General features: G+C 38.5%; 1 protein-coding gene across 2 annotated transcripts; it reads right to left on the bottom strand.

Moving 5' to 3' along the window:
* Nucleotides 1-9,786: 9,786 nt before the first annotated feature.
* PDE5A (phosphodiesterase 5A, cGMP-specific) lies at nt 9,787-53,915 on the bottom strand. 2 transcript variants are annotated; one of them, XM_009079962.1, is made up of 21 exons: nt 53,781-53,915; nt 44,892-45,474; nt 44,132-44,221; nt 37,158-37,229; nt 35,892-35,981; nt 34,537-34,674; nt 34,234-34,301; nt 31,985-32,093; nt 29,575-29,659; nt 26,135-26,310; nt 24,708-24,767; nt 21,795-21,941; nt 19,857-19,982; nt 18,481-18,575; nt 15,140-15,227; nt 13,926-14,026; nt 13,759-13,836; nt 12,849-12,912; nt 12,538-12,612; nt 11,944-12,027; nt 9,787-9,977 (listed from the first exon to the last, which is right to left on the bottom strand). In XM_009079962.1, exons 1-21 carry the CDS (start codon nt 53,792-53,794, stop codon nt 9,840-9,842), a joined length of 2,481 nt encoding a protein of 826 aa, XP_009078210.1. In that variant the 5' UTR covers nt 53,795-53,915; the 3' UTR covers nt 9,787-9,839. The 2 variants fall into 2 exon arrangements, with proteins under 2 accessions (XP_009078210.1, XP_009078209.1); XM_009079961.1 differs by lacking the exon at nt 53,781-53,915 and adding an exon at nt 48,736-48,769 and having other exon boundaries at nt 44,892-45,472.
* Nucleotides 53,916-57,449: the final 3,534 nt, after the last annotated feature.

Here is a 57,449-nt window from a genome sequence, read left to right as displayed (position 1 = left end):
GGAAATACTTGCAAGCAAAACATGGTGCATTAGAGTTAAAATTAACTTTTCCAGACCCTTTGGTCTTTTGAAATATGGCATTTGGTGCAAGCTAGTCTGTTGTGCTTGTGAATACCTTGTGTTCCAACTACAGCTGTCCCAGTTCACAGAATCACAGAATCAACCGGGCTGGAAGAGACCTCAAAGATCATTGAGTCCAACTCAGGAAATTGGCAAACTGGGGTTTTTTTTAGGAGTCAGATTATCTCTTTTTGTTGCATTGGGGTGTGTTTTGACCTTTGTAGTTACCCTTGTCAGTCCATTTCTTCTGTTTAGTATATATATATATTAACAAAAATACCTGGTATCTAGTTATAGTTAATCCAGTTTATTGTTACATAACAGAATTGATAACTCTCTTTACAGTCTTTGCAGAAAGGTTCTTTCTGGCAGTGGTTGTAGTGCAGTGTCTGCTGTATCCTGTAGGAAATTGAGGCCTGGAATAATGTGAGCTATCAACATTATTTTAGACATTGATCTATAAAATCTAACAACTGGGAAATGACCTTTCATTCTGAGGATTCAAAGAAAGCTTTTCTATTTTTCTAGTTGTGTTCTGCATGCTCCCCAAGAACCTGCTCTTTCATTTAAGAACTGCTAAGGTATCTGAAGTTAGTGGTTTTATATTTAAATGAAGTTAATGTTACCGATTAATTTCCTCATTGGAATCCAGTATATCTTCTTAACCCTTGGAAAAGTAACTCAGAGTAGTGACATTCTGCAGGTTAAGTGTAATTTCTCCACCAAACTTACTTCAGCAGCTTTTCTGAACCTTACAAAGCAGAGAGGTATTTCTGCAGTGAGTCCCCAGTCATCAGGAAGATTCTCTGATGTGCTTTTCTTGTCAGTTATCTCACAATTTGCCTTCCCCCATTGTGATTCTTTGGTGTCTCTCAGAAGTCAGGCCAACTCCAAACCTTCTCACCATGGGAGCAGTGAGTAGCTGGGCCCTGAATTTCACATCAAAGCTTGTTGCTCCGTTTCTGTCCCATTTTCTCCTTCCTTAACATTTCTTTTCACTGGACATGAATCTCTAGGGTGCTGTTCAGATCAGCCCTACAGATCTGTCAGTTAAGTAAGAACCACAAGTGGTCACTATTTATGAGTTTGATGGTGTCTCTACATTGGTGTAGTGCTGACAGCATAAAGAGCTGCTCTTCTCTGAGGTCTCCTGGAATGTCACTGCTTGAACAAGGGTCTGTCTTTTTAATCTCTCACAATTTACATGAGTTACTTGGGACTTAGCATACTAAAATCTGACCCAAGTTTTCTTACGTGTACTGGCTGCAGGAAAGTCTTGAAAGCAAAGAGTGTATTCCTGGCTTCGTGGCTTTCAACATGTGCCAGCTTCAGAACACTGAAAATGGGCAAACTCATTAACTTTGAAGTTTGATCTTCAAATGAGGTGGATGGGAATAAATTATTAACTTACATGGTTATGCGAATCTCATCATGCCAGTCTGGGATAATCATAGCAAGCTGTATTGTGATGGCAATTGACAATGAGGTTTCAAAGATCAGGGTGACGAAAAAGGTTTTTGCAGTGAGTTGTATTCATCTCTCCCGTTTATTGTTTTGTGGCTTGTATTCAAGTTGTTCTGCCTAAAATTAGCTGGGACAGTAGAACTCAGCTTCACCATGGTGTGATTAAGGCTTGGTGCCAGCATAAACATAGTATACTTATGAAAATTCTAACATATATAGAAGATTAATGAGAGATTAATCCCTGTTAAAACCATGCAGATTGATTTGGCAGTACTTAGACATGTTTTCTACTGAATAATTCTTCAGATGTCTTGGGATAGACTGCAAAGATGGTTGGGCACTTAAATCATTTAAGTGCCCCTGGATCCTTTATTGTGAAGGTTTACTAAGCATTTAAACCACAATACTCAATTTGATATAAATATGGTAAACAGATAATTCTATGCCAGTGAAGTCAACGTTAGCATAACTATGGGTGGCCTAGCAACAAGGAGCTTGATGGACCCTAACTACTGCCATCTCTTGGATAAATCATTTCAAAGTACATATTGCAATTGGATGTTGTATTGCAGCAGGATTAGATCATACTTGAGCTAGATTTTGTCCTAGCTCTGGTGCTTGTTCATTATATTTCTGATTTTATTTTGTTCAAGGAAAATCTTCTGGATGCTGCTGACGTGCAATCTGCTCAATGTGAGGATTCAACGTTTGAAGGTTACTTAGAAATTCCTAGTAAGTATGGATCCATTTTTCTGATTAGTTACTAGTGGGCTGAAGGTCTTAAAATGTACTCTTAACTGTCTGCATACACTCCTTTTTAATTTCTGTTATGGCTCTGATCCATAAAGTCCTGCATGTTTTTGAGAGCTGGTTATTGGAGAGAACCGAAGTGCATGAGCTAATAAGCTCCAGGTGAAAAAAAAATCTAGAAGCAAAATGTAGGATTTCCTTAAAGCAGTAACAACCCTGGTGTTCCCTTCACCCATTACTACATGCTAAGATGAATCCTGGGATTACACAGAATAGTAGAATCTGGTTTTGTTTCAAAGGAAAGAGGAAGACAGTGAACAACTGCCAGTAAAAGCAAGTGTGTTTTTCCAGGAAAAGTTACATGAATCTTCTAGTGTTAGTACCATTTGCCACTTGATTTGTCAGTTGTCCCACGGGGCTTTGTATCAGGCTTATCTAGGGTATTTAAATTTGTATCTGAATATGCCTTCCCTGTATTCTCCAGTTTCTTTTTGTTCAGAACATGCAATGTGATCCAGGGGTGGAGCTGAGTTATAGTCCAATGAGCTAACAATGTACAGTATTAAAAGTGTGCATCAGTCATTTCAGTGTCTCCAAAATCTGAACTCCAGTTCTAGCTCATTTTGTCAGAGCTTTTTGCTTATTGTACACTTTTGCTCTTGGTTACGATATAGCTCCAAACTCCACCAAAGATTATTGTGATTATCTGGATTAGTGACTTGGATCTAATCTCATCTGTAAAATAATAAGCTTCAGAGTTCTTCTGAGCTCAGCATAATGGCAAAAGAGCACCCTATATGGCTCAGATATTTAAGTACTTGTATATGCAAAAGGAAAAGACGGTTTCAGATAAAACATTCTCCATGTCTCATGTGAAAGCAGAATGGACACCCAGATCTTCGTTCTCTTTCCAGCTCAGAAATGGACTTTCTATGTGACCTTGATCAAATTAACCCCTCTACTTATCTGTAAAATGAACTTTCCTTCCATTCAAAAGCTGCATATATCATAAAATAAATTGCCAATGACCTAACTACTACAATAAAATCAAAGGATTCTGAATGCTTGTATATGAATGACCACATGTAAACTAGTGGTATGATTTACCATGGGGTTTACTCCTAGTTTTTCATGGTGTTAAGTATAGATTTTTCAGCCACTTATCAGCCATTATGAACCACTGGTGGGCAGTAGCAGGCTATGGCTGAATTGATTAGCCTCGTATTTCAGCAGGCAAGAGGACTTTATCTTTACTTGATAGTAAATAATCTAACAGAAAATAATGCAGCTCTTTGGGGAAAAGTTTAGTCTCTCAGGATTTATAAAAAGGAATTTCCATCTTAAATAAGAGCTTTGGAAGGGGGTGAAAAAGGGAATAGCTTTCATGGGAATGTGAAATGCATGTCAGCAATAGCTGTCAGCACTGTTACTAAAATTATGGCTGGAGGAAAGAGCTATTGTCTTTTCCATTTGTTAAAAAGGCATCATAGTTGTGCAAAGTGTGAAAGATTGACTGTAATGTTCTTTCACCTCTTCAGTAAAAATGCCCTTGTTCAAGGTTATATTCTTTCCTGGGCTGGGTAAGAAATATATTCCAGTACAGTTGAAAACTGCACCACTTTGTCAGAAGTGAATTCAAACATTCAGCAGGCCAGAAAGGCTAAGCAGGAGCATGACTAGGTCGGGAGTGGGCTGGAAAGATTGTAGTCCCAGCAGAAAATGGGTTACCTGATGTATGTAGATATACATAGGCAGTTGTGCAGTTGCACTCATAAATTGCAGTTGGCTCAGGCAAACAGTGCTTGTGTTTTGTGCTGAACTAAATCTGGCCCTTCATGACTTTTTGAATGAGACTGCTGTTTGTCAGGGATGTACATACTTTTTGGTTTTGCCTAGAGCTAAATAAAGTCAAGCCAGAAGTGTTGCTGTGCAGAAGCTAATAGGCAAAAACCAGAAATTGCCAAGAAGTCCATTGATCTAGAATTATTTCTAGGATCAGCAGTTTGCACATGATGAGGCTTTTGTTGTCAAAAATATTTTTTCACAGTTCTGTTTGAAGTCACTGGGTTAGCTGTTTCCATCTCTCTTGCATGCTACCTCAGGAACTGACATCTGAGGGTTAAATAGATGAGGATACATCTGTTTAACTTGCGTTTGCTGGTTCTGCTTATCCAATAAATAAACTGGTTTCTGACAGCTCCCAGTAAGTGCAGCTCCAGCGCTCTCTAGTGGTTAGTAGCAGTGAATTGGATTTTGCTGTTTTTCAACAAGAACTACTTGACCACTGGCTGATCTCAGCAGTACTTAAAAGTATCTTGATATTAATAGTGACATTTTTCTCTTCGGGATTTGTAGAGAAGTTACTATAAGATATGAATTTACAGAAGGAATGATTTGAATCACTGAACAATTCAACTTCAATAATATTAACAAAACAGTAAAATTTGATATCATTCTTTTTATTTTAAAAAGCATGAAAACAGTACAAAGAGAAGAATGTGGAAGTAAGTAATAAGCAGCAGTCTGACCATAGAAAACAACCTGTGTATTCTCTACCACTTGTACAGTAAGTAGGGCTAATGATGCTCTTAAGCAATGTAACTAGCTTTGCTCTGAGAAGTCACAGGACAGAAGCAAGCGAGAACACATAACATTCAGAAGATTTTAATACTGCTTAAAAGCAAAACATAATATACAGAGAAACCCCTTAACCTAGTACAAAAATACTGTGCCCAGAAACTATTTCTTTTGTTCAAATATTTTTAAAGATAAAAGAATACAAATGGACAAACTCAGTGACTAGTGACTGTGATTAAGATTTTTATTAAACTAGAATAGGAATGTATAGTAAAACTATTTACAGTGCATTTCACACTACATTCTTTAAGAGACACATGCAGGTGTCTGCCATGTGAATACAGAGAGGGCTCAAATTCTAACTTCAGTTACATCTGTACTTTTTTTTAGCAGGAATAGCTGAACACAGCAAAGAGCAGGCGAGGCAGGTGTTGCCAAGGGGAAGAGTTTGGTCCCTCTTTATAGGTAAAAAAGGTGGATTTGACCCATTCTTTCAGTTTCTCTACAGCTCAACCCAACTCCCACTGAGGTACATGGGAATCCTATAATTGACTTCAGATAGGCATTTGAGCATGCACTGGGCCCTGGCATGACAAGCTCATGCTGTGAAAGTTAGTGGGAAGTAGCTATTATATAGCATTGCCACATAAATACACATTTACAAACAGTGGTACTTAGATAAGAGTTTCTCTATGGAAACAAACTTCTTTATGTAGAAAATAAACTTTCCCATGCAATTTCCATTCATCTAGCAATGACAAAGATAAAATACCCTGCTGTCACAATTTGCTGTATTCAGCAAATGTCACTAATTACCAGGCCAGATCCTGTGATGTTTCTTCTCCCTGTCAAAGTCCAAACCAAAAATCCAGCCCTCATTATGTACATACTCTGGCCAAACTCATTCTTTTATTCAAGCTCCAATGTTCAAGCTTAGGTTTCAAATTAGTGCAAGTCCCTGAAGAAGCACAGCAGGGAACTGTGAAATATAGCTGAAACCTTGTGGAATGTAAACTGCATGTGATCTGACATGAAGAAAAAACTACAGCATCACAGAGACAAGACTCCTGACTAATGCTAATATATGTTTGCCTGAAATACTGGGTCTGTATGAATCCTTTAAAACTGAATAAGGCATTTTTTCCCATAAAAACTCTCTGCTATCTTCTCATGCACAACTCTAAGGGACACCAACTGGATGCCTTGGGCAACATCCCCATGTTTTATAGGACTGGAAATGGCTTGGAAAATCAGTTACCTGGTTATTTTGAAAAAGGTTATCTATGAATTAGACAGTGTTCTGATTTTGTCAGTTCACACCACTGCCAGCTAAAATGCATTGGATTGGAGTTCCAGAGTTTATCTTTACATGCATGCAATTGTCAGAGGGTGATGCATAAAGCCAAGTCAGGCTTCAGTCCTCTCTTCTACAGCGAGATCAGTTGCTCATCCATGGAACAGACTGTTCACTTTTATCACTAGCTCACTGTACGTGTGCTCTCTGAAGAAAGGAGAGTAATCTGCTCCTAACTTTAAACAGCTACTAATCAAAAATTAACACCATCTCCAAAATCAACATTATTTCTCCCTCCTTTAATTGAGTATGATCATAGAAAACTCAGGCATTTCACAGCTAATATTGGATGTATGACTGAGCCTCACTGTTACTTTTAATTGGAAGAGGTAGGGTTAATCCGGAATTTTATGTATGCTAATATATATGACAAGTGATTCTCTCAGAAGGGGAACAAAACCAGAAAGTGTACTTTGAGCATTACACTGTGCTGTGGAGTGAGTTTGAAAGAAAAAATGTGCATATCCAAGATCAAGTGGGATACTAACTTAGATGTCCTCATTGATACATTAGTGGGACAAACTCTGTACCCAGATTTAAATGTCAAATTTGGCAATGGCTTTAGTGGAATTTAGTGTGAACTGACCAAGTGAAAAACTCCATTTCAGCTGGTTTCTTTTGCAATCCACACTGACTGATTTAGCTATACCACATAAATTGAGGAGACTATGTTTGAGATCTGACCAAAATGATGAGATACACAATTCATGATGAAATTAATGACACCTCGTGGCTGTGACCCACTAGCTGGGCTTGAATATGTTGAATTCTGAAGGCAATGAACTTCAGGCAGGAAACAGGCTGGCTTTTTTGTTTTCCATATTGTCCCCTACCTACATTAGGAGAGGAATGAGCAGTTTCTGCAACCAGTTCACACAAAGCTGTGACACAAAACCAGCACAGTCTGACTTGGCTTTCAGGGAGAGGAAAATGCTATGTAAAGACACTGATCACTCTCTCAAATTTCATGAAGTACAGCAGTCTATGATTTTAAGGTTCTTAAACCAGTAGTTTAAAGGCTTTGGTTTTGTAGAAATATATACAGATACAGGTGTATTATTATATTTAAATGGTTTATTTACCAGAAACTGTATTTATATGTATGTTCCCATCTTTGTAGGGGAAGAGATTCTGTGAGATAAATGTCTACAGATATGTAATTAAATATATGCACATATGTGTAACTGTTCATTTTAAGTGAACCTTTAAAAAATGTAACATCGTGCCCTGTCTTTTTTCAAGTCAAAGGTATGAATCCAGCACTCCTCTGCAGCAGCTATCAATTTAGTTATAATAAAGTTTTGCTGAGCATACAGTATAGCAAAGAAATACTGGGATCTTAATATAAAAGATACATCACTACACTGGCATATCATCATAGCTGATCTGCTGTGCTGTCACCAGGAATTACTACTCTCAACCATAATAGCAAGAATACACCTTTATATACACATACTTTATTCATATTTATATTAAATATGTATCTCATCAGGTAGTGTAATAATTATATTTCAGTATCTCAAGCACTCAAGGAAAAGACTATACAAGGACTCTGCAAATCCTGAAGCAAAAAGTTCCCTAGTTATCAAAAAGTACCTAAAAACTTCCTTTGGGAAGGCTGTGTTGGGGTGGGCAGGCTGTGCATGACATCAATGCACATATGGAGCACTGCATAACAGTAGTCCTGGAATGCTTAACTGTCAATTGATACTATTAATATTTGTATTCTTACTCCTTAATTATTGTTGAAATCCATACTTTTGTTTTGTTCTTAAATCTGGGGGAAGAAAATCAGGAGAAATACTTCCACATAAAAATGCTTTCAAATTTAGCTGCAATTATATATTATTGGTGCTTATTAGAGAGAATGATTTAATCAGTGACAAATAATTTAGGTTGGCAGAAATGCTGCTGTCAGAATACCTTCTCCTACATCAAAAATAATCAACTATGAAACTCAGTGTCATCAAACATTTTGAAGCATTTGCTTCACCATTTCTTAGCTTCCGGTATAGTTTATCTAAATGAAGAAACTGATGAGAAGAGGGAGTTTTCACTGTCTTTCCAACCAGCTCTTACAAGTGAGGATTGATAATCTCCTGGGAAGAATTTATTGCAGTTTCCAACTAGAATTTTCTGGATTATTGCAATATAAATAAATTCTCACATTTCAATGTAAAATCCCAGATGTGTTAATTTTGCCCAATATGATTAACTGAAACTCATTATTACAGATTAAAAAAACCACAACATTTTGTGTGTCTCTGTGCAGCCAAAGTTAGTACTAGTACTGCTAATCCATCCTAGACTGCTGACACTCAACTCTTAACCCTAGTTAAGACTAGTATTCTCTTTGTATTACTCTTTTGGGATTTGTCTAATGTGTATATTTTCTTTAACTGGTTCCAGATTCAAACCCATTTTTATTCATCATCTTCATTTAAATAAAATACCTATGCTTGTTTTTATACTAGTGCAAGGTAACTGATTTCTTACTTTTCAGAACATTAATGCCTCATATACAAATGGCAAATCCCTATAGAATTCCTGCTATTTTTGCTTTTCCTTTTTTATTTTTCCTTTAAGACACTATGATTAATCATTTTTAACTAATGATTTTTAAAAGATGTTAACATAAAAGTTTGTTCTAAGTGGTCATAGCCATTTCATTACAACACTGGCCTAAAGAATCAGTCACTGACAGTCAACAGTAGTGTGTCATTCCTGCATCATTCTGATTCAGATTTTCACCTCTTGCTCTTGCAGTCACATTCTCCTCGACTCTTCATGCCCAGGATTCAGTCTTCAGTTAGATGATGATAAAATCAACTTCCAAATGAAGTTAAAACCAGGATATAAAACGATCCTGCTATTTAGTTTCCATTTCTCTGTGTGCTTCTTGCAGCTTTCTATGGGAGCCGTTCTTCCATGGCAGCCTGTCAGTTATGTTGGGACATTTAGTCAGTCCTCAAGCAGTTTCCATTACTCATGGATAATTATGACACTTCTACCACAAAGCTCTAAAACCCCCATTGCCTAGTAATTCTTCAAATGCAGGAATACATTTGCCAAGACATCCAATATGAAAAAACCAAAACCTGGGTGCACAGATTCTGGGGCTTTTCCCCTCAGAGCCCAGTTCTGTCTTCTGAAAGAGGCTAGCATAGTATATGCTGGATTAAGCTCCCCAGAGTGAGTCCCAATCTTTCCTCTGAACCTCTGGGAAGAGAACAGGCAAGACTGCTCACTACTTTTATAACATAACACAGCAAGGTTGGGAGAGGAAAAAAGGTGCGAAATGCAGTAGTCTTTAAGGTACTGGCCACAACATGATCACTAAACAACTATATACACCTGTAAAGGCTCTCAGGCACAGTCAAGTAACTTCTTGTGGAGTAAGGTAGCAAAAACTACCCTGGCAGATCTTTTTCCATCTCCCATCAGATGTAATAAAAGAAACATACAATCTTTATAGAACCTTGGCATATACATGGTCATGCTATATCTTGAAATGTGGAAAGAACAGCAGTGGCAAAACACAAGCCCAATTCATACAGTGTTTAGCAAAATGCAGTACTCCCCTATTACTATGTCTTCTACGTGAACTTAAGCCTGTGGTTGTTAAATCAGCATCTCAGTTCCGTTTGGCTTGATTGCTTTCTCCATTAATCAGATTCTTTTCTTGTTGTTCAGCTAAGGCTTGCCATTTCTGCCTGTTTTTTCTACAGCCATCCAGTAAAGGGGAGCAGGCCTCTGACACATGAGTTAGGGCCTGAAATAAATCAACATGTAAAACAGATTACATTTAATTTGTAACTAAAAATTAATCACATTTCTCCTATTTTTTTCAGATTTCTGAACTTAAAGACTTGTAGATCATTCCATTCAACTGCAGTGGTTACCTAGCTAACACAAGCCACAAAACTTCAGTTTACTGGGATCTGACCTACTCTGAATAACATGGTAAGTTACATACTCAGGGTGCTGTATTGGAAACTCGTCTCTGTTTGCATTGTGTGTCAAATTCCTACTGCCTGGAATAAAGCTAAGAAAGCAGTGAAAAGGCTACCATTACAACCCTGTTTACTGTTTGCCTTTATTGCATTAAAACATGGGAGAGGGACTTCTGTGCTTATTCATTTTCAAAGTAACACTGAAGTTGTTTATATGTTTTATGATTTATTACTAATTAAAAAAACCCTCAAAATCTGTGTAAGCAGGTAATATCCCCTACTTGTACTCAAGTCAAAATAATATATGGATCAGCTCAAACCACAGCCATTTCCTTGGATTTATCATACTGTATTGGGTTTTGTCACTTCCTCATAGTCTCTCCATCCTCTTCAGTGCCCTCCGCCCTGCAGGTAAGTCACTCTCACTTCTCTGTCAGGTAAGGACATGTGCTGGCATACTCTGTGTCTGTATGAAGTCCCAGACACTGTACTGCTCCATGCAGTTCAGGTCAGACTTCAAGACATGGTGACAAGTAAGAGTGATACACTGAAAGCTGTAAGAGGCAATATGTTCTGAACAAAGACACTGCTTGGTCCCCTTCCTGTGGGCATAGTATCTCCTTGTCTCTTCCCCAGTTAGAGAGAAGAGAGAAGACTCCAAACATTTGTAGGTAGTTTTGGCTGCTAACCAGGAATGGCTTTGTATTCCCTTAGGCATAACAAAGCTGCAGTTACAAAGCAGGGGCACAGCAGCTGAGAATTACCCATGCACCTCATTTCCTTGCAGGAACTGTACAGGAGCTGGGTACAGTTTGGACTAGCATCACTTGGTAACTGTTGATGGAAGCTGCAGTGCATATTTCAGAGTAAATAACTGAAATTTTTCTGGTCTTTCTGTAAGTGAAAAGACCAGGAGAAAAAAAAAAGAAAAGATAAATCTCTCCCCTAACAAGAAAAAGTACAGAAGTTCAAGCTCTGCAGCTGTGGGCATTCAAAGCTGCTCAAGTGTTCTGTTCAAATAATTTTCTGTTTGCATATTCTGTACCTTTGCACAGATACTCAGTCTTCTTTCATTGGCCTACCTCCTACTGGAGACAGTTTTCTGAGGTTTCCCAGCAAGGGCTGCCTTAAGTTCTGACACACAGTTTCTACAGGACAAACAGATGAGTTTCAGGTAGCTCCCACTCCTTCCTTTATCCTTGTTTCCTTCCAGCTGGTGGATGTGGATGCTTTTTAGAAAAGTTCATTGTGTAAGAGGGAAAAATTCAATTAAGACCCTGTTCCTCCCACTGGAAGATTCCTAAGAGTTAGGTTATCTGCTCCTCACCTTTCTTTCTCACACCTCAGTGCCTGTAAAATACTTGCTACAGTCCGAATGAACAGACTTTCACTCTAATGCTTTACTGGTTTAAAAAGACATCAGAAATGACTGTGTTGTGTTTCACACTGTATTTGACTGAATAGCTTCTCCTACAGCTTGTGACCAGGATGAAAAACATTTCAATGAGTTCTTTCATGCACTGCTTTTGTGTGTGATGAAAGAGAAAAAAATAGGATGGGAAATGTTTAACTTGGGTAAATTCCCTATACATAGCATATCACCTTTGTGCAGGAAGAATTCTGAATTCTCTAAAACTCTTAAACAACACTTTCTACCAATGCACTGCCTGGATACCATTCTTTTCCTAGATGTTTTTTTATTCTAGTTTTAAATCTGCAGCTATTAGAGGCTACAAGTGAGCAGATCTGGTTTTAGATATTTGCTATTTTTTTCAGGTACCATACCTCATACAGCTGCAAACAAACAGCATCTATGAATCCAACCTGCATGCTGGGAATTTTATTTTTCTTCTCTCTGTTCATGAGATCCTGCAGATAAGAAGTAAACAAGCTCTGTGTTTAAATGCATTAAAATTAAAAAAAACAACCAAAACTAAAGAGACAGGCTGGAATTAAAAAGCAGCACCTTAAACAGCACAGCAAGCTCAGCACAGCAGGGCATCAGTACACGTGTTACAATGCAGGTAATTTGACTGCATGACTTCCCTTAGGAGATTGGCTTAGGACTGACAGAGCCCAAATAACTAGACAAACAGACGAACTTAGTGGTTTGGAAAGGCTGCAAATAGGTACCAATTTAGAAATGTATTTTCTAGACAATTTAATACAGATTTAAAGGAAATAATACTGTCTGTTCTTCTGGTTCAGAGATAACAACACACTACTGGTGTTTGGGAACTGTGGAAGGAAACTGACTACTAGGCAGGCAGGGAAGGAGTTGGTCCTATATTCTGGTCAGTGGGAGAAAGTGTGGATTTTAAGTGCTGTTTCTAGAAGCCATTTTGCAAGAGGTGATTCTGCATGATTGCTGCCACTTACTGTTGGTTCTATGTTGAGTTCCTTCCTCTCCTTATCTCCTTGATCAAAGAACTCGGTAGCTACAAGCTCAGCAATCTGTAAGAGATTTCACACAGTGAGAGCACTAAAAGTTTGCATGCTACCTACAATAAAAACTGTCTCCTGTGCTTCCAATCTCTCCTTAGCATATATCAAATTGGGACACCCCTCCTCAGCCTCAATGAGATTCCAGCTCTGCATTCCACCAGTGCCTTTCTAATAAGGACTGGATGGAAGAAGCAGAAGCTGTTACACAGTTTGTATCTAGCAAATCTTAAAAGTTAAGCACATACCCGTTGCTGAACTGGCCATGGTTTGGTTATGGCTGATAAATCACAAGCAGTCATCAGCATTGCTCTGTAGAGCAAACAGAAAGAAATGTATGATTTAATGTATGGTAAAATGTATGTAAACATCAAGTCAACTGATTAGGAAAACAGAATATACAATTTCAAGGAACATCTGGGTCAGAAAAACAATGCATCCCAGGCCTGATGATGTGGTAGACTTTGACCTGTGTGAAATGAGCACATAGAAATGAACAAATCTGGACTGGCTCATTCAGTGGATTCACATCAAACACAGAGTTTCATTCAATTTGTTACTGGACAGACAGCACCTTTATTTATTTCTGACAGTAGCAGTGACTGCCATTGTCACTGGCAGTACAACAGCCCAGGACTGAAATAGGAACAGACAGAGAACATGACTAAATTAGCTGGTTTTCAAGGCACTGAATTTGAAATAGGGCATCCTTGCTTGTAACCTGCTTTTCTGTAGCTGTGTGTTACAATGCATGTCTCTGTTCTTAGTCTTCCTTTTTCTCTACTGCCAGTAAGGAACCAGCTTCAAAGCAAACTGCCTGTCCTGAATCCTCAGTTATGGGGTTCAGCAATTCCATACTTCAGTATACAGTACCAACAGCAAAAGAACATGGTGTCTAGACAGAGACCCTGCAGTCTTTAGGAAGAACAGAGATGCTCATGTAACTCCACATGCTACTTAACAAAGTTTATTATACAGGTTGCAGATTGAGTAATTCAGACCCAGCGAGTTGTTCAGGGACCTATGTGACACTGCCAGTTTGCACAGGCCCAGAGCACACAAATCTGCTGGTTTAAATGAAATTCACAGCAACATGGCATGGGAAATTGGGTACCTCGTAATATCAGCTGACTTCTTAAACATTCTGCTGTTACTTACAAAAATAGCTCCTTCTGTGTGGGATCTTCCCAATTAAATTGCTTCTTCCTTAGAAGTTCAAAAAATTCTCCTCTCCTCCTTTAAAAGAAGTTAAAAGATTTTGTAGCATGCTGACACGACCCAAACATCCAGCAATGACTATCCAGTCAAACTTCCCTCTGACTTACTTTATGTATAGTGCTAGGTCTGTGGCAAGAATGGCTTGTTTGATCATTTTCAGTGTAGCCTTGTATTCTTCAATGGAAAGGCTGCTGAGAATCTGATTTCCCTTTCACAAAACAAAAAAAAGCCAAAACCAGTGTTATCAGTAAAATGGGCAACAGCACACCAGTTTGCCAAAAGGTCCCTAAGCTACTAAATCATTATGAGTTGCTTGCTGATGTCATCCTTTCATCCTGCTTCCTTTTGTAGATTCCCCAATTTAAAAATAAAAATTCCAGTCTTCTTGAGTAATGTCAGAAAGTTGCACAGCAACAGCATCATAACTATTACAAAATGAAACTGCAAGCAGAGCAACATCAAAGCCTGCAAGTCCACCATTCATCAAAATTAAATTTGCCACTAGTTGTATCACAGCGTTTCTCTTTCCTCTTCCTTCCCTTCCCTGAAGCAGAGGAACTATAACAGATTCTAGTACCTGTCTATACACCTCTAGTAAATGAAAATATGTTGCTTTTATGAAGCAGCATAAATAATAAGCTATTACATAGAAATATAAGCTCAGCAGCTCCCTGTTAAACCAAAGCACTGTGGAGCTGGTGAAACAGCAACTTGCCTCCACCTTTTTTCCCATATTTGCCTGTCTGAATAGGAAAGAATTATTACAAGCCAAAGGATGCCAGAAGTGCCATACCTGGGGTAGAAAAGGAGCAGTGCTCTAAAATGATTGTCCATGCTGAATAACTGGTCTATAACATTAGTTAATAACATGAAAGAAGAAGAATGTAGTTTTATTTGCATATTTACTTAACTTAGGTTTGGCTTCACTTTGGAATGTCAACATTAGCAGTGTTTGGTTTGGTCTCATCAGGGCTGCTTTGTGTATGTGTAGGCCAGAATGCTTTTTGAAATGAGAGCAAGGACTTGGGTTTGTTTGGTGGTTCATAAGAGGTCACAAAAATGGCAACAAAGCCTTTTGTTTCCTTTGGTCCAAGGAAGTGAGTACTCACAAGGATATTTGCAAGGCTTCCCTTATCTAACAACACTTGGAAAGGTTTGGTGGCACTCAGCAACAGAACTGTGATTTTGAAGTTGCTGCATTTTCTTTACCCAAAAAGGAATAAAGAGCACTTAAGAATGTATAAGGGTGGGAATCTATCCAAAAGCTAAAAATAAAAAGTAAAACAGTTTCCTTCAGCATACACAAAAATGTGGCACTCACTGGACTATTCAGGATCATAAGGCATTGATCAAAATGATGATGCTCCATGATGGAGTGGCAGTACAGCTGAGCCAGGGGATGTTCGCTTCTGAGGAGTAAAAAGACCCATTAAGATGGAGAAATCAAATTAAACATACTACTGATCCATAATAACTTCCCTTTTACTGTCCTCTTCTCACTGTCAGTTTACCCCTGCACATCCATGCTTATTCTAAACAGTTCCTTTCCCCCTTCTGTGTAATTGTCCAAACAAAATGAATACCTTTGGAAGGATGCAGGGGGAGCATGGATAAAAAGGCAATGCTGTTACTTTGTGAGAGCACTGACAGCTCTAGTTTTCTGCCTTCTGTTACCTGCAGAGACCAGCTGCACACAAGGAGTGAGGATGCCATACAAAGTTTTAGAAAAAGTGAGATTTCTTGTATGAAAAACAAAGGGAACGAGAAGAGTTCATTCACAGCAAAGTTTAAGTGGACAGTTTTGGTTTGAGTAACACCCTAAACACCTGCCTGGCATATTAAGTAAACTCAACAGCTGAGCTTGTAAGGAATAATGCAAACCTAACAGGAAACCCACTGATACCAAAGGAAAAACTCCTGCTGATCTCAGTGTACTATGGTGCAGGGCCCAAACTGTTGATCAAGTAATTCTCTACTGTTAGTAACTGTATTGGCATTTCATCACTGCTCTCTTCATGAGCAAATTCTGCAACATCATTACCTACCCTTTGCCCAGGGTAAAATCCAAAAGGGAAACAAGATGTTAGTTGTACTACAGGCAGTGAAAACCAGCATGAAACCAACTGCATGGATGCAGAATGTAAAAATATCTTAGTCTAGAAACTAGAATTTGCTGTTTGGGTAACTTTAGACAAAGTACAGAAACTCCTCCTCTCTTGGGGATTTCTAATTTCTGTTCCTTGTTGCATAATACAGTTTCTAGTTCATTTGCAGCCCCTGGTCCCACACTCATTTCCCCTTATCTCTTCAAATCAATCTGGATTCTTTTGGAAGTCTGTTTTGCTGCTGATCCTCAATCTATTACTTTAATTATAATCTGACCTACAAATATTTAACCATGTAAGAAGTTCTTTTTAGTATCTAGTTCCATGGGACTTTCTGTATGGTTAAGGATCATTCACATGAGTTAGTGGCTGCAGGATTGGGTCCCTGTGTGAGTGCACAGAGACCCGAAGTCCTAAGAGGCTCTGGGGATTTAAGAAGCACAAAAATGTGGAGAGAAAGATGGAAAGACAAACAAAAACACGGAAGGGCAGATTAAAGGATGGAAGCCCCTGAGGATTATGGGCTGGCTGCCCAGCACCTCCTCTGAGACCACTGCAAAAGGAGAAGAGCAAATATGCTTGTGTGTTTCTGTACAGAAACAAACTGTAGGATGGTGCCAGCACATGCTGGGTGAAATTCCCATTGAATTAAGTGGGATGCATACTGTGTCTCCTAAAGTTCATCCTGATTGAGGAGAGAAGTATGTGAGAAATATCTTATCTTCCCAAGTACTGCACCAAACTAGAGCTTGCTCAGTACTTACAGACTGTGGCTGGTGCTAGAAATAAACTCAGGTCCTACTTCTGTAGTAGCATCTCTGTTAACCCCCCACGCCAGGCCAAAGGACACCACTGCCTTCTTAGCACAGGGGGTTGGCTATGCAGCTTTCATACTCTGTGCTTCCTACTTTACATGAGGGATGGGAGGAAAAAGAAAATAACCCCCCTGCGTATCCACCAAAAGGCCTTTAAGTTCCTTCCCTGTAATTTCTACCACCACCCTAACCCTAACCCACTTTGATGTTTTCAACCCTGCTGCTTAAGAAAAGAATCATACACTACATGTCCACTCTCCCTGCTTCAAAGGAAGAAACAAAAGGGATCCATTCCTGGAAATAAAAACCTTTTCGTTTAGATTTAAATGAGGTATTTATAAAAAAAATCATGGAACTTTCTATTAAAAAAAGAATGAAGCTGTAATCCTCTCTGCTTTACAGCATATGTGAATGTTAAGATTTTGCTGTCTATGACACTTTCCCAGGACATTTTTGGGAGAAGATGACGTATCTCCAGATGTCTTCCAGGAAATTTATTTTTAAATAAATAGAGCAAAAATAGCTAACTGGTTCCAGTCACTGCAAGGCTACACTTACTGCTGGAATCCTGTCAGTGAACTAGGAAAAGGTTACTCTTGCAATTTTGTGGAGTTTTGGGGTTTGGTTGTTTTTGTTTTCTTTACACATCAGTCAGTGTTACTCTGAACATGTATCTGACAGGCAGGAATTCTGCTTCAGCTTACTTATGTTCTGCCCTTCAGTATTCTCTGCCTCAAACAAGCTTTTCCTCCCCTAGTATCTTTACACACAGCGAGAGCAGCAGATCACTTCTTCCAAAGGTCACTTCAAAACTACTCTCCAACTCTGCCAGAAAAAGATACCAGTATACATTTCTGGGTATTTCTTCCCCATCTCTGGTCAGATCAGGACAGATTGCCATATCTCAGTAATCACATTATGCCTTGCTGTAAGTCAAGCTCTTAATTTAATTGAAGAAGTGACAATTCACTGAGAAAACCACACTTTGGGCAGATTTGAAACTATCCATAAATTCTAAAAACCCAAGTATTTCTAGTTTAAAAATACGATATGGAGAAAATTTTAGACTAGTTCAGATGCTTCATTTTGATAACTTCAAAATATTTTGTCAAGGTTTTAAACATATTTGTCTTCTTGCATTGTAAAGGCTTTTCTGTAATTCCAGAACGGATCGAAGTTAAAGAGTACAGATAACCCCAAATCAATGCAAAACACATCATACATTTTTAACATGGTTTTAACTACATATCTTTATCCAAATCAGCTTAGAATTCTGAAAAAAACATGGCTAAGCCACAAGTAAAACAATCAGAGCTCAAAATGGTAGGGACACACCTTTGTATCACATGGCTGCAGATCTTTGGGCTGTGCTGGCCGAGGCAGGGAACAGCTGGTTGGGCAGGGAGCGATCTGAAAAGCTGCACGTTTTCTACATGCTGTCCCTTGGAAGCTGGGACCTTTTGCTGTCACTTTGTGAGAAATGGGGGATGGGACTTTGGGAACAGGAGCAGGAAAACACTGTCCTTGCAGAGTCTACGAAGAGTTCATTTCATCTGCCACTGTAGTTAGTCAACAAATGAGGTTGTGCATCTTTGCTTTGGACTTGTGAATGGTTCTGCCTGTTCTTGCACCTCCTGCTTTGTCCAGACCTGCTCCTTTGCACAGCCCCACGCCATCAAGTCGATCAGCTTACATGTTATTTAGCTCTGTGTTTTTATCTAACTTCTCCCAGACTTACTTACCTTTGTATGTAAGAGTTGTTCACTCCCCTGTGATCCAAATCATGGCTCAGGGTTGCTATCAGCAGAGCCAATGTTTCTAAGTCAGTCAGTCTGCTCTGTATGTAAAGAGTAATGCAAGAAGTAGGTTAGCTTTGTGATGGAGATTTATTTTACAAATGTTTTATATCGCTTTCTAGATAATGAAACCTGTCCTTAGTCTAGTCAAAAGACAATTCCATTTGGAAATGATTGATTTTATGTTTCTCCTAGGAAGATGCATCCCCCAATGGTTGCTTTTCCCCTCAAACCAGAAAAAAATGAGAGTTATGTTCAATGCTGTTCAGACTCCAGAATCTAGGACATAAGAATCAGCTTGGAGTGAATCCAGTGTAGTTAGGAATAAACAATTTATGGAAATTGCAGTGGAGACTGACAGGATTCTAAAAATAGCAAGCAAGCTCTCAGGATCATCAGACTGCTAGACCGCACACGGAGCACAGCTACCATGTCTGTTCCAGTGCAGAAGGAAGATGAATGCCCTTGTCTTTGTCTCTTCCAGCACCTCTTGTCTTTTGTTTTAGTGAGACAAAGTTTGTAGAGAAAAGAAGTGTCTCTTCCTTATTGGTGTTGAGTTCTGGCCTATAACTGGGATTTATTTATGCTCCCAGAAGTGCTTACTGTAAAGTAGTGTAGACCAACCAATAGCAACTATCTGTAATCAAAGTGAAGAAACACCTGAATTCAGAAAGAACATGAACAGTCTGTTTCCTTCACGAACACAAAAGCAAAACCTTACAACATATATTGGAAGAACCTTGAATCAGTATCTTTCTTATTTTGGGGATCATCTAGCCCTTCAATCTAGCCCTAATCAGAATGATTAGGTTATTTTTTAAATTATGATGTGCCTTTCAAGTGGAAGGTTGAAAATTTGTTCCAAAGCACTGAAATTAACATTTACATCTTCATTTCTATCTTTCTATGTTCTGTTGTTTGTCTAAAGCTGCACTCATCTCTCTGTTTGAACTTAAAAATTTTCCTGTTGAATATTTTAAAGAAACATCCTGAAATAGGGTCAGTCCTTTTCTTCTCCACCTTTTTGATTTGCTTGTAGCATAAGCGTTAAGGGCATAACCATGTATGTGCCTTCTTTGAGATATTCCCATTGGGAACATCCATCTGATCATTTCCAGAAGATTTAACTGAAACTACAAAACAACATGGTAACATTTCCACAAACCAAACCCCAGAGCCAAAAGTCTCCAGCAGAAATATTTTGATTTCACTAGAAGTACCATGGAATGATGAACATCTTACTGACATGACAATCAGAACTATACATCATTACAGAATTTGTTTAGCCAGAAGATTCTTAACATAGGAACAGCAAAATGTACCTGAATTTTACCAGATTTTAGAGCAGCAAACATGCACTGTGCTGTGTTAAAGGCATGTCTCCAGTTGTGGTAAGCAACATTCTTCCGATAATTTTTCTTTACACTTAAAATCCATCTGCAGAGAACCTTTAATAAACAGCATCACAGAGTTTAAATGTATGAGAAATCTAATCTTTTTATGAAAGCAAATCTCTAATCCCACTTACAGAAAAAATATCCCTTTTAAGTCAATTCTAAGTTCAAATATAACATGCGTGTAACTGTGGATATTGATAAGAACATCCTTACAGACATTTGTTCAGCCTCTCACTGAGCATGTGATACTTGTGGGTTTGGAGTTTCACTAATGGCCTAAGTGTTAGTGGCACAAGCACTGCTGTTAATTCAGAAACAGAGCTATGTTGAGCTAAAAAAAAAATCCTTGTTTATAATGACATAATGATAGGGAAAATGTAGTTAGTTAGTTATAGAGTCCTCTTAATAGCTGACTTGAAAATGAACATGTGACTTTTCCTTCATATCAGCTTGTCAAAAACCCAAGCAGACTTGGACTTTGGAAAGCTAGTATGACAGAAAGATTACTGTGTTGCTGGGTAGTTCCTCTTTTATGCAGGAAGAAAGCACATCCTGGATGTTTTACTCAACAGCATTAGAAGTTGTGGCTTATACTTCACTTCCAAGGAAGTGGCAGGTATGAAGGCCAGACAGTAATTTGCTGTGCACTAGAACAGGGCCCTTGGTCTAAATGGATAGAGCATATTGCACCATGGTAGATGCTGGCTGAGAATCTAGGCCTCTGTTTGCTCAAGAAAATTTGTAGTGTTCCTAGTGAAAGACTGACAGAAAATCCAGTATGTCACCCACATAAACGATTCCACACAGACAAAAGCAGCAGTATTCTCCATCTTTCCACTGTTGAAAAGGAAAACTGCAGTTTTCTTTAACTTTGTTATGGAAAGTTCAAAGAGTAGCTTCAAAGCTGTCAATGTTCTCATGCTTCTACTGACATGTGTCATTGCATGTCTATTGTCATGGTGCTTATTTTTCTTTTGCAATTCCATTACAATTGCTTCACTAGGAACTCTTCTGTTGGGACATATTCCTTAAGGAAGTACAACTTCTTGACCTTACTACAAAGGTGAAACTATGTACTGGGATATTCAAGAGATCACACTACAGTACTCCTTTTGGCCCTTGAACACTACTAATCTAAATTGGGCTATAAACTGCTGATCTAGAAAATTCAATACATGTTTTCTTTAACTCATCTGTTGGCCAATGAAACCCTCCAAATTAGCCTTTCATTTTGATGCTGAAGTTTGAAAGTTTTATTGAAAAGGAAATACAACAAAAATAAAGTATAAAAAGAGGTTTTCCATATAGGTATTGTGTACATTGACTGCAAGAGGCCAAAGGGATTATCTACTTTACCTCCAAGGCCAGGAGCAAAGTAAGAATACCTGTCTCCATCACCTCTGACAGATGCATATCTACAACTAGATTTATTGGTAAAAAACTTCAGGGAAATTTCCACAGCCCAAATATGGAATCTGTTTCAGTCTTTACTATCTCCAGAACCATAAAGTTCTCCCTAATCTCCAATCTAATCTTTTGTTGGGGAAGACTAAGATAGTTACTACCTTACATGGACATAGTGAACAATATTATTGTCTTCTTTATAACAGACTTTCACTTGCTGAGAAGTTGCTCTCATCTCCCTCCTCAGTATTCTGTTTTCCAGTCCATTAATCCCAGACTGTAAAATTATTAATCATTCAGTAGAACCAAACTGAGGACAGATCCCAATACTTCATATACCCTCCTAGTTTGCTAACTACTCTTTAATACAGATTTCCATGTGGGGTCATGTCACTCTTCTCCTGAATTCCAAATACCCAAGGTGTCTGTCTGTGAAGCAGCATTTGGCAGCACTCATACCTCATGTTTCATTTGGAAATTTTGCACCAGGTTGAGGTCTGTGAACATTCGAATTGTGCACAGTGTTGTTTCAAAGTCCGACAGCTCAAAGTCACTGAAGTAGAAGTCAGTTAGGTTGAGAGATTGTGCAGATGGCACTACAGCAGCCTAGAGAACAATGAGAGAACACAACTTAGCACTAAGGAAGAGAAACCAGAACCTAAATACCTGCTTTTTCAACAGAAAGTAGCAAGATACTAAATTTTACCTTCACATGATACTGAAACCTTATGGTTACTTCTCATTTACTTCCCTTGCCTTTCTTGTTTAACATTACTTTATTAGCTTTGACTTGACACACACACTTCTCCACGGATCAAGAAAATAAAGAAAGAATTACCTGCTTGGTCTGTTATCTAAATCACTTGAGGCCAGTTGTAACCAAGAGTATGTATGAAACTGGGAGAATGTGAAAATAAGGCAGAGAAGTTATATGTTTGTTTTTATGGATGTGCAGACATCAAAATCTGTGACTGTTCTAATTTCTCTAAAAATGATGAGGAAAGAGACGTCAGTAAAAGAGATTTCCTAACAGTCCACATTCAGTGCAGTGGTAGTCAGAACATTCCCACAGGCAGAGCTTTCTCAGGGTGAGAAACCTGGAAAATCAGGATTCACCTGTGATCAGTAATCTTTAAAACCTGTGGACAATGCTTTTTATGCAATTTTAGTAAAACCGCAAAACTTCAATGTGAAATTTTAAATTACAAAGCAGACAAAATTCCCAATTCTTACACTTCTAAAAAATATTTGTTGTTAATTATCACTAATATCTCCATGTATTACAACTTCATGTATTACAACTCTACTTTTTCTAGTTATAAAATACAGAGTATAGGTATTGGTTGCCCTTCAAAATACAGGTATTAAATGCTAAATCTTACGCTACAGAACAAAAGTTAGTATCAGTTTTTCCAGTAAAATAAAAGGTGGAATTCTCAGTGCTAGTTCTTTAGAGTTGTTTCACCTCAATGTGAGTGTGGTTCAAAGGAAATCAGGTAAATGTGAAATGGTGAAGGGAATAAACATATAGGTTTATCTTCCTCTTTATAAATCTAAGGGAGAACATTTCTCCAGCATGGGGAACTGTCCCCTAGAAGGCCAAGGCACTGAAAAGGAAGTATGTGTCATAATCTACAATACAATTACATGTAGCATGCAAATCCCCAGAACTACATCTACCAATCTCTGTTCCACGTAAGTTGGTTGTTATCTTTGTGTGTCACAATTGGAAGGTCGTGAAAGATTCTGAAAACCAGTATTTACACAGAAAAAAATTCCGACATTCTTACACGTGTAGCAGTAATTTTGTGTCCCCCAGTTTGGATTCATGTGGTATTTCACCCATGAGCACATGAAAGTATCACCAGGCCTGTATGTTCAGTGGCAAATAATGCAACTGTTCAGGAACTCTCATGACATAGTTTTGAAAATCTGCAACTGCAGGCTGAGGAAAGGGGCTGGAGGGACATGCTAGGAGATCCACAGAACACCTCATGCCTGTGTTCTCACTTCATCCATAATTTACCTTTCCCTTTCTTGATCTCCTGCCTTTGACAGCCACAACAGTAAGTTTCATTTCAGCTGAGCCATTAAAAACCTGTACTCTCTAGCTATTCAGGTGTTGTTTAACTAGATTAGGTTATTTTCTCTTTCACTTGCTGAAGCCAGTAGAGCTGTGTGTCCCCATTTTACAGCATGGTAGTTCACCAGCTATTTTAATTTCAAGTCATTGAGCTATGGTCAGCTTCTGTGAGCCCTGACCAAACTACAGCCTCTTGCTCAATTTCTTCACCTTGGGAATATTATAAAGAGCATGAAAATATTAAAAAAAGGAAGAAAATGTGCCAGTTAATTCTCTTTGCATAACAGTTGACTGTTTTAATTCCCACTTCTTACTGTAGGAATTGTATTAATGGTAATTAGTAGTGAATAATCAGCAACTTCATTTCATCACCTAGTCAAGTACAGAAAATCTTTTTTAAAACTTGTATTCTATTATGACTGAAAAACCTACAGATCAAGCTCATAGTGTCATGTCATACACCACAGTGTTCCCTTCAAAGAAGGCCTTAAGCAGACAAACAGTCTGAGAGTCAGAATCTGTGTGACACCATCTTAGAAATACCCTTGGTCTTACACCTTGTTCTGTGGCACCTTGTTTGTCCAGACCAGTCCCATACTACCCAGCCTGTGTTCCCCTATATCTGCCTTCCTCTCCATCCCTCCCATTGGTTTGTGTGCAGCAGGGGTGGTGCTGTTTTCCCAGAACATCTGCTCCTGGAGAGACCTGGAGAAACTAAGCGCATGCTGTGCTTTGAACTGCACTTGAAATCATAGCTCCAGTTATTCCTTAGGCAGTGGTTTCTAAACACAGAATTAAACATGAGCAGAACAGGACCCTGCACTGAAAAGCAACCATAAAAATATGAAAAATGTCATTGCATTAAAAATTAAATACAGAATTTCTATGTAAGGCCACCAAGCTGCATCATACTTGGGATGCTTGAAAGGGACCAAAGATATAAGGGATACAGCATTCAGACTGAGCTGCAGAAAGAAGAGATGTCAACATTTTCCTTCCGAAATACTTAATCACTGAGTTGATACTGACATTGCATGTCCCTTAGTTCTGGTTCTTCTGTAATCACAGCACTCTGGCCAGCCTGTATCTCTTATTTCAGGCATTGTACTGTTTCCCTTCCATGTGATGTGTTGATTCAACTCAGGAACCAATCAGTATAAGCTTCACTATCACTATTATTTCTGGGAGATGTGCTTCTGCGTGTTCAGGGATCACATCTGTGCAAAGGACTGCTTTTTGTTATTCTATCAATGGAATGTTTCTAAAGTAAGAGTAAAAAATTCAATTACCACTGTTACCTGCAGCTCCCTCGTTTCCTCCTCAGCAGCAGAAGCATGGTATGAGAGAACCTGAAGAAAGAAAAAAGCAGCCCTTAGTACAAACAAAGAGCACTGTGACAAAAAGATTTTTCAGCATTGCACTGCATTTGCTGATGAAATCTAGTGTCCATGCAGGGCCCACACCAGTTTTAAGGGACCTGTCTGAATGCATATAGGGAGATAGCTGCAACTTTCACAAATCTGCCATAGCACAGAGTCTTCTTGAGATAATTAGGCCAAGAAAATGTAAATAGTTTCTATAAAAGAGCAAAGGACTCTGATTTTCTCTTTGGAAAGTTTTCATGCCCCACTTTCAAAGACAAATAATACATGAAACACCTATAATTATGAGCCTGACATTGTTGCTATAGTAATTCTTTCAGGAGTTTATTCAGACATTAAAGAAAGTTTTGCCCTAACTGAAACTTGGCACGAAAGTCTGAGAGTATGATTGCATTACATTAACAAAATAAGTTCCTATTTTTTTAGCTATTGAGAACACAGAACATGAAAATGTTAAGGAGTTTTTTAGGCAACCAGAGACTGATTTTTTTGTAAAGAATCCATTTTATATGCTAACCTGTCACCTGTCTGGACATCCTATTTTATCTGTGAAATGTTACAGTAGGAGAGAGAATTGCTCATTTGCCAAATAAATTATTTTGACAATAATTTTACCACCTTTTTAGTTAACATGATTTAATACAGGTTTATTTGAGAGTTGTAATGTTTATTTTAGAGGCTACATAATCCCCATTTTAGGAATTCTGCAAACACTCTGTTTACATAATGAATGTGAGGAGATCCAAAGTCTACAAATGTTTCCCTTTCAGCTTCAAGTTATCACCTCTGAGTAATTCAGCTGCTCAGACTGAAGCTCTCTTCAGCTATTAACCTTAACAGTGACCAATTCAAAGGCTGAGACCAGATCATCTTGATAGGCTTTAATGGAATCTGAGGAAACTGCCAGAAACCTACAATAATGTTACTCCACAAACTGGTTTGTCTAAAGGAGTGAGCCAAAATCATCACAGAAAGCCTCAGACAAGAAAAGGAAGCCCCTGATCTGCCAAACCATTTCCTCTTCCTACGCAGCAGAACGAGCCCTCTATATTGCCAATGTACAGCCTCATGGAGAGGAAAAGATGCTTTCAGCTCACCACTAAATCTCATGAGTAAAGTTAAAGTACAGTACCAAATTAAATAGTCTGCTGGCAGATACAGAAATAAGTAGAAAAACTCCTGTGCAACTCAACAGGCCAAATGCTGTTCTCCTGGGGAGAACAGTTGTTGTTCAGTATTCATGTGAGTACCTGCAGGTACTAGAACAGACAGGGTCTGGAGGAAACTAGGATCTGTTTGGGGCTAATTAAGGACCACCTAGATTTTGAGCTCACCTCTAATGTCACCATCTGTTTGGCCATGGCTCTTTCCACGGCTTCGTACATCTGTGTATTCTGGATCCCCAGGCCACAGAAAATCACGAATGCTTCCAGGAACTGCTCATCATTTCTGTTGAAAGCCTTGATTTTTCCTGACTTTTCTTCCATCTTATTCACAAGCTGGCAAACCCCTATGTCAGGATACAGAAATGAAAAGAATACAGAGCACTGCCAGTAGATCAGCTATTGCATGGAACATCAGGAATTAAGTCTAGCACAGTTTAGCCTACAGTATAAACTACCAATATACACAGAAGTGACACACAGGAGAACTGTGGAATTTTCCCAGTTTTTTAAGTGCAATTTCAATGTATTAATAGAATAAATGCTAAAATATTATGTATTACTTAGTAGATTCAAAAGTATTTATTAGGATTTGCAAACCAAAAATGTAGGGCTTTATATACTTGATTATCCTGTGAAATTCTAGTGTCATTTTCCTCCTAACTTTTATCATTAATAGTATTCTAGATTGATTTAATCCCTAAAGACAATTTGTCCTTTGGAGGCTAATTAAATTTTTGCAACCATGCCAAAAGAACATTTATGAAAGTCAGAACAGTCGTACACAGTTTTCACTTCCTTATTTCAGTCAATACTAGAATTTTTTTTAAGTAAATGAACTAAACACAGAATACCCAAGTTAAGGCTCACAGCTTAAGTACACTCACTGGTTCTGTGAGGATGTGATTGAATTACAGCCTGCTCCAAACACTACTGAACTCTTGAAAAGCATCTTACTGAGTTCAGCTCATTATGTTTAAATTTGTTGATAGCTGCATCTGTTTATTTTCTGTTAAGAACTTCTGCACATGACGTTGCCAGGCCTGACAGGTAACTTCTACCAAGCCTTGCAGCTGAAATCCATGACACCACTGTAACCAGCGGGACCTCCCCTTGGTTTTACCTAGCAGATGGCAGTTTATGCTAAGAAATGAGATTATTCATTAAAGCAGCTGCATTACAAGAATATGTTGTCTTTGGCCAAAACTGCTTTGCTTTGTGAGTGATTATTGTCTTAAGGGAGTCCAAATGATTTCTCACTCCCATGAGTGTGAGCACTAACAGTTTCAAGCATTTTCCTGGCCAGCTGCAAATATATCCCAGTGAAAATAACAGCTGAAAATTTAAATTCTGAAAAAAAATAAAATTACCAAATGAAAAAGTCATAATTTTCCACAAATTGCTACTGCATACCAGTTTGTATTCTTTATGTATTTTATGAAGAGCATTTTGAAACAGAAGAGTAAAGCATTAAGTATGTATTTAGCCAGCAAACTACAAGACAACTACTGAGCACAGTGTTTCCAGAACACTCTAAATCTTCTGGTTGTCTTGCATCAGTAGAGCTACTCCTAATTTACACGGGATGTACAAACAGGATCTGAGAGCCTTACACTTGGCCACACAGGGAGCTGGATCTGCTCTCTGCTTATGGGCAGGGAGGAGATTATAATGAATACTATTTTACAGCAGTACCAACAGTGAACTTAATCAGCAGCTACTCTAAGGTCTTGTCAGTGCTAGTATTTTTTTTATATGAAAGTATTTCCAGCATTTTAGTGCTCCATGTTTACAGACTAAAAAATCTCTTTGAGGTTTTTAACTACACGGAGAAAAGTTTGAGGGAGCAAGTGTGCATCTTCCCTGTTACAGGAGGTAGAAAAACAGAGGAAAAGAATGCAGCACTCACATGAAAACCGTGGGTTTAGAAGGATGTTGGCCTTGCAGGTAGAAGTTTTAATGTCTGGTGACAATGTAACACTGTCCTGTCTGCAAACTACACTCTGTATGGGGAACTTATTATCACAGTCTCCTCTAAAGAGATCACTGAGAACGTTATAACTGTAGCTGTAAACTACCCTGGCAGGGACTGTGGGATCTGAATATTGCAAACAGGATTCTGAACCTTAATGGAATGAGATGACTAGATGACAGAATCAGTCAAAAGATATAATCCCAGCAAAGAAGGATTCAAAGTAGGAACACGATTAACTTTCCCTGGGAAAAAAAGAAGTGACTTCTAAACCTCTATAGGAAAATCCCACGAAACTGACTCTCAGATCTCCGTTTATACAGTTTATGACATTATAATTTTTCCACAGCAACTGTGATGTGATGAGCACAAGATTAAGACCCAGCACTGAATACGCCCCAAAACCAAATGAATTCTTAAAACACACAGAATTTAGATACACATAAATGTCTCTAAAAACAAAACGCAGGGAACTGCAGTGATTATACTATGTAGTACTTAAGACTCTTTAATTGTAACCTCTTCCAGGAGCTTCCCCAAAGCATTGAGGGGGTCAATATATTACAAATAAAGGAACTCAGAAGTCTTTTACTGGGACATAGTTATAAAACCACAGCAAGGTTCTGTAGAGCTTTCACCACCTACCTGAGAAATGCACAAGTCAGGAGAATAAAGAAAGTTCTTTTTAGCTTTCTTTCCATAATTCTGGTTTGGGGTATACTAATCCTAAAAACAGTTCTTAAAAAAAACAGACTTCAAATAATAGTCATAAATGCTACACATATACTAAAGGAACTTCCCAAAGACAGCTTCTTGGCCTTGGCCTAATAAATATCTGAACATTAGGCAGCTGTGAAACCATAAAAGACTTCAAAGAACATTTCCCAATGAGAATTACTCAGATTTGAAAAACCTACCTAAATGGGTGGCCTCACTGAAACTTTCCATTTGAACTCCCTTAGAAAATCCCAGTAGAAAAAGAATATATGAGATCAGATGCAACTGTTTTCTTAGTAGCTCACAGCATAGTGAAATATCTCTAATTAAAGCTCAACAGTTCAGTCTTCATCTTAGTCTTTTAGGGTTTGTTTGAGCATTTAAATAAACTAACAAAAGGACTCACGAAAGCTAATACCAAAAGAAATTCCAGAGAATTCCATTAGGTAGAGATGATGCTTCTCTTTCTGCTTCAGAGATTAAAAAACACAAATCTGTCTTCACAGAAAAGTAAGCTCATATTTACTATACAAGTGGGCTATGCACTTTTGCCATAATCCTCAAAGAAAATTATTTGAAGACCATTAAAAATGCATTCTTGGCACTCTTAATATTTACTTGTGCCAAATTTTGTAAAGCTGAGGAAGCTGGATTCATGCTGCTATCTAGGAATCAGTACATTTTAATTTGTTTGCTTGTGGAACTTACTGATGCCAGGAACACAGGCTGACACTCATTCTACTCCTTGGTAACTTACTAGGTAAGCAATTCATACTTAAGGTTACCGTGGACTTACTAGTTGAAAACATGATGAATAAGGATCTCTTCTCCTAGCTTGAGATTCTATGTTGCTGGGACTTTACTGTGGAGCACGTAAGTATTTCTATGACAAGAATAACAATATTTTTGTAGTGATACCTACCTATCACTTTATTCTTTTTCCCATTTTTTATTGGTGTACACAGCAAACTCTTTATGTGTTGGCTTACATTTTCTGCACTGTCATTCTGTTAAACAAACAAAAAAATACAGTTACAATCTGAAAGACTAGTGTTGAGGTGGCTGAAGTGAGAAGGCTGTGGAGCTGGGGTCTACAACTGTTCTTGGCTTATATACCCCTTCACAAAGCAACCAGGTCTTCAAAGAGTTTGCACACAAACAACAGGTGGGAAAATTACTGCCAGCTAGGTCAACATTTTGCACTCTTTCAAAGATCTTTTATCATGTCTCATGCTCCAGTAGAAGGAGACTGAGTTTGTTTGGGAGGTGGAAGGATGCAGCAAAAAGACAATGCCTCTTCTTCAAATACCTGGTGAAAAAAAGGACATAGTTCTGTTCTGACTGCTCCTGGAAAAATGTAGCAGTTGCTGAGTACATTTGGTCCAATCTCTAATTGTATGTGGCACCAAAAAATGGGCACACACTAATATTTTCTATCATAAGGTTATCTTAGGAGTTTTTTGACCATTGTTGCTCTGCTCTCTGATGTTGTGCAAGGACTGTAGATAGTATCTTGGTAGGCAAATGCACCAACACTACAATGGATACAAGAGGCAACAGGAAATGTGATTCTTCAAAGAAAGTATTCAAGGATTGCATCATGCCATATACTTTACATGACTCCAGGAACTTAAGTATTACTACTTAATAGTAGCCCATTGTTAAGGAGGTCTATGGAATAATTCAAGAGCAGGATTTGCCGTTTTCTCAACTGATATACCTGTGAAACCAGCTGTAAAAAAAGGAGATAAGAATCAGCATCTCTCACTAGACCTCTCCAGCAAGGGCAGCTGAGAAACACAAATCAACCTTGCATGAAAATTACTACCTGAGGAGCAGCTGCTGTTGCATGGTAAAGTTCAGATGCACTGAAAGTCAAACAGGACAGGACTGGAGATAAGACCACAGTGCTTAATAAAAATGTCTCACCCAGTATTAACGAAAAGGAAGGAGATTAAGCAAAACCAAGCTTAAATGTCTTTAAGGACTCTCACAGCTATTTGAATTTCATCTCCACTCCACAGCTCTTGTGTGAATAAACCCAAGCTGCAGTTCTGCCTCATGCCACTTCCTAGGTATTTCAGGTCACCAAAGCATTTAGAAAGCACAAAGGTACTTTCATGAGGTAAGTATACTGTTGAATGTCCTCCAAAGAAAGAGGCAATCCAGGGTTTCTAGGGCACTGGGAACACCTGGGATTTCCCTCGTCAGGGTTCATCAGATTCCTGAACATTTATCCTACAGCCCTGCCCTGAGGCTGCTCCTATGCAGTGGTACAGATGCAGTCACTGTGTGTTGAAGAACATGATCCAGAAATCCTTCTAACAGCACTACTGCATTCTTTTTGTTTCTTTTACATGCATAAGGTGTATTCTAGGAAAAAATGCAAAAGAACTCTAGCCCTCCCGAACAGCCTGTTTCAGACAGGCGTTTGGAGGATTCTCAAGGTATTCATTTTATTTTATAATGTCTTCAAAATAATCACCTTTCTTTATTGATCTCTACAGTATATCCAGCAGATTCTGTCTGTACTTCCAGTCTGCAGTTAAGATAGCTTTGGGCCCTATACTGCAAAGTGCTGAGCACTCAATTCCTCTGTTGCTGAATTCTTCGTGGAAACCACTCCAAAACATCCAAGAAACCTTGCACATTAACAAAGGGAAGGAACACAGTTCTCCACCATGAGCCTGCCCCTTCTTTCCACTTACTGCAACAATCACATTGAACACTATTTTCCGACCTTGTCATTGTATATCTCAGAATAAATTTTGGTAAAAAGCCATCTGCTGACCACAGTAACTCCCTCCCTCTTATCACCCTCTCCCCAAGCCCCTCTAGCCAACAGGCTTAAATATAATAACAAGAGCAGACATCTTTCTAACTTCTGCTTTGACAGGAAAATACAGAATCACAAGTTTGCTTTTTGTTGCTGATGACACTGAAGGCAACCTGACTGGAACTGGAACTTGCCAAGTGATGTTCCCTCCTCACTCTCCAGTATCCATATGCTCAGTAGTACACCATACCACAGGCTCACATTTGATGTCACGTGTCTCAAGGAAAAGTGCAGTTGTTCCTTCTCCAAAATAGCAAAGAACTTGCATCTATTATATTAATCTTTGCAAGAACAAGAAGGGAAAGGAAAGGATAAAAGGGAAGGAACTTCTGAGAGCCTCCCAACACTTATTGTGTACCTTCCTTTGTGTTTGCCTCATTCTAACTGGGGCCATGAGATTGACAGGAATAATAAGAGGAAAACACAAAAGGTTTGATAGGTGAACAGAAAAATATTTTCCATTTCTGAATTTCAAAAGTAAGCTTATTTTACTTACTGTCCAGGGAAATCTTGTGTCTTTGCAGACATCAGGGATGTTGAGAGGCTCCATCGTATTTTTGACATACTGAGCATACATGTAATTGATTTTGTTTGTATCACAGTCTCTGAAGGATAAAACATTAGTATTATGTGCTTAGTATGAAAATGAGCCATTTCATCACAATAAAATGTCAATGCAAAGCAAGTAATTGTAATACCTTTCCTGTATGAGGAAAGGATATCTAGATAGAGCCAGTAGATACTTAACAGAGTTGAGTTCAAATCCTGCATCCTAATCCAGCTGTCACCACAAAACTGCAGAGTGGATTGATGTATATGTTCCACCCTGTCTTCAATATTCAGAGTTAACACTGAACACCAAACTTAAGAAATGAACAAATCACTGCAGTTTACAGAAATGGAAGGATAAAGAATGAACAGCTGGGTTTATATTGGAATAAACAGAACGTATTGAAAACAAACTCCATTCACAAATCTGGCACACTTGGAGATCAATACTGGATGAAATTCACATATTAGTTCAAGGCAGAGCAGCAGGTATCACTTGTGAATTTTTTTGCTTCTAAGTTCATTTCAAATTTCTCCTAGAAATAAAGGCACAATCAGTTGCATGGAGATTCTGTCACTGAAACAGAACTGTTTATTCCAAATCAGGAGATAAAATGTGTTTGTAGAACCAATCATCTCCCCCTTTTAGTATTTAATTAATGTATTTAATTAAGTAATTTTAATTCTGTTGGACCCTTCTCCTGCATTGGAGGAGGATATATGCCCTCGTAATAAACCTACTCCCATCAAGTTCCTGTAGTTTCCCTCTGGCATTTGACACGACTTTCATTATCCTCCTGGTGTGAGGATGCTCACAGCACTGAAAGAAGGCAACTATTCTGTTGCTATTTCACAAACTTGGTTATACAAGGCATTGCCCCACAATTCTGAAAACCAGTCTGATTTGGGGTCTGATTCAGGGTCCTCGACTGCATAACAAGCCTGAAATTTTATTATGTGAAGTAATACTTCCTATCTGATCCATGTCCTTACATTTCCACCATATCCCAAAACTGTTCCCTTCAAGCACAGCACAAGTTCTGACTCACAGTACAGTCCTTGACATACAACTGCAGATATATGGACCATTCAGATAGGCAATTAAGCCTCCAAGATTCCTCCCCCACCAGTTAGTAATAATTTACTGATGGCCCATGCAAGCAGTAAATGACATTTTGAGTCCATTAAGTAGTATCCATAAAAGAAATAATGAGGAGGAAGGGTAAATTCTCTTTACCATTCCCAAAGTGTAGGAGAGGAAGTAAAGAGGAACTTTCTTTTTCACCCTGTGATCTTACCAGCCTGGTGTACCCTCTGCACTTTCTAGTTGTGCATTGTGTAAAACTGTAACACAGCTCAACAGTTTTTAGCTGCTCAAGTCACACACTTTAAACATAGTTTTCTGATATATTGAATTAAATTTAATATAGTAAACGTTCACTGCAGAAAGATCAAAGGGATACTGAAATCTCTTTTCTCTCTGCATACTCTATCTGTAGTAGAACATTTTATGTACAACTTCATCTCTTCTTCATGTTATGTGAAACAACAGTTTTTGAGGACAGAGAAAGGTAATGGAGGCAGTAATTTTCAAACTTCAGTACAGAAGTTCAGACTAAATTTGGAAGCTATTTAATTTGGGTATTTTGATTCAGCTACTTCTACCTCTTTGCCTTCCAGTTGAACTTCTTAATGGTTTATCAAAACTGACTGGAAGTTACAACTTTAGGACTTTAGTCTTGATTATTCAGATATGTTCTTCGAGTCACCTTCCTTATCTATAAGATTAGATAATGATTAAAATAATTAATAGGCTTATTATCTACTGATATGGATATGTCTACCCTGCACCATAGTCATCTACAGATTTCTTACAGAACAGTTTTAGAGCAGCTCACCAAGTTAAGAGTTTTAATTCTCACACTTTGTACTTTTCCAAAACTTACCCTTGTGATACAACTATGTAGTTAGACCTGGCAAAGTGAAGAGATCTGGCCCTGCTCACCTGTTCTACTCAGTGTGACCTTTTTAAGGCAAGAGAATTTGTCTAAGTACATTTCAGGGCAAAACCCGCTCTGTAAAAACAGCAGTAAAACATGGTACCCAGTGGAAATGAAGTCTGTTATGAAAAAAAATTAAAAGCACAGTTCTCAACACTCTCCTGGGATGGACAAAAGTCTGAATTCATTGGTTTACCTCTTTAGACTTTCAGCTGAATCTTCTAATTCCTCAGATTCCATGTGAAACACACTAGAAAATGAATCCTGGAATAGCAAGAGGATATTTTAATATTAGGCATATAAAACTGTCCTGAGTTAGAACAGTGTTACTCATTAAATGGTTCTTGTAGTTATCAAAACCTATTCTGCAGTAGACAAGCTTCAAATTAAGATAACACAATACCCTATGGGTCAGAAATACTACTGAGTAAGAATGGAGGAAAGCACAAACCACTCCCAGGGAATAAGCACTTCCTGCCTTTAGGCAAAACATACTCACGGGAGAATCTTCATCCACTATGAAGATGGTACACCTCTGCACTTGCATGAAGGATATTATAGTGGCAGCTATCTTCTTCAGAATGACTTCCAAAGACTGCTGCTCCTCAAAAATCAGGCTGGCAAGATCAAGAAGTACCTGGGAAAAAAGTCTTTGGTGAAATTTTGACTAATTGTGATTTATACAATAATTATTGTTGCTACTATCTTTGAATCTTCTCCTCTTCCCTGAATCAAGGAGTCAAGATGTATGTCTGTGCCCAAAATCAAGTTCTGGCTTTCACACAGACTGCAAGGTAACAGTCAATAATAGCCAGTTGGACACTTTTGATGGAAGAAATAAATAGCTCAGTTAGCTGTCTAATGTTTTCAGTCAGAAAGGCAGAACAGATTTAGGCATTAACAGCTCATCAAAGGAAACCTGAGAAATCCAGACAACACAGTTATTTGTCCTTAGGAAACCTAATAGCTTCCTAAGGTTCATGTGTGCATTCTAAAACCAGTGAGATGTACTTTTTGTAAGACCTTTGAACAGAATTATTATCTGTTGTAATGCTAACAGATCCTAGTGAACTCATTTGGTAAAAGCACCATTTAGATACAGTCGGCTGTATTTCAAAGCTGCTGCTGTAGGACTTGGCTGCTCAGATATGCTCAAATTATATTCCTTTTTGCCTCACAAAAAGCATGAAGGCAATCTGAAAAATTACCCAATTGGTACAAATTTACCAACACTGACAGTCACTTGGAAACAGACCTGCTGAAAAACTTGTAGAACACCTGCTGCCTCTCCAAAACCTCTTCATACCTTATAGCGCAGACATATTCACCTGGAAAGGCTGTGGCATTACTAACCCATCAGTTATGAAGATGGCTAAAAATACAGTTATAGCAAGTACAAAGAAATTCAGTTTTCCATCTGATCATTACTGAAAATATGGTTAGTGACTATTTAAAGCTGTAGCAGACTAAAAGAACAAGTCTGTACAAGAACAAGTCTGCATTCCGTAGGGATAATTCTATCTGAAATTTCTGGAGCGTCTACACCCCTGGTTGTATAACATATACAGTGAGCCACAGGATAACTTCAGGCAACACTGAATGAATATTGGAATGAATTTTCTGACATGTAGCTTTACCTTCTTTCCCTGACAGGCCATTCCTCCAGCCCAAGCTGGAACGTGCCCAGCAACTTGTCAGTGCACTTAGTGAGAGCTTTACCAGAGACACAGCCTTCAATCACAGGGATTGAAAGTAGCCAAGGAATAACTACCACATAAATACTAGGAGAAGGAGGCACCGATTCCTGAAACCATGGTAATTTCTGTAGTCCTGGGACAAACCTGTTGGCCATACCTGATTACGCCTGTTCTCGAGCAGAGACATCTCATACAACTGAGCGTTGTGAAGGACAATTCCACAAAACGCCAAATATGCGGCAAAATCCTGAGGGCAAATGAACATCAACAGCTCATGGAGATCATGTCCCACAGCATCTTAGACAAGCATTCAAAGACAAGCTACTGCAATGTTTTGTTCTCACTTGGAAATACTAATTCGTATTTCTCTTATTTTTGGCAACCGCAAATTTAAGGTCTTTTTTTTTCAGTTACTTATAATTTATTATTTCCTCAAGAATCCCTTCTTTCTTAAAATTAAAGATCTTCACAGTTTGTCCTGATAAAAGTAGGACTGATATAAGAAGCAGCTCAGAGGAATCAAGTCATTTTGCACATATTTTATCCAGAACTGAGCATAGACCAACAGCGATTGGGATGGATAATTCCCTTGGGATTGGGATGGATCCTTCCTCCAGCAGCTCCTCCCAGCAAGGCTTTTTGCAATGTCAGGGTCCCTGAGACAGAAATTCTCTCCTCTCTAGTTTCCTTAAGTGGGGAATTCAGTCTCTTGGAAAATGGCAATAAAATTCTGCTAACCTAGCAATGCCACAATTTTTCGCCCTCTCAGTATGGGATTAATTCTGATACCCTGCAGACACTCAGTTTGACTTTTGTTTTAAAGGTGAATTTTGATTCTTTGATTGCTGAGGGTTAAGTCAACTGATTCAGCCCTAGTGCAGCCTGGTTTCTGCCATACCAGTCTGAACGTGAAGTCTGGAAGTTTCTGGAAAGCAACTGCAGTGTGAGAATAAGGAATCAATTCTACTGTCAGCTCTATTGATTATCTCATGGATTGTTCATAATTCATCCAAAGCTTTTCTTTTCCTCCAGTTGCTGTAGTGACAAGTGATACAGTATTTAAACCCTACACTGTTTAATCTCTACACAAATCTTAATATTCAAAATACGTTTGTTGGGGATGCCAGGAGAGTTAGAACCAATTAGCAAAAAATTATGTCTATTGAAAGCTATGAAACTGTCTCACAATGCATTTCAATAGAGTAAACCTGTGTTTCAGAGATCTATGACAGATAACATGGTGATCCAGAAATTAAACTATCTCACAGCCACATTTCTCATGGCCTTATAAGGAGAGAAATTTGCAGTATTACCAGGAATTTTTACTTTTTGAGAGATGTTTGATAAGCTTGAAAAGTAGTAACACATCCGACCCCCATTCCCCTGTGAAAGCAGAAGATATATAAATGGCCAGGTTTTATACCTTTTCATCTTGTTCAGTGAAAGTGCCACCAATTCCAGATTTCTTGTTGATTGCTTGAGCCACACCAACGACCTAGTGCATTCAAATGGAGTAATTAGATCATTTTTAGGCATCTGTCATTGGATTCTATTTCTAGGCGTATTTACAGAAGATAATAAATGATCATTACTGGTATTTGTTTGGCTGACTATTAAATGAAATTGTTAGCATAATAAATGTTTCTCTCTGATGCATAAACACTTCCTACATTATAGGATTTCAAGACCTTAGCCTTCCCCTAATACAATTATGTTTCCATTCTTTTTGAGGCTTTGAAAAGTATTATTAATCTGACATAAAGTATATGCAAAGCTTTCAAATATTTTCATATTTTCTGGCGTGATTAAAACAAGTGGTAAAAAAAAGTTGCAGAGAACTTCCTTCGTTTGAGTCCAGGCTGTGTAAGATCAGTGCAAAGTGTTAATGATGGTATTTTTTTCCATCTTGCTTTTTGGGGACAAGCAGTATCAAAAGAAAACTGCATGGTCTGCATGTTTAAAAAGTGGCACTTAACTGTTAATCATGAAATTCGTTACTGCTAAACTGATGGTAGACACGTGAGTTTATTTTTGTCATGGAAAATAAGACAATTTACTATCTCAGCGTAGCATTCCCAAAACACTGATGTTACAAGTAAGGTCATTGTTCTGCACCATGAATCACTGCCAACTGTGGGCTCAAAAATGTCTGTTTGAAATAAAGCTTCACTGTCAACTCTGTTCCATACAATCCAGTTTTTCCCACAGTCAACCTCTCATTTACTTCAGTGAGGAGTAATTCTTACTCAGTGAACTTTCTGTCTGTAACAACAATGTACCACTAGCCTTACACACTATGGCAGACTTTGAATAAAAGCAAATCCTCTAACCACTCAGTATGCTTTTAAGTTAACCTACATATGCAGAGATTAATGGTTATCCCTTTTCTCATGCCACTGTCTTCTCTGGGTATTGATTTATTTTCTTTTATTTTTTTCAGGTTTGATCCAGCATAAGCTAAAACAACTTCAGTGAGGCCAGAGGCCTTTCAAAGCATCCCAAAGGTGAGTCCTTGTGTAAATACAGCCCTCCATGAAAGCAAAGTCTGCAAGAAAAAAATGCTGAAAAAGCTGTAAGAAAATAGAAAAAGGACCATACTAATACAGCAAAAGGACTTTTGGGCTCCCTTTATTAGGGCTGCAAGTTTCTGATACATTAACAAAGGCAGGTGCTCCAAGAGCAATGGTCAGTTTTAGGTCCTTGTGAAGCTCTTTCAGTGAAAGGCTTTAACTGAAGAGGGGAGGAGCAACGAGGAGAATAAACTTGCTAAAAAATCATTGCTGACTTAATGCCGATAAACGTTTTGTGCAGATGCAAACCTTTTTCTTTGCTGTTGCTGTTTTGGTGGCATTCTAAGCCTTTAGACAACTTTGTAGTGTGTGCATTTTTTCCCACAAAATGAACAATTTTAAAAATTAAACTGGTCCCAATTCTGGCCTCATTTATATCAGTACAGATTTCAGTCAACTTCACTGAATTCTGTAGACTATGGCATAGAGACAGTAATGAGAAAAACCTCAGATATATTTTAGCCATTGGAGTCTTGCCTGCAACCAGGTAATTAGGAGAAGATGGAGGAAACTCAAGAGGACCTGTTCCTGTTACTAAAGTAATTATGTAATTAGGACAAAAGTAAATCATGTGGTAGCATTTTAGGCCATGGAGAACATATGCCTGCATTTTAGAGAATGCTAAGCACAGGATGAAACCCAAATCCTCATTTTTGTACCTTACTATAAACAAATCTGAAATAACATCAGGCCTGATCTGTGCTCTCCACCTGGGTGTTATGTTTGCACCAGAAGAAAAACTGAACCGAAGGTGACTAACTGCTGTGAGCTCAGCTACACAGCAAACTTACTCAGCTAACAGGTACACTGAAAGTGTGAAATGTTTGTGGCAGTAAACAGACATAACTGAGATAAAGCTTGGAGAATATTGTAAAAATGTGACAGTTGAGTCTGTAGCAATAAAGCAAAGATGTGTTGATTCCTTGTCATTCTCCTACTATGCCTATGGAATTATCCTGTATATTTCTTGGTCACCCAAGACAAAGCTAGTAGTAAAGAAAGGGGTTAAAAATAGCAATCAAAGGGTATGACCACTAAAAAAGCTTAAGGTTAGTATTCTGGACTGAAGAAATCCAAGACTAAGGGAAAGATTGAAGTAATTAGTATCTGCTTACACTTTGACACCTGTGAGCTTATGGCCTAAGTAACTAGTGAGCTGTTGAGCTCCTTTTCATAAGCTTTCCCCCCAGTCTGACTAGGTAGGTGGGATTACAGAACAGGGTGGAACTACAGTTACCACCAGTTCCTAACAAGAGCCTTCATCCTGGTCTGCTGTATTGAAAGCACTTAAGGGGAGAGGACTTTTTGACCATTGTACACAAGTGATCTTCCTGTCTTCTATTTGTCCTCTTATCTTTCTTCTCAATCTGACCACTTCTCCCATTTAATAAATCCTGATCCACATTACAAGAACAGATTTCTTTTAATTATCAGAGAGCTTTATTTTTACTATCTTCTTGCAACAGCTGAGTCCTGCCTCTAGAAGTAGCAGGCTACCCACAGTATGTCTCAGTAGGTGATGACTGATGACTGATCTGGTTTTATCTGGATTGTTTCATGCTGCATTTTTTTGTGCATTAAGATTACAGGCCTAATTCTGTGAAAGATGTTCCAGCTCTATAGGCAGCTGGTGTCCATTTTAGTTGGTTCTTACTTCAGATGACTTAAAAATAGAATCAATTTTGTTTCCTAAAAAGATAAACATTTTATTTACTGTGTTGGCACCTGAAAAAAAATATTACATTAAGACAAAGAATGGCGAGAGAGAGGGAAACTCAACTTTTATCTCATTTTAAATAAGAGAACATACCCACTTCAGAAGACAGACTAAGTGGTGTTAACCTTGCTTTGCTCTCCTGTAGAGGTTTCATTCAGGCTTATGAAATTATCCTCCAGGGACAGAACTGTATTTACAGACTTTCCTTTTTAATCAACAAAACTTTCACATCCTCTTCTATCATTCATGCTGGCAGCAGCCTGCATGATTTCCACCAGTCTAGCTACTATAACACGTGTCTCAGCATAAGCTGAAAATCCACCCAAGAAGCAAATTACTGATCTCCATAATCCTGCAGCAAGACTGCTACTGGAACTTGGAGGAGTTTGTTTAAAGTCAGCTTGGCTAGACCTACTCCATACTGCAGTGACTGTGATGTGTGATATCTGTTCACTGTGGGAGAAAGTAACTTTGCTGCCTAACAGTAACATGCCTGGTCACATGTTACACATTAAAATTCAACAGGATATTTTCAAAGCTGTTGTAAATAACAGCACCCCTGATTTGCTGGGAAGAGCTTCCCAGTGACAGGAGATAGGGCAAAGTAAACAACAAACTAAATCACTGAGTGAACACTGCCAGAATGAAACATTTCTCCAGCCAATTACGAGGAAGTTCAATCGTACATAGAGCCTGGGAGAGAGATCTCAGTCAATTCAGCTAAAAGTGCCATATGAGAAAATCCTACAGATTTTAGGAGAAATTAAACTGAAATTGAATTTAATGCAAATTATTATGCACAGCTGAAAGAAATGATGCAGCAATAACAGAAAATTGTGTAATTCCTGTAGATGTTCTATGGCAGCTGTGAAACTCTGCATCAGAAACCATCCACTCTACAGATACTCCAAACCTCTTGAGGGGCTGCACTGAGTCTCTATCAACCCTGGATAACCCTGCAAGTTGGTTTAAGCTAAGGAATGGAATAAGGACTTCTATTCCCTATTCAGTTCTGTCAAGATGACTGTTTGTTTACAAGCGTTTATAAAACCAGATGGAGAAATTCAAGGTGATAATTATTTGCCAACAACTTCTGTAATCCTTTTCTGGGTCTCTGAATCTGAGACCAAACAAACCCAGAAGAATGTGCTGCTGCATTCACTAACTTTACGGGAGCTCTCGAAGTAGGATTTGGATCTTCTGAAGAATTAAAGGTTTAAAGGAATTTAAAGGAATGAAAAGCTGCATTTTGAGATACACAAAGCTGGACTGCCACAAACTTGGGTCTTCTGCCAGCAGTGGTAAGACACAGGTCTCTGATCAAGCACTGAAATGGTTCACATGAATAGCTACAGCTGAAGCCTGTGGCCAGCAGGACAGGTTTCCTCTTGCAAAAGAAATAACCATGGTAACTCTGTGGTGCAAACTGGCTAATACTAACATTTCGTGGCTGACTTTTGTACTACTGAGGATAAAAATTCAGTCTGTCTTAAAGATTTTGCTGTGTTCTCTGGAACACATCAATAATCCAAGTAGCACATCTTATGGAATGATGTCTAGGTAATTGTGTACAGATAGTTATCTGCTCTTACAGAAGAATCGTCAGAAGAAAACAAATCTCATCTTAAAGGACATGATCAGCAGAAATTTCTGCATCTGAAATGCAACGTTTCTGTGCCATTTCTGTCAGCAAGAACAGGTTGAGCAGGAGATTAAGAAAAGTTCTTTTAGTACCAAGTGGACATAATTCCATTCTTCATGTGCATCTGTGCAAAGGTAAAATCCTCTTACCGCACTGCCTTTTTCTCATTGTTGCTAGTTCCTGGGTCCTTTTTATGAGCTCTTCTGTGAATCAAACTGTTCTTTTCATCTATGGAATTTCTTACTAGCTATTATTTTTAAACGAGACTTTCACATGCCTCATGGAAATATAGGCAAATGTGAAAAACACCTCCTGGAAAAATCTCTATACTTCAGCAGGGCCCAGAGGATTTAATAATCAGCATGAGATTTTCTTCTTCTCAATTACTGACTCTTTTGTTAAAAAAAAAATAGTACCAACACTAAACAAACAAACAGAAAGCCTTAGCTGCTTCTCTTTCTCAGCGTTTATTTTTGGATGTCTTCCAGAATCATCTTTTGACTGTGGTTGCTGACATCCTGGGCTAAGGCAGCATTCATTTGCCTCAATATTACCAGAGGGGCTTTGAGGACTTTTTAATTTTATCTATTTTTTTATGAGGGAGGAGTAAGTATTCTGGTTTTGTTGTTCTGGTTTTTGTTTGGTTGGGTTTTTTTAAACAGAAAAAGCAGCAGAATGCAAATGAAAAGTTAAGGATTGATTAATTGCCTCTTACATCTCTCCAGAAACATGACAGTCATTTGTTATGGTGAGAGAGAGAAAAACCTTCTGGTGGAGACTTTAAAATCATAAAAAATTAGCAAGTGCCATCCTTTCCTATTATAAATCTTACAGTTTAGCACCTTCAAATTATTGGTATGAGTGTAACACTCTCCTCCAACTTCAGGATGGCTGAACTTTCAAAATAAACAAATTCCTGCTTCATTTGCACTTGCTGATGCACTTAGGAGTAGAAAGCTGACTGAAGACACGGCCAATTGCAGGTTTACTCAGCCCCTAAGTCACGGTGTGCTGGATGAACAGACTGCAGCTCTTATTCCTTCCCTCACGCACCACCAGGACCCAGGGCGAGGGGAGCACTTCCACACTCCCCAGCTCATTTCTGTTCCCCATTACATGGAGCATAGCATTTTTTCCATTCAACAAAATGAAAATGGGATGGCTTGGGTGAAATTTAAAGCCTTACATCCGCCTGACATGGACCACTGGTCCCTGACAGCTCTTCACACAGCATCTGCTTTGCTCATCCGCTGGCCCGGGGCCAGCAGTGGCTGCTGCCCATTAGAAAGAGGAAGACTTTTAAGCAGGAGTGGGAGTAGGAAAGGATAGAGTGCTGTCCTTGGAAGAACTGAATAAAATAATTTAAGCCAAAATTAGCAGTATGCAAAGAAAGGAAATACTGGCTGATCATCTGGGTCAGCCACAGTAAGATTCAACAAACAAATCAGGAGTTTAATTAATTTGTTTAATGAAAGAAAAGGTTCAGTACAGTAAGAGGAGTGGAAGATGGAAAAGCAAGAACAAGAAGGTACGATGACTTCAAACCAACCCCGGCAGCATTTTTAAGGGGGTAGTTTGAGCTTTCTGCAAGCAAACTAAGTATTCTACAAAACAAAGGAAATCAGAGAGCCTCACACTTTGTGAGTATTCTAAGAACTGGTGATGTGGCTGAAGGCTTCTACAGCAGGGATCAAAGAAAACCCAAGCATACTTTATTTACTCCCCAAGTACAACAGTGCATCTCACTTCTCCCCCATTCCTTGGCTTTCACTGACTTTACTGAATTCATTCTTCAAATATTCAGGGCAAGAACATGTCCATAATAAGAATTCTCCCTACTGCAATAGGATCAGACAGGACAAGAGAACTTCTGTGAGAAGCAGCATTGACAGGAAATATGCACAAGAATTCAATGAGAAGATTCACATTGTTTTAAATTAGCAGGGATGTAAGTTATGACTTGTGGATGACTTTTCTGAATCACAACAACACACGTGTTTTTCAATGCTTTAAGCACTTAACATGTTTCTTAATTTATTACTTATGAGCTGAGTTAAGAGAGTGTAAAAACCCAGCTTTTTAGACAATGATAAAACCCAATTTGTGCCCTCTGAATTAAATAATATAGCTAGAAACTAAGCTCAAGTACTGTAACTCTTAATTGCAATCTGAGTGTGCACGGAGACAGGCCAGTAAGTGTGCAGAGAACTTTAATGCTGACAGAGACTTGGTGCAGGAAGCAGGAACAGCACTGCTAGGGTTAAGTACATATATTCTACTGCTGCCTCTGGGATTAAACTCTTCTTGACAGTTCCCTTTGGCTTACATTACTGAACTAGATAAGATAAAATTTGAGTCCAAACAAACATAAGCAGTCTAAAAAGGGATGGGTTTATACTGAAGATAATGACTGCCAGCAAATAAAAGTTTAAAGCATCAGCATGGTGTATCCCAATGTGGCAACTTACCTCTTCCCTGTGATTCTTTATTGGCATACAGAGAATACTCTGTGTCTTATATCCTGTGATCTGGTCAACTTCTGCATTGAATCTTGGATCCTGATACAAGAGAAAAATACAATTATTAGACTACTTGCCTAAAGACCAGCTCTTTCTTCTTCCATGGTTTAAAGGTTAAAAAAAGTAGACTACTTGATTTAACTGTTACCCAGGATAAAAAAACCTGTTCCATTACTAGCTAACACTTACATAAAGCTCTTACAATCAATGTGTCAAAATAAAAACAAAAAAGCATTTTTGTGGAGCATGAATGCCTGTAGAGAAAGACAACTGCCATAAAGAATAAAAAAACCCATACCCTAAGAGAAGCCTTTTTTGAGCCTAGACCATCATTATAATGAGTGTATACATGGACTAACCATCCCTAGTATTGATTTTGTCATCAACAAGAAGTTACAGAAATACAATGAAAGACACATGACCAGAGAGGAACAAAATTTCATTAATGTGGTCAGTGGGTTTGCTCTCAGAGATTGCTTGTTTCATTTTTTCACCTCAGTTTTGTTATAAAACACTGATCGTTTCAGTCACAGCCATATGTATCTACAATCCATGAGTTGTAACCAAAACCATGGTATCGGGTTTGCATCTCGACCAGTTTAAGTCAATATCGCTCCAAAGACAGTTACTAAACCAGCAGAATCCCAACAACTGATAATATGGCTTCTTTTTTTTTGAGTCTTATTAAAGAGAAGCTTTCTTGGCTTACCTCATAGGCATTCTTGATGTTCAGAGGCTGCCCTATAGCTGCTACGTGACCCACAATGCCCTTGTTCCACTCCAGGCGAATGCAGTTGTTGGAAGCTTCTTCCAAGGTGGAGCCTTCTGCCACATCAAACAGCCTGCTCACCAGAAACTTGTCATTAGAGCTGTCCTCACAGACCAAGAACAGGGAATAGCGATCAGCTGCTATAAGCTCATGGATATGTAGGAAAATCTTATGGCAAAGCGCTGTGACATCTAAGTGACTAGAAATATCTTTCACAAGTTCTAATAGTCTTGAGCACTGATCCCCTGCACTGGTCTCAATCCTTGGAGATTGCAGAGGCATCTGTTCCTTCTTGTCAGAGCCAGAGAGGAAGCTCACTGCTCCTACCGAGTCCTTGACAAAAATAGGCCTCAAGGGTCTGTCAAATTCAGAAGCAGAGATTTTCCTCGCGGGTGTCCCGGAGTTGGTGGTCTCAGCACAGGCAGGCTGGTGACAAGCACAAGATTCACTCTGGGACTTGGTTCCCTCCTTACAGACTGGGATGGTATGAACTCTCTCAGCAAACCATGCATTAACCATTTCTCTGTGAAACAAAAATAAAATACAGTGACTGATGCAAACTGAAAATCCTCAGGAACTAACAATATCGGAAGATGACACCGGATAACTTTAAACCTTTTCATACAGAGGACATTAGTGCACCTTCAGGTTCCTCTGTATCAAGAGTCTTCAGTTTTACACAGCACTTAGCCTAGATTAAGCAGTAATGTTTTATGCCCCATAAAAAAAGAAGCTATTTCTGCCCTAAGGAAATACCTGCATAGGGCAGAGGAAGACAGCTCACACTGTGGCTTTCAGAACACAGATCACAAGTTCACACCTTTATTTTGTGCTTGGAAAGCTCCTGTTCTTCCCATCCCTAAGATACGGATTTCTGTGTAAGATGTGTATATATTCATACGAGGACACAACTTCATAGTTTAATCCTGTTTTTCTAGACCATTTCTAACCTCTAAGAAGATAATTTTAACTTCAATTCTCTCTGTCGAGTCACCTGTAACCCCTCCTATTTTTATGCTGCCTATATACTATTTTTAAGTTAACTTCCCCTGCTCTCTTGGTGTTAATGAAAAGTGTTGGTTTGACTCAAAGCACAAAAGTTTTTAAGCAAAACTGTCAGGAAGAAACATGAATATTTACAATTCAGTGTCCTTCAAAATAATGAAAGGACAGACTGTTTCCATGCATCTCTCCTCTCCTTGCAGACGAAACTCATTGCCTAACTCAACCCAAAATACTGAATAGCCCTAAAATTACACTTTTTAAAGTGTTCGTAACTAATTGAAAAATGTCATGCATCTTAATATTTAATTGTGTTGCTCAAATTAACTTAGGACTAGAATGCCAACCCTAATAATGTCCTCATTAAATATAGCTTACCTTGAATTATCCATAAGCAAACATGTCATCAATAACATGAGGATATTTTTTCTTAGCACTACAATATTTTCTTGTTCCAAATATGTGTTGGGGTTTTTGTATTTGGCCTTGTTTCAGGGTTTTCTTCTAACACCTTTTATTTCATTAACTCAGTGTCAAGGATTCCTTGGAGCACATGACCCACTCTCAGAAGAAATGGAGGGGTTTTTCTGTATTACATAACGTATGGGCCCATGAACAGCAAAAATCCTACTAACAGTCTGATCTTTTGGAAACCTTTCATGGTGGTCATGTTTTAAATTTGGGATATTTTTTATTTGCTCAGCAGACCACAGGAATTCCGAGGGAGAAGCTGAATGAAACCATGGAAATGAGTCAGGTTAGTCAGCCGCTGATCGGTTACACGCATCGGTGTATGTTGAACATGAACAGCACTGTACAGAGCCTTTTTCCTCACAGCACACCTTCATCTATGTCATAGGATGCAATACTAGGGGAGCAATTAACCACTACTTCAAAGCAAATTGATCGGTTAAGATCTAAAGTCCACCAACATTATTTTTATTAACAAATAATCCACAACAGGAAACTTAGTTGTTTTCTGTTAGGGAGGTTTGAAAGAGTTTTCCAGATTTTGCAATCACATGTCATTTGGAGACCTCAACTGCAGGCAAACATACTACAAAAAACTGAATTACTAACTACTGCCAAGGATCCTTCTTGATTACAGCAATGATACGTATTCTTTTGTGGAGTTAGCTCACCCGAGTGTTTCTTGCTGTGAAGCAGCATAAAGAACAACTAATATATTATTAAAACTTGGACTTTATTACTTCACAGTACTTAAACAGGATAAATATTCAATGTGAGAGCCATGACCATGTACTGCTGAAATGCATATTCTAATTTGCATAAGGCAGTGTCACATTTGCAAAAGCTGTTTCAGTCTAAGTCAAAATAAGAAAGTAGCATTTGGTAACACCTGGAATTTAGTCTAAGTCAAAATAAGAAAGTAGCATCAATGCAAAATCAATGCAATGTCTCTATCCCACATTATTAAACTGAATGGGAAAACATAAAATTCTGTGAGGAAAATGACCAAAAATATCCTTAAGAAAACCAAAAAACTTAAGATTGAAAGATTTGTAAGTAAATGCAGTACAACTGCTAAAATCAGTGCTGGTAACTCTTGTCAGTATATGTGCTATATGCATGTTCTTTTTGTTTTACTGATCTCCTCAAAAAAAGAAATTACCTGAAAGTTTAGCTTTTTCTAAAGGAAATTTAGCATCTACAACTAAGACTGCAGAAGAGAACCTGAAAACACTAGCTGGGTGCATTTAAACCTGAGGCACAAAGAAGGTAGGTATAAAATAATCAATAGCTTTAAAGAAGGCTGTTGACTTGACCTAGATTCACTATTGTGTGTGCTGACTTGGTTTTGGAACACTGAGGACTGGCATTAATGTCAGGTAAGATTTAAAAGTAACAGTAATAATGTAGTATCAGATGGAGGGTGTTCTGCAACTAGCAAGGGATGAGGCACAGCAGCTGTGTAACTGCAAATGCACGTGTTTGAAAGCATGAACCTGTACTATTGCTGGGTGACAGCAATTTGCAGAGCAATCTGATTCATGAGGAAAGGACAATATAAAATACTACCATTTCACCTCCTTTTGCTTTGCGCTGAATTTGCAGCCATTTGTGTTGGTACAAAATGCAAGGCAGAGAAAGAATCTGCTGCCCTTTGTGGACAAAGCAGAAGGTAAAGCAGAGGTTTGATTTATCAGCTGAAACATGCCATTTTATTTATTCTGGAGAGCTGTGTAATGATGTCCCTTGGCCTCAATGGTGCAGCAATAGCAATCAGTAAGAAAAATGTACTCTGACTTCTAATACCTGTTCTCAAACTGTGGCTGTGAGATTATTCAGTTTGCACTTTCTTCCCTTTTTACTACATAAAATAAGCATTAATTTCTCCATCTTATGGAGGTTATCGAGGGATGTGGAACAGAACTGTAAAACCTTTCACATGAAAGGAATTACATTTAACAAGAACTGACTACTTGTTAGGTATCTGCACTATTTATGAAGCACTTTGACATTGTACAGAACTGTATGTGGAGCTGCATAATTATGAGTAACTTACTCCTGTCCTTTAATGTCCCTCAGATGATTGTTCAATAACTTGCCAACACAGTATGTGATTCTCAGAAAGCTCTTTAGGTTAACAACAACAAATCCCTAACTAAACTGTTTAAAGCATGGTTTTCAACTTCAAACCCTTTCAGCATTTTTATTTGGACAACAGGAAAGCCATTCAAATTCAGCTGGAAAAAGAACAGTGTTCACTGACCTTTACTGAATGCCTCTTCTAACAAGGAAACTATTTAGCTCCTTTTACTCACAGTTACACACAGGGGTGGAAGAACTAGCATTTCACATTAGCTGACGTATTCTAACTCTATTTAAAATCTATCAGACAAAGTCTTGACATGCATTTGCTTGTTGACACTCAATCCTACTTAACAATGCAGGACAAGAGGAGTATTATGACTAACACAAATGCTCTAGGAGCACAGAATTAGCTCAACAGATATCTGATACCAGACACTACTGAACCACAAGTGAGGTTACTGGAAATGAGTAACAAGTGCTGTGTACAATTAAGATGTCGTTTTTAAAGGACTACAGGAAGAAACAAACACTTGTGACTACTCCCTGCATATGAATAGTCTTCAGTAAGCATTGTCAAGACCTGATGGTAAAGACAAGACCCTTACTGTATAAGTAAGTTGCAGGAGCAGATACTAATCCACAGGGATCTGTGCAGACAGCTAAAATCAATGCAATGTCTCTATCCCAGCACAGCAATCACTGCATGTTGAGGAGTTAAAACATTCTTTCCTCATGAGCTGGATGAATCCTTTACTGCACTATGGTCCTTTACTGCAGTATGAGCCTTCACTCGAGAAGGCTGTAATGGATCTCAGAATTCATAAACAGGAATAGTAGAATATAAAGTAACCACTTTTTAGTCCTCTATAAATCACATACCAATAATGACTGCTGAATTTGGATGGTGAATTCATCACCAGGTGACAAACTTGGAGAGGGCTTTTGAAGAGACAGGGATGAGAAAAGGATGAAAATACTATTGCAGGTAAAACACTTGAAGAAAAAGAAAAGATTCTGTGATCCTTCCCTCTATCATCACTTATATACAAGCACACATTGTCTGCAGCACATGAGAACTCAGGAACTTCAGAGGAATGAAGCCTTGTTGACCCTGGTTTGTTAAATGCTGTATAGAAAGCAGACCTGTCCCTGAGGCAATAAGTTTTCAACATGAATAGGCAACAGAAATAGAAAATCACTTGGTGAGAAAACACAGGCACAAGGAAGTGACATGGCTTGAGCCAGGTCATGCAGGAGGGCACAAGCAGACCCAATGACAACCTCAGGTCTAAGGCCTGAAGAGAGCCTTGCTGTATTTCCTGTGCCATATGTATCAAACCATGCTGACATGACACTAATTACTATTCTACTCATACACTGGGGAATTAAATAATTTATTGTACTCATCTTTGCATCATTGTTACTATCTTCAAAATACGCAGCAGACTTCTCAAAAAAAAAAAAACCAGCCCAATGAAGATGTTTAAATATTAACAGCCAGATTATGATTGTCTTGGTCACACATATAACCACTCTGCATATGTAAGACCATACTAATGTGGCCATTCAGCAACTGTTTGGTATCTTTGGACAAAATGTACAAAAAACAGAATGCAAAAGTAATACTGAGATTCAACAATGATAGTAAACTGCATCTTACTTATCTTGCACAAAGAATGCATAATTACAGTGCCATAACAGAGCTGAGTGATAAGCAGCTTTCAGTGAAACAACCAATAACTCCCCATTTTCTCCGGTGCTCATAAATCTTTCATATGTACAATGTGTAACGGTTCAGTAGTTGTGTGGACTGTTTTGCTGATTCTTTATTTAAATGAGCAGTTACTGATAACACATTTCAGGAGAGGGATTCCAAACTTCCCTACCAGAATACACCAGTTTTCAAGCACCTGAACTCCCGTGGCCTAATCCTGCTAGTGTTGAAATCAACAATATTTCAAGCTAAGCTTCGTATGCTTTCCTCAATTGCCTTCCTTAAAATAACCACTAGATGTCTTCAAATGTCTCTTCTGCATCTTGACATAATTTAGACACAAAAGTCATTAAAGCATTAGTTTTAACTACAAAACTATTTGGCTTTAACAAATGAGTTTGAAAGTCAAAGTCACTTGGATATTATACTTGCCTTCCCAATTTCTTTCTAGTACTTCCTATTTCACAGTCATGTTCTAAGTGGCTTTGACTCCTTTTCTGGCCATGGGAAGATTTAAATAAACTGCAAGGCCTCTTTAGACGGAAACAGTAAACTGACTGTAAAAAGTGTTTTCAAACTGACTAAAATAATAAATTGACAGACAATAGCTGTTTTTCCTTATACCCTTTCCAATCATAGTTTGTGAAGATGCTATTTCTCACAGTGCTAGGCAAGCAGTTTTTGAAGATGAAGTATGATTTAAAGTCAGTGCCAATTTTTTAGGACAACTCAGTCAAATGTATTAACATACATTTAGTTTTAAACATTTCAAGTGGCCTGATTGACTTCTGTTTGAATACAGATCTAAATTAAGAACTCATTCTTGACTCAAACCATGCTCATGAAAGACTGAAATAACTTCTTAGAACTGTGAAATTTAAATCTTGTCTGAAAGCTTTTTTTTTTTTAAATAGGAGGCAGAGGTTGCTTTATTATTTGAAGCAAAAGTATTCTAAATGGAGAACTAACACTAACAGGCTATTCTTGGCTATTTTAAAGTTTTCTTTAACAACCAAACTCACGCTTAATTTTTTACAAGAAAACTTTCCTACATAGAAGGGACTTTCTATTTGCACTATAAAGACAGACAGAAGGGACTGAAGGTCAAATTCTATAATATGACTTATTTCTTCTCCAAATGTTTGCTTCTTGCTCCAAGCTCAAAAAAATTAAACATAACCATGTACCTAATGATTTTGTTGTGGAAAGGAATAGGACAATACCAGTAATTTTGGTGAAAGATGGATTAAGAGTTAAGCTCACACCTGCCAGGAGACCTTACCTAAGTCTTAGGCACAACTTCAGTTTCACTTAAATTCCTAAAACAGGGGTTAAGTATGACTTAAGTGGTGCAGAGGCTTTGGGATGGCTCTCTGTGATGGGCTGAGTTCACCATAATGCACAAATAAATGGGAAAATAAATATCTTTTACTAAGCAAATATATTTTGTGGCTGTATTTTCAGTGCCAGACCTAATGTGAAATTACAACCATGGAGCCACAAGGGCCATTTGAGTAGGGTTTCTTTTCTGGCACTTCGTAAATAGCTCCTTTTGTATTTAATGCCTTGTTTTTAATAGCTTTCTTCAAGTAAATCATATAAATGAGAAAGCATTCCATGTAAATTTATGTATGCTTCTTTGCCAGTAAGGAAAACAAACACTTCTATACTGTGGTTTTATTCATTGTATTTTCTCATGACAAAAACAAATAGGTGGTAGAGTATTAGTTCAAGCCAAGAATGTGTTGCCTAAATTGCTTTGGTTGCAATTCTGGGTGTAAGCCATGTATTCCACACAATTCAGCTTTGATCTCACACTCAAATAAGCATAAACATAGGCTCTGGTGTACTTTAGTTGATCTGAAGACATCATAGGTGATGTATCATGAAATGCATCCTTGTGCAGAGAGCTAGTACAATGTCTATACGCTATTCAAGTCTCACTTCAGCTTCAGAACTAGACTGATGGATATTTTATTTATGAAGTCTTTGTCCTAATCCTGTACAAAGACATTAATTCCCTCCTCATGAAAGGATTCTTCAACACATACCCAACCCAGAACTTCCATGAACTTGCACAGTTTAGAAATAAAAGAAAGATACCAAACTTTGTCTCCCATAGAGGCAAGGTGTGCCTCAGCTCCACTTTTCTTCCCAGTTGCCAGAAATTTGGCCCTGTTCTCTAAAGTCTTCCCAGTAAGAGCTAAAAAAAAAGGAAATGAGGTTTCAAATGCCTATTGGCATTACCAATAGTACTGTGATAGGATAATAAAGTTACCCTGAAGCAAAAGAAGGCAAAAAGGGATATTAACTGTTATAGTTCGTTCACCCCGTCTTATTATTACCTGTCCTCTAGGGTTTACCAGGTGTACTTTCATTCAGGTATTGTGCTCACTCCCTTGTTTCTTTAGGGCAAACAGTACATAGTAAAAGCACGTTCACCTTGTAGTTACTCAGAATCTTCTGCTGACTAATAAATCTTCACAGCAAAGATTCTGTGTAGGAGTTCAGTTTATAGCTTTTGTGGGAATTTGAGATGTAAATTGCTAGTGAGTGATTTCTTATTGTTTCTCAATTGACAATTCTTTAGTCTACAGTAATTGCTGCTTCAGTGATTGTCTCCAAAATACTCCAGCACACACCTAGCTATATTTCCAACAACAAATGCCAAAAATACTCCATCACATTTACAACTTCATGGATGTGGGGAACACTCCTTACCTTCCTGAGTGCCTTCTGCATCAGGACTTTAAAATATCTTGGAATGATCTTAATACTTTGCAGTTATCAAGAAAGGCATAAGGATATGGATGCATTATTTATAAAGTGGGATAACTACAAAGGTCATTAGAACAACAAGAAAACGTTCCAAAATTTCACAAAAATCGACTTTTTCCCTGTTGTTCATTCTCAGAGAAGCTCAGTAAACATCCAATAAAATGAAGTAAGTGGGAGACAACATTCTGATCCCTGCAGTAACACCACTGCTTCCTGTGGTTTTCAAACCGTGGTGCTAACAGTGGGTCTCCAGTCCTTTTGTAAACGCTTCACACAGGATAACTTAGAAAATCAGGTCCCCTTTCAGCACATCTGAACGATCTGCACAGGATTCTGTGCCTTCACTGGGAAACTGACAGGGTCCTTCAATCACAGAAGTTTTAAACCCACCGCCTATTTACCAAGGCCAAGTTAGGGATGAATATGGCTCATACCTGTGTGTTTGTAGGATTATTAATTTTTTTATATTTCAATATTTTTAAGCAAAACACAAGCCAAAGCACATTTCAGTGCAGAAACCTTCAATAACTCTTACCTTTGAAAACCTGAATTTTCATACACTTGCTCCAAAAATTCATTTCCTTTCAATTAGAAAAAAAATGTGCACGGATGTATTACCAACAAAACGACATGGTGCATATGACACATCAAATTTATAAGATTCAACTCCAAACAGCCACTCAAAATTAAATACATTTTTAAAAGCCCTCTAGACACAGAGACAAGAGGGCAAATGTCCTGAGCAATGTGGTACTGCATGCAGCACATAACAAACTGACTGTCCCCCAGCCATCAAGAAGACAAAAAGCCCCAACAACTGTGCTTGAGTTTTTTTCAAAGTAATAAATGCAATAGATATACTCAAGTTATGCAATCTCTGAATTCCAGCCCAGTTTCCCAGTAAACGCCACTTCTGGAATCCTTAGTGAAGCACTGTGAAGTACGGTGCTGCTGAGGACACGCATTTTTCCAAATACAACCCCACCTAAACCCACTTGTAAATACTTCCCAACGCTGCTAATAAGCCAAGATGTATTTATGACAAAATAATCTCATTTCCAGGGAAAGGCATACAAGATTCGGGTCAGTAATTGGTTTCCATCACACTATACATTTAGGAAACCAGACAACAACTGCCTGCACCAATGCAGTTACCTCTATCAAGGGGAAAATTTTTACTTTGACTGTTTTGGCACTCTGCTGCTTCTGATTGTAAAGAGCACTACGAGAGAATCACTCCCATATTTTTAAAAGTAGGGACAAAGAGGAAGTCAGAAACATAGAAGGATTCCATAGAGGGTTAAAATAAGTATGATGTCTCAGCATGACAATGCATAGACTGTGTTTTAAAGGCAATGTAAAAAGATAAAACTTGAGGAAGAGAACAAGGATAATGAATTTAGCCATAAATGCAGTACAATTTTGTGGAAAAAAAAAAAAAGACAGCAGGTTATGCCTTTCTAGCATTTAGTTAGGACAATTACAGTTGTAGCAACAGCATGGGGAAACATAAGACAACCTAAAAGAAGAATGATTTTACTTCAAAACATTTCTGCTTCTGGGAAGCCAGAATATGATACGCAAGTCTAAAACTCTGGAAGGGGAGAAATAAAGCTTAAATTTAGTAGGAGTTAGGCATGTAGAAACTCTTGAGCCCAGTGTGCAGTAACAAACTCTCCAGCCAGGTTTGTGAGCCAGCACAGTGTATCACTGAGCGAACCACATCCATCCCAGCACCGCGTGTGCTGGTGACACACTTCCCCTTTGTTGTTCTGCACTTTGATCATACTGTAACAGCACTTCATGGATAACAGCTATTTATATTGCCTCTGCATACCACTTGTCTCCCTGGTACAAAATAAAGTAATAAATAACTGATTCCATAGTTTCCTACTCACGGGATCACAGTTTATTCACATACTCCAATGGAGGGAGAATTTAAAGCTGTTCACCTGCTTGTAGGATTGCAGCCTCGCACCGTGCAGGTGGAATTCAATCAGCACAGCCTTATCACAGAGCATCCATAAAGCCACCACAGACTTGAGGGAGGCAGTGATGTGGCCTGCAGACACTATCAACCTTGAGGCACCGCAGGACCAATACAAGGGGTAAGCAACACATTTTAGGGGAGAGAGGAAAGCAGGTGCTGGTTCATTAAGCAGATGACCTGCAGTCCTTCTCTCCAAGAATCCAGAACACAGGCTGGGGAGCCCAGCAACCACAGTTCTCTTGTTATGAACTAATTTTTAATAGAAAGAAACACCTTCTCTCAAAGTGCCACCTTGCCAGAACATTTTTATTTAAACCATGACAACAGATATTAATATCAAACTGCCCTGTGCAAACTGGGACAGGAGGCAACTATTCAGTGACTGTATGAGATGATGCAACTCCCATACTTTAAAAAAACCAACACAACAAATCTGCAGGCAGATTTATTTTATAGCTATTATTTAGACACCCAAATAAAGCATTTTTATGCAAATTACCGAAAAACTATCGTATAAAAGGCGATGTGAATAAATTAATAGCTAAGAAAAAATATATAAACTATTTAATACTTACGATAAAATTGCTAAGTTAGGTTCTGATTCAAAGCTCATTACTATCACTAAAAGGGCTTGTATTATGATGTCACAAATGGCTGAGCTGGTGATCTTTTCCTATTCCTGTGTAGAAATATTTGAGAAACAGATAAAGAAATCTCTTTATCTTTAGCAATTGTGCCTTGCAATGTGAAGCCGAATATGCCTCTGTGCTCCACAAGATACCAAATTAACTAACTTCTTGGTCTATTGCTTTTAGAACCTGTGAGAACTTTGGCAGATTATGAAGCAAAACAAAAACTGAGAAGCAGTAAATTACAGTTAGAAAAGAGCTGAAACTAGTTCAAGGTACACTGCTTCCCTTGAGAGAGTAAATATAATGCTAAGTAGCAAAACATTAAGAGTATAGTCTTTGATCAGTGTTTGCTGCTCTACAAAATTCAGCTAAAACAAAGCATGGCATTAAATTTTAGGGTTTTCTCTTTTCAAACTCTAAATAATACTATCATATAGAGCATTAAACCTCTCCACAAAGTACATCAGTTCTTTCAAACTGCACAGCTTTACAGATAGCATCTTTGAACCAACATACAGTCAAATAATTGGCCACTTGTCTTTTCAAATACAAACTTACATATAAAATAGGTATTACTTATTACAGAGCTGTATTTTCTATTTATACAGTAAGGACAAAAAACCACCAAACCCAAAACATTCCATGCAAGACAACAGAGTAGAGTTCTGAGACAAAGGCAATGTTTCTATCATTGCAAAAACATCACAGAGTTGTTGCCAAGCAAGAACTCAGAAGTCAATAGCTGTTCTGCAAACCCCTCTCTAAATGCAGAGGCATCACCATCACAGAGACACACCTGAATTGTGTTTTCTGAACTCCTGCCTATTTCAGACCCGACAAACACAAAACTCTGCCTCAGCATTAAAAAAAAAAAAAAGAAAAAAAAAAAGACTAACCAAACCTCTCCATGGGGAAAACAAATCTGACACAGCGGTTACTATTAATTAGCATTTCTATTTGTTCAATACTACTTCCAGTTTCCATAGGAAGCGTGACAGGCTGAACTAATAAAATCCTACTTCTCAAAGCTGCTAACACCCTATTTCCTGGGCAAACAAGCTGCCCTTCACTGACACACCATGCACTAGTGTTCTGGAGAGTATCAAGGTTAACGACTTCCATCTATGCATCCTGCACCTATGCACAGCCTTTAAAAAAATACATGTGAAAGACATTTTAAAGGCATTTTTATTATTTTTTTTCTGTTAAATGAACCTAAGGAAGCAGCAGAAGAAGCAAGGGGACTGCCTGACAGATGGTCCCAAGTAAGCAGGTGACCCCTGAAGCTTTCTAGCTCTCTGCGAGTCAATTATTAATGGGGATTTCTCTTCTTACCGCCCCATCCCATGCAGAGAGGAGCATCGGCAAAACCTCGTTCAGAATGCATCCATCCCTGCTGAGTGACTCGGGGAAGAAGTCAATGAGCAGCGGTGAGCAGATGGTGCGAGCAGGAGCGCAGCGCAGCGAGCCCGCCGAGATGGCGTGCCCGCCGAGATGGCGTGGCCGGGAACCACGCGCAGCACTTACTAACCCGAGCTCTCGCTAAGATATACCGTGGGAGCCGCAGATCGCCTGTGCTCTGCATCCCCACCGCTTTGTTTATCGGAAAATATTCAAAATGGAAACCTGACTCCACTTCTAAAAATAGCCGAATTTACTCTAATTCAACTTGAAGTCCCGCTGCAGAAGTGTGTCAACGGTGAACAAATACCTCGTCTTATCTCCAAAAGGCAGCATGGCAAGCCAGAGGGGGGAACAGCCCGGACGAGCTCTTCAGGTCCTCACATCGGGCTCTTGGCACGAACGGGCACGGAGCGCGGAGCAGC

The sequence above is a fragment of the Acanthisitta chloris genome, unplaced genomic scaffold, assembly GCF_000695815.1.
Source record: "Acanthisitta chloris isolate BGI_N310 unplaced genomic scaffold, ASM69581v1 scaffold37378, whole genome shotgun sequence".
Lineage (NCBI taxonomy): Eukaryota > Metazoa > Chordata > Aves > Passeriformes > Acanthisittidae > Acanthisitta > Acanthisitta chloris.
Note: the sequence above shows the minus strand (reverse complement) of the source record. Positions and strands in the feature narration are given on the sequence as shown.

Coding starts and splice junctions, on each gene's coding strand:
- PDE5A (XM_009079961.1), bottom strand. CDS start 48,769: ATGCTAGTTCTTCCACCCCTGTGTGTAACTGTGA. Junction 34,302..34,536: donor TAGTGGATGAAGATTCTCCC/GTGAGTATGTTT, acceptor TTGCTATTCCAG/GATTCATTTTCTAGTGTGTT. Junction 21,942..24,707: donor GGGAGCTGCAGGTAACAGTG/GTAATTGAATTT, acceptor ATTGTTCTCTAG/GCTGCTGTAGTGCCATCTGC.